The 72,089-nt window shown below is 48.7% G+C and overlaps 1 protein-coding gene across 3 annotated transcripts; it reads left to right on the plus strand.

Annotated features, from left to right (window-relative positions):
• The first annotated feature begins 13,609 nt into the window (after positions 1–13,609).
• lrrc8c (leucine rich repeat containing 8 VRAC subunit C) lies at positions 13,610–58,661 on the plus strand. 3 transcript variants are annotated; one of them, XM_072510459.1, is made up of 4 exons: positions 13,610–14,064; positions 25,942–26,053; positions 31,885–32,027; positions 47,947–58,661. In XM_072510459.1, exons 3-4 carry the CDS (start codon positions 31,890–31,892, stop codon positions 50,236–50,238), a joined length of 2,430 nt encoding a protein of 809 aa, XP_072366560.1. In that variant the 5' UTR covers positions 13,610–14,064; positions 25,942–26,053; positions 31,885–31,889; the 3' UTR covers positions 50,239–58,661. The 3 variants fall into 3 exon arrangements, with proteins under 3 accessions (XP_072366560.1, XP_072366561.1, XP_072366559.1); XM_072510460.1 differs by lacking the exon at positions 25,942–26,053; XM_072510458.1 differs by lacking the exons at positions 13,610–14,064; positions 25,942–26,053 and adding an exon at positions 26,519–26,560.
• The last annotated feature ends 13,428 nt before the right edge of the window (positions 58,662–72,089 follow it).

Raw genomic sequence — 72,089 nt, forward strand, 5'->3', positions numbered from 1 at the left:
GTGGTAATCACCGGTTTGTCCCGGGGAGGATGGATGGGGGGTTTCGGAAGTGGCAGAGAGCAGGGATTGAGAGGCTGTGGAATCTATTTATTGATGGGAGCATTCCCTGTTGGATGATTTGGAGGAGAAGTTTGAATTGCCGGGACGGAATGGGTTTCGATATCTGCAGATAATGGATTTTGCGCGAAGACAGGTTTAGACCTTTCCGCTCCTACCGCTGCAGGGGATCGTTTCTAGAACTGGGATGGGGGAGGGAAAGGTATCGGAAATCTATAAAGAACTTATGGAGTGGGAGGAAACCCAGGTAGGCAATATAAAACATAAATGGGAAGATGAGTTGGGAAAGGAGTTAGAGGCGGGCTTGTGGGAGGATGCTCTGAGCAGAGTCAACACATCCTCATCATGCGCCAGGCTCAGCCTGATACAGTTCAAGGTGGTCAACCGGGCACACATGACGGTGGTCCAGATGAGCAGGTTTTTTGGGGTGGAGGACAGGTGTGTGAGATGTACAGGGGGGCCCGCAAACCATGTCCACATATTTTGGGCATGCCCAAAGCTCAGGGGATTCTGGCAGGGATTTGCAGATGCCATGTCCATGGTGCTAAAAGCACGGGTGGCGCCAAGTCCAGAGGTGGCAATTTTTGGAGTGTCGGAAGACCCGGGAGTCCAGGGGGCGAGAGGGGCTGACGTCTTGGCCTTTGCCACCTTGGTAGCCCGGAGACGGATATTACTAGTCGAAGCCCCCAAATTCAGGGGTATGGGTTAGCGATATGGCCGGGTTTCTCAGACTTGAGAAAATTAAGTTCACCCGAAGAGGATCGACGTTAGTGTTCACCCGGAGGTGGACGCCGTTTATCGACTTCTTCGGAGAAAACTAAACTGTCAGCTGATTCAATAAGGGGAGGAGGTTAAGAGGTAAGGGGGGAGTTAGGGGGGAATTAGGCTATTTTTTGTCTAGATTAGGCAGGAACAGTGGGAGATGGAGGGATGTATTACGCATGTTTACATTTGTATTTGTATCTTTTATTGTTATAAAACCATAAATGCCTAAATAAAATGTTGGAAAAAAAAGATTTGAGGAGTTACTGAGACAACGTGGAGAAGGTATTAATTCCCCAATCATTAAGCAATTGCACCTATATATATATATTTTTTTTTAAATAAATTTAGAGTACCCAATTCATTTTTTTTTCCACTTAAGGGGCAATTTAGCATGTTCAATCCACCTAGTCTGCACATCTTTGGGTTGTGGGGGCGAAACCCACGCAAGCACGGGGAGAATGTGCAAACTCCACACAGGCAGTGACCCAGAGCTGGGATCGAACCCGGGTCCTCGGTGGCGTGAGGCAGCAGGGCTAACCCACTGCGCCACTGTGCTGCCCTCATATTTTAAAAAATTTATTTGTACATGGGACGTGGCCATCACTAGCTGTGCCAGCATTTATTGGCCATCCCTAATTGGCCTTGAGGGACATCGTCCCGATGTTTGAACGGACATCGCGCGACAATCATCAGGCAGGAATGGTCCCTTCCAGTCGGGGAACACTTTAGCAGTCAAGGGCATTCAGCCTCTGATCTCCGGGTAAGCGCTCTCCAAGGCGGCCTTCAGGACGCGCGACAATGCAGAATCGCCGAGCAGAAACTTATAGCCAAGTTCCGCACACATGAGTGCGGCCTCAACTGGGACCTGGGATTCATGTTGCATTACATTCATCCCCCACCATCTGGCCTGCGAAATCCTACCAACTGTCCTGGCTTGACACAATTCACACCTCTTTAACCTGGGGTTACCCATATCACTGGATCTGTAAAGATTTAATTACCTGCAAATGCTCACCTTCTAAGCATTGTTTTGCATCTTTGAATTTATCTATATATATATTTCTGGAACATACCTCTTCATTCACCTGAGGAAGGAGCAGCGCTCCGAAAGCTAGTGACATCGAAACAAACCTGTTGGACTTTAACCTGGTGTTGTAAGACTTCGTACTGTGCTCACCCCAGTCCAACGCCGGCATCTCCACATCATGTCCTTGAGGGGGCAGTTAAGAGTCAACCATATTGCTGTGGGTCTGGAGTCACATGTGGACCAGAGCAGGTAAGGATGGCAGATTTCCGGGGGCAGCACGGTTGCGCAGTGGTTAGCACTGCTGCCTCCCGGCGTCGAGGACTCGGGTTCGATCCCAGCCCCGGGTCATGTCCATGTGGAGTTTGCACATTCTCCCCCTGTCTGGCTGGGTCTCACCCCCACAACCCAAAAAGATGTGCACGGTAGGTGGATTGGCCACGCTAAATTGGAAAAAAAAAAATTGGCTCCTCTAAATCTATGAAAGTAATGGTGGTAGGTTCCCTTCCCTAAAAGGAATTATTGAACCAGGTGGGTTTCTACCACAATCAACAATGGTTTCATGGTCATCCTTAAATTTTTAATTCCAGATTTTTATTGCATTCAAATTTCACCATCTGCAAGGGCAGGATTTGAACCTGGGCCCCCAGAGCAGTACTCTGGGTCTCTGGTTTACTAGTCCAATTGCAAAAATGACAGGGTCAATGAGAGATGGCATCCAATGCCAAAAATGTGATGTATTGTGCATCACCAACAAAAAGGATCCACCAACAAATCACTTCAAGTTCTCCAATCAAATTTTCCAACATGTTGATACATAACCGTAGCTGGGGGTTCATCTGAGAAGCAAGCTTCATTGGGGATTCCATTCAGCAAATAACATTCAAAGCAAACAAGGTTCTTAGATTTCTGAGCTTCGGTATTGCACCTAAAATATCAGTTAGAGCTTGTCGAACATTTGTTGTCAAACCCCTGGAGTATCCAAGTTTTTAAAAAATATTTTATTCTCCATATTTTCATCATTTTCGCCATACAAAGAGAGAAAACACAAACAGAACAACCCCAACAATATAAAACCGAAAACATAGACTCAAGAGCAAAAACAAACCACACCTCCCATTAACATTCAACAGCAACCGACTCCCGAAAGTGCAGGATAAACAAACCCCAACAATTGTAGAATCCCTCCTTTGCCTCCCCGCAACTCAAATTTCACCCTCTCCAGGGTCAAAAACCCCAGCACACCGCCCCCCCCCCCCCACCCCCACACACCCCCACCCCTTGAGGGGAGGTATAAAGAGCAGCTGCCCTGTAGGCGGCTCTCATTGCAGAGCAGCCGCAGGCAGGCACAGTTCTAGTTGATAAAACCACTGTTCACTTCAACTCTCTGTCTCGTGTGAATTGATGGTCGCAACACCGCCTTCGAGCGATCAGCGAGGCGAAGGCTAACGCGTCTGCTCCCGCACCCGCCTGCAACTCGGGCCGGTCCCACACCCCGAATATGGCTTCCAGGGGACCCGGCTCCACGTCCGTATGCAACACCCCCGAGGTAGTGCTAAATACCTCCCGGTAATACCTTTCCAACTTCGGAAAGGACCAAAACATATGTACATGGTTTGAAGGGCCCCTCCCACATCGCTCACCGACATCCTCCACCCCCTCAAACAGCCGGCTCATCTTTGCTTTCGTTAGGTGCACTCTATACACAACCTCCAATTGTATCAGCCCCAACCTTGTGCATGAGGTTGAGGCGTTCACCCTCTGCTGCACTTCACACCACAGTCCCTCTTCCATCACCCAGGGGCTGGTTTAACACAGTGGGCTAAACAGCTGGCTTGTAATGCAGAAATTTGCAAGCAGCGTGGGTTAAATTCCCGTACCAGCCTCCCCTAATGGGGCAACTAGGGGCTTTTCGCAGTAACTTCATTGAAGCCTACTTGTGATTATTATTATTATTCCCCCCCCCCCCCCCCCCGTCCCCAGCTCTTCCTCACACTTCACCCTAACCGTCTTCATGGACATCCTGGGCGGGATTCTCCCGCAACTGGCCGGATGGCAAGATGCCGGCGCCAAGAGTGGCGCGAACCACTCCGATGTCGGGACGACCCGAAGGTGCGGAATCCTCTGCACTTCTGGGGGCTAGGCCGGCACCGGAGGGGTTGGCGCCACGCCAACCGAGCCAAAGGGTCGGTGCGAGTTGCCGCATGCGCAGAACTGCCGGCGTGGGGGGTTTGTTGCTCTTTATATGATGTTATGTCCCAACGGCGTTGCCAATACTATGGGTATTCCTATTTATCTTAGTGAACCACAAGCCTTCCCTTATATCAGTCGAATGACCACACAACCAGTTAGTTAGTTCAAAAGATGGTTTATTTACATACACAATGGTTACTTTGACATGCAAACACAATATCTACTATGAGTTAAACTACTCCTATCAGCTACAATAACCTATACTTAACATCAGGGCGACCGGCACTGTGCAAATGGATAAGGCCATTATCTTGATTTCACATGGCTGGTTTGAAGAAGTGGCTCTGTCTCTGCTGGGCTCATCCGTCAGGTAGCGATCGTTGGTCTTGAACTTGGCTGGCTGGTCGTTAAGCTGTGATTGGTGTGGGCACAGGCCGATCCCAAAAGAGGCTGGCACAGGCCGGGTCCAAAAGGGGCAGAACACATGGCTGTGTCCCCTTTTATCTCTCTGGGATTTTGCGCTCTTTGGGGCAGTCCTTGATCTTGGACCCAAGAGTTCGACAGGGCTCTGATCACTGCCTTCGATTTCGGCCAATAAAGGGGCGGGTGCCTTGGTAGCTGGGCAGGTCCTTAGCGGTCATTGACCTTGGCGGTTTGGCTCTCTGAGTAAAGGGAGTCGCGCCGATCAGTCTGTGGCTGTACTGGTTTCTTGATTGGAGTTCTATTGTTCTGGGGAACGGGCCATTAAAATGCAAACGAGCGGGGGTTTTGATCAGGTCTAGCTACCTGTGTTTCAAATACACACAAGCTCTGTATCCGTCCAGGATTGGCCATAATTCCCATGGTCCTTTGCAGGTGGCCAACTAAGATGGCTACAGGTTCTTCTCCGCGCCAGCCATGGCAGAGCCCTACAGACGCCGGCGTGGAGAGTAAGAGTGCCCCCATGTCACAGGCCCGCCCGCAGATTGGTGGGCCTCGATCGCGGGGCAGGCCACCGGGCCGGATCCCCCCATGCCCCCCGAGAACCCCGCTAGATGGCCAACAAGCCAGGTCCCGCCGTGATGGACCATGTCCATTTCACGCCGGCGGGACTGGCCAGGAAACGATGGCCGCTCGGCCCATCGGGGCCCAGAGAACTGCCGGGGGGGGGGGGGGGCGCTGCCAACGGCCCCCGACTGGCGCGGCGTAAACTTCGCCCCCGCCCGCAAACCGGCGACGGAGAATACGGCCGGCGTCGGAGCGGCGGGACGGGATTCAGGCCGCTCCCCAGTGGATTCTCCGACCCATCGGGGGGTTGGAGACTCCCGCCCCCTACCCTCCTCTGGGATCCTTCCATAAATCACCGATCCAACCCCCTTCTCCAACCTTTCCACTGACAGTACTGCCTCCAACAGCGAAGCGGCCGGGCCCTATCGGGAAAGTCGGGGAAACCTTCCTTGTAAAATCTCGAACCTGCAGGTATCTAAACCTTTCTCCCTGTGCCAACCTGTACTTCTCTTCCAACTCCTCCAAGTTCGCAAATCGTCCCCCAACAAACAGATCCTTCAATTCCTTAATCTCTCTCTCGTCCCATCTGTGAAACCTCGCATCCTTCCTCCCCGGCTCAAACCCACGATCTCCCCCTAATTGGCATCCCCCTGACACAAGCCGCCAACTTAAAATGTTGCCTAAATTGCCTCCAGATCTTCAAAGTGGTCACCTACACCGAACTCATCGAGTACTTATCCAGTGCTGATCGAACGCCTTCTCCGCGTCCAGTGCCACCCCCATCTCCGTCTCTTTTCCCTCCGCCGGAGACATGATCACATTTAGCAGCCTCCTCACATTCAAAACCAGCTGCCTTCCCTTCACGAACCCCGTCTGATCCTCTCCTATCGCCTTCGGGAGACACCCATCCAACGTTACTGCCAGAACTTTGCCAATATCTTGGCATCTACTTTTAATAGGGATTTGGGCCTATATGACGCACACTCCACCTGGTCCTTATCCTTCTTTAACAGCAGGGAGATCGAAGCCTACCCCCAACGTCTGTGGCAAGACCACACCTACCTACAGCATCCTCGAACATTCCCACCATCAGCGGTGCCAACTTATTCTTAAATTTCTTATAATATTCCACTGGGAACCCATCCAGCCCTGCCACCTTCCCTGACTGCATCCTCCCAATTGGCTCCTTCACCTCCTGCTCCCCCACCGGCCCCTCCAACCCTGCCCTGTCCTCTTCCCCCAACCTCGGATACTCCAACCCGCCCAGGAACTCGCTCATCTCTCGTTCCTCCCCCGTTGGCTCCGACCTATACAACTTTTTGTAAAACTCTTCAAAGACTTTATTGATCTGCTCCGGGACCACCACCAGCTTCCCCTTCTTCTCCCGCACCCGAACTGTCTCCCTTGCTGCTTCCCTCTGGAGCTGGCCGACCAAAGTTCGCCCTGCCTTCTCCTCATGTTCGTAGACTGCCCTCCTCGCCATTCTCGGCTGGCGCACCGCTTTCCCTACGGACAGCTGGTCGAACCAGCTTTCCCTGTGGGCGGCAGATGGCATCGAGCATCCTCTTCACAAGCCCTTCATAAGCCCCAGTTGGGGTCATATACGCTCGCCAGAGCCACCCACCTCCCCTCTAACGCCCCTGTCACAATCACGCACCTAACCCCCTGGTTCCTTCCTTCTGGCCAAAATGGCAGGGCCCAGGTCCCCCGCATACCTCACATCCACCTTCATCATCTTCTCTATCAAATTTTAGTGCTCCTCTCTCTCCTCCTTGTCCACCTCAGCCTTAAACGAGATCACCTCACCCTTCACTGCTGCCTCCCAAACCACTGATTGCCAAACTTCCCCAGTGCAATTAAACCCCACATATTCCTCGGTCACCTTCGCAATCTTATCGCAAAAGCTCCGGTCCCCTATGTAGGAGGGATTTCAAGGCCTGTGTATTGAGTCGGCTTCCACGTGGGCTTTTCTCCTGTGGCTCAACTTAGTACAAAGAGCAGCAGACACATCAACAATCTGAAGACAGATTTATTTTCTACAAGCTTGCATTCATGTACGTGAGAGATAAGACCTGGATAGCTGCCAAGATCCTTCTACAGAACAAAGACACAAACTCAGCATACATACACCTTTCAAAAATCAATAGCGATCCAATCCCTGAAGCTGCTATGTTTAAACTTCACCCAACAGAATTGCAAGCAATGTTTAAACTTCACCCAATAGAATCGCAAGCAGCCCATGATTGATCCTCATCCTGACAGCTGCTCACAATCCCAGCAGCATGCTGACTGTTTGTGAGAAACAGAACAACAGAACCAGCACCCTGAATTGTTTCACAAAGACAAGAGGTCAGAAGTAATGTCCTTTTGGTCAAGTTAGCTGTCCTAAATCCAATTTGATTTCTTATTACTGCTATGTCCTAAAAATACATGTTTAATGGTTAATAATGATTACTCAGTACTCTTCCTATAATTCATCTCAATCCTTAATAAAGTAACTTATGTAAAACTACTCTCGTAGCATGCTAACTATTCAGTTTTAAGAGGTATCATCGCTGAACCCCCCCCCCCCCCCCTTCACCCTAACAGCCCCAAGTCCATTCTAACCCCAGCCTCTGAGCCACCCACTTCTCCAAAACCACATCCACCCAATGCGGAGCATGGTCCGAAATCAATATCACTGAATACTCTGGCCCTTTGACCACGGTCAATATCACCTTGGCCACCATAAAAAAGTCTATCCTCGAGTACACTTTGTGCACTGGGGAGAAAAACGAATAGCCCCGCTCCCTCGTGTGCAGGAACCTCCAAGGGTCCACCCCTCCCATCTCACTCGTGAGCCCAGCCAGCACCTTCGCCCCCCCCCCCCCCCTCGACTGCGCCAGCGAGCGCGGCTGAGATCTGTCCACTTGTGGCTCTTGCACCATATTCCAATCTCCCCCCTCCCCACTGTTAACTCATGGGTGTCCAAATTCGGGGTGGCCCCAGCGCCCTCTTCACAATCCCTGCATCATCTCAGTTTGGGCCATATACACTCACCAGTGCCACCCATCTTCCCTCTAATGCCCCCGTCACAATCATGTACCTACCCCCCTGATCCGCCACCACCTTTTCCATCAGAAACCTCACCCTCTTGCCCACCAATACCGCTTCCCCCAGGGCCCTGCTATCGAACCCAGAATGGAAAACCTGTCTCAGCCAGCCCTTCCTGAGCCTCACCTGATCCTTCCCCCTCAGTAGGGTCTCCTGCAGCATCACCACATTGCCTTTAGACTCTTTAAATGAGCAAACACCCTCAACCTCTTCACCGGTCCCCCTAACCCCCTCACGTTCCACGTTACTATCCTGACCAGGGGGGTCTCTCACCCCACCCACCCTCCTATCCGCCATCATCATCACTCCGAGTCCTTACCACTGGGCCTGATCCGCCCGTTCTTTTGTTGCCGTCGAAACCGCCCCTCCCAGAATCCTCCCAACCACTTGCTCTTGAAAACCCCTCTCCCGGTATCAATCCCACCCTCCCCCCACCTTTCACACCTCCCAGGCCCATCAAAACCTGTTCGACCAAGTTCCAATGACCATGGCCCCTTCCCCCACCACATTCCCGCCGTTTACTAGCCAGCCTTCGCTTGCTAGAGTGCAGGCCCCTTCCAGGCCCTCCTCCTCCCAGTCCCCTCCCCCATGACCCAATCCCTGGAAAACAAAGACACTCAAACATAGCCAGTGCACGTAGACCACACCCCAGAAAACCCACCATTACCCTGAAGCCCAGTATTCACATGCCCACTGTAACCCATAGCAGAGGGTACACTACCCTTCCGCATCAACCAACCCAAAAAAAACCAAACCCCCAACTGTTCCCCCCACATATACAAAACAAATAAACATCCTGAAACAAGAAACAAGAGAAAAGGTTGTACACAGCATTTCACCCCCTTTCCCTTCAGTCTGGAATCAAACCCTGGTCCTTCAGCCTCCACGAACGCCTCCGCCACCTCCACCGTCTCAAAGTAGATGTCAGCTTGAATTATAGGTCACCCTCAGCTTCGCCGGGTAGACCATGCCGAACCTCACACCATTGCTGTAGAGTGCCGCCTGCACCCGATCCAAGACCATCCGCATTCTCGGCAGCTCCAGTTACGTCCTGGTGTATACGAGTACCAGCTCCTTCCCACTTCACCTCACGCCTTTGCTTCGCCCAACTCAGGACCTTCTCGTTGACGTGGAATTCGTGGAAACAAATTGTGAGCGCCCTTGGCGGCTCGTTTGTCTTCAGCTTGTGCCTGAGTGACCGATGAGCCCAGTCCACTCCATACCGGGAGAGTTCTCCCTCCTCCCCCAGCAACTCCCCCAACATCTTCGCAAAGTACTCAGTCAACCTCGGGCCCTCCACCCCCTCGGGCAAGCCAACAATTCTTAAGTTCTGTCGCCGTGACCTATTCCCCAGGTTCTCTACCTTGGCGCTGAGTCCTTTGTTGGCCTCCACCACCCTACGCAGCTCCTCACCCATCGAGGGGAACTGGTCACTGCGCTGCAACAGAGCTTCCTCCATCCCCCTCAACTTCTCCCCTTGCTCCCGTACCTCAGCCGATGTCTTTAGCACCGCCACCTTCACCGGGGCCATCGCCTATTCCACCAACCCCTTCATCACAGCCATCATCTCCTTATGCATCTTCACCATGTGTTTGGTGAACTGCCTCTCAAACTCTCCAGCCATCACCTCGGTCAGAGTCTCCACTGTGAAGGGCGTGGTCCCACCCAGCGACCCAGCCGCCGCCATATTTCCTCCTGCCGGGCTGACATCCACTAGAGGGCGAACTTTCGCTCGCCCCCCCCCCTTCTTCCCAGCATTTTTTTCTGGGTCTTTGACATTCGGGGGCTGGTTTAGCTCAGTGGGCTAGACAGCTGGTTTGTAATGCAGAACAAGGCCAGCAGCGCGGGTTCAATTCCCGTACCAGCTGAGAATTCTGAATTCTTCCTCTGTGTACCCGAACAGGCGCCGGAATGTGGCGACTAGGGGCTTTTCACAGTCACGTCACTGTAGTGTTAATGTCAGCCTACTTGTGACAATGAAGATTTTTTTTTTTTCCCCCCCTTCCTTATGTCTTCCTGCACCAGCTTATCCAAAAACTGCCCCTGGAACCGGGCATTAAACTCCAAAAACCAGAGCCTTGGGCAGGAGCCACCCAACGCATGACTACATGCTGCCACCGGAAGTCCCCTGGAGTATTCACGTTGCGTGTGGGATCTTTATTTGGCGGGAGATATAAATAAGATTGAAGTGATCCAAAGATGCACTGTACAATTCTGTACCAATCAGGATGGGGAATACCAGTGTCACATCATGAGAATCACTCCAGTTAAGGAGGGAGTAAAAGAGACTGACCGTGTGCTAGAAAAGGTGGAATAGACTGCTGGGAATAGGCAGAAACAAGTTCCTGGTTCCCCTGGAAATACACGTGGTCAGCATCCACACAAACTACAAAGAGCATTTTTTCCAAGTCAGTGTATCAATAATATTCATTCCAAGGACAATCCCTGAGAGGGACAAGTTGTCAGGCAATAACAACAATAATCTTTATTGTCACAAGTAGGCTTACATTTAACACTGCAATGACGTTACTGTGAAAATCCCATAGTTGCCACACTCCGCCCGCCTGTTTGGGTAGACTGAGGGAGAACTCAGAATGTCCAATTCACCTAACAAGCACGTCTTTCGGGACTTGTGGGAGGAAACCAGAGTGCCCGGAGGAAACCCACGCAGACACGGGGAGAACCTACGGACTCCGCACAGACAGTGATCCAAGCCGGGAATCGAACCTGGGACCCTGGCGCTGTGAAGCAACAGTGCTAACCACTGCTACCAGGCCGCTCATAGTCACAGTCCTATCACTAGAAATCTTGAAGACCCATCTTTAGACTAATTCCATTCAAAAGTTTCCATGATCAGGACGGCCTTCTCAGAGGGTCATTTCTGGTTTAACTAGCACTACCCATATAGATGTGGGTGGAATACAGCTGTTGGTCTGTGATGCTGACACAACTGAGCTGAAGCAGCAGCTACATTGCAAAACATAGACAGGACTGATGAATCATAACCACATTATTTCAGTTCCCATGTAAAACCTGATTCATAACTCCTCCAAAGTCTCCCTCATACACATCTGGGATTGTCTTCAACGTTTTAAACACAAGACATGCAGAAACAGATAAGAAAGGGGGAAAGAAGGTTTTACAAGAAGGCACCATGGCTACTGAGAATGGGTAGATTTTGAAAAGAATCACTGATGGGATAATGATTCAATGCCATGTGACCATGCAATTGAACCAACACAGACTTGATGGACCGAATGGTCTGTTTCTGTGTTCGAACATTTCCCAAGTCTGTAATAATCACAGACCCGTTGAATGTTATGGCACAGATGGAGGCCATTCAACGACTCACATCTGTTCCTGCTCCCAGAAGGAGCCAGTCGCTCTGTCCCATTCTAAGTAATAAACTGACCCAGTTTGAAAGTACAGGAATAAAAAGAAGGATGATGCTGAATTTTGCCATAAATTGGACAAGAAATTAAATATATTGCATTTTTTAATAGTGTCTTACAATTTGAGACGCACTGTCTGAAATGGAGGTGGGCACAGATTCAACAGCAATGGAGGTATCTTTGAAAAGGAACCATTTGCAGAGCAATGGGGGAAGAGCAGAGGGCATTGGGACAAACTGGATACGTCTGGCAAAGAGCTGGCACAGGCGCAGTGGGAGGAATGGTCTCCTGCTATCCTGTACCACCCTGGTTAGGGAGACAAGAACAGAAAAACCAGGCTGAGATTTTGCTCGACTGAGATGGATTACAGCACTGTCTCCAACATCTGACTGGACTGTGGCCCAAAGCAGAAAAATGACTCCTGTATGGGGTGGGGGGGGTAAAAAGAGCATCATATTAACTTAATCAACTAGAAATAACAACAGTGTGGCTGCTAAATCTAAAGCTTTTCAGGATGGATTAAACTCCTAAAGCAGAAAGGGATATTATTAAAAATGAACTACAAATGAGCTTGGTGCTGGTCCCACTGGAAGTGGCAGGAGAGAAAATCTACTTAACTGATGGCCTGACCCAGATAGTGGTAGTGTGCAGTGCTTAAATGGGTCATCAGGGCACAAACGAAATAGATTCTTCTCGAGCTAGTCCCTGTCTGCTGTATCATTCCAATTCCAGAGCACAGTGAAATCTGAGAACATCCCCTGCTATCGATCAGGTCGATAGTCACTGTGGCTGTAAGGTTCTTATTTATATATGCCTAGCCGCTGCTGCCTTAGTCTAAGGGGGGGGGAGGGGAGGCATTCCCTCCCTCCACCACCGACACACTGTGTGTACCATCTACAAGGTGCACTGCGGCAACTCACCAATGCTCCTTAAGCAGCACCTTCCAAACAACAACCACAGCCATCGAGAAGGACAAGGGCGGCAGATACATGGGAAGCCCACCATCTCGAAGTCACTTGCCACCCTGACTTGGAATTGTATCGCTGTTCCTTCACTGTCACTGGGTCAAAATTCTGGAACTCCCTCGCTAACAGCACTGTGGGTGTACTTACACCACCTGGACTGCAGCGGTTCAAGAAGGAAGCTCACCACCACCTCCACAAGGACAATTAGGGATGGGCAACAAATTCTGGCTCAGCCAGCAAAGCCCACATCCTGTAAAACAAAAAATATGTTTATGCACCATCTCTCTCTGCTCCGTCGAGTAAAGCCCTTTAGTCTTCCCAAGTCTTGCTGGTCTCCAGCGCAAACAGTTGTTCTCACAGAAGCATAGAAACCCTACAGTGCAGAAAGTGGGCATTCGACCCATGGGATCTTCACCAACCCTCTGAAAGAACACCCAATCTAATCCTACTTCCCCGCCCTATCCTTGTAACTTGCACATCTTTGGACACGAAGGGGCAATTTATCATGGCCAATCCACCTAACCTACACATCTTTGGATTGTGGGAGGAAACCGGAGCACCCGGAGGAAACAAACGCAGACACTGGGAGAACGTGCAAACTCCACACCGTCACCCCAGGCCAGAATCGACCCCAGGCCAGAATCGAACCCAGGCCCCTGACGCGACAAGGCAGCGGTGCTAAACACTCGTCCAAGAGTGTCGCAGGCATTCCAAGGTCCAGGACTAGGCGCTGAGCGATGCACTACAGTTCAAGGCTGCTGTGAGGTGGGGGGGGGGGGGGGGGGGGGCAAGAAAGGGTACGCAACATCCCCCATCCCCCAGCTGCATGCCAACAAGGGATTGCAAATAACAGGGGGTATTGAAATCGGATTGAGGCACCTCAGAGTGGAACGTGCTACATGGAGACTGGGTGAATGCGATTGCACCGGCTGTCATTTGCAAGTTTTGGAATGCACTTTTAAATATTGAATGAAAAAAGTGCATTTTTAGGAAAAGCTCCCAATTTTGCAGAGCGGAGCCACGCCCCCTCCTGCCCCCCCCCCCCCGCCCGCCCCCAGGTTCGTATTATTGAGAGGTTTGATGATGCAGACTCTGGATGAACCCTCCACAGTACATCAGCACAGTAGACACACACACACACAGTGAAGGCAGAGAGAGAGAGAGAGGACGGGTTGTGCAATCTCCCCCACCCCCTCCTCCCTCTCTCATTCCCACTCCCAAGGACAGGAGGCAGCGGATCCGGCAACTCAGGGAAAGGGGGGGGGGGTGCAAAGACCGGGCTGAATTCTCCTGGCGGCCAATCTCGAAGTGACCCGATTCCAGGCGCAGGTCGGGGGCAAAGGCAGAATCTTCCTCAGAAAGGAAACATGCGACCTGATTCCTACGGATATTCCCACCACTGCAGAATTCTCACCAGGGAAACTCTGGATTCCCCGCTGTGGCTGGCGATGAACGACCGCCTCCTCGTTTTGCAACCCGTTCCGAATGCTTGAAGCAGATTCCTGGCTCCACACAAACCCTACCCCTCTCCCACAGGCTGCGGATGTCCCCAGGTGCCTGTGTCATGTTGGAGGATATATCTGTCCATGTAAGTACTCTTCCCTCCACACACCTTTTCTTAGACCCCCCCCCCCCCCCCCCCCCCTTGCCGGGACCGGGAGAAGCGGCAAAGGCAGAAATCTCCTTCCCAATGTATCAGACTTCGGTCTGGAAAATCACAATGTTGGATTTTTAAAATAATCTCCCGTTCCCCGCATTCTGCTGGGTTGGTAACACCCCGAGCAATGTTTTTGTTGTTGTTGAGGGTGGTGCGGAACGCCTGGGGATATTGATGGGAAATTGACACAGAAATTGCACTGTCCACTGTCGCTGCGTTTATTCCAGTTCCCAATCTCGAAGCCTGTCGCCTGGGGCTTTTTTTTTTTAGCTGTCACGCTGTCTGCTGCAGGCAACCCGATAGGGTGGGGTTATCGAGTGTGTACAGAGCTAACGCTCCTCTCTTTGTGTGTGCACGGATGTACATGTGTGTCTCCTGTTCGTATATGGACCAATGTCACATATCGTCACAGCGCCCAGTAGCTGCGAGAATCGCAGCGGGTAAAACCCCGACCCAAGCACATCAGATTGTCTAAATGGGAAGAGCAGGGGAGTTTAGGATTGGGGGAATGAGGCATGGCCCACGCCTGATGTCCCCCATCCCCTGCGCTTGGTGGATGATGTCTTTTGCAAACGAGGTTAAAGGTGCAGCGTTTTGCTCTTGCAGTTGAGCTGGGTAGAAAAGCCTGTCACATGGGCACCCTGGCGGGAGCCTCCAGGGTGAAATGAAATGAAATGAAAATCGCGCGTATTGTCACAAGTAGGCTTCAAATGAAGTTACTGTGAAAAGCCCCTAGTCACCACATTCCGGCACCTGTTTGAAGAGGCTGGTACGGGAATTGAACCCGCGCTACTGGCCGGGGGGGGGGGGGGGCAGGAGGGGGCGTGGCTCCGCTCTGTAAAATTGGGAGCTTTTCCTAAAAATGCACTTTTTTCATTCTGCTTTACAAGCCAGCGGTTTGGCCCACTGTGCTAAACCAGCCCCTATGCCCTGTTCCGAGGGAACTCCTGCTGTGTTTCAAAACTAACCACTCGTGTTTGCCCGCCAGAGAATAATGAATGACTTGCATTTATCGAGCGACTTTCCCAGCACATGACCGCCACATGGCGGGCGGCACAGTGGCTAGCACTGCTGCCTCGCTGCGCCAGGGACCCGGGGTCGATTCCGACCTTGGGTGACGGCGTGGAGTTTGCACCTTCTCCCCATATCTGTGTGGGATTCCTCCGGGTGCTCCGGTTTCCAAAGATGTGCAGGTTGAGCAGATTGGCCATGATAAATTGTCCCTTAGTGTCCAAGATGTGCAGGTTACAGGGATAGGCCTAGATAGGGCGCTCTTACGGAGGGTTGAATGGTCTCCTTCTGCACTTTAGGGATTCTATAGACTGTGGGCATCTCTGGCTGTGCTAGGATTTATTGCCCATCCCTGGCAGGATTCGAACCCGGGTCCCCAGAGCATTACCTCGGGTTTCTGGTTTGCGAGTCCAGTGACAATACCAATGAGCCACCGTCACCCCCACTGTTACAATGTAGAAAACACACATCCAAGCAAACCCCCTGAAGGCCAATGTGACAATGGTCAGGAAATCTGTTTGTTTGGCATGTTGATTGAGGGATAAGTACTGTGGAGAGCCCCCCTGCTCTTCTTGCAAACAGTGTCAGGGGATCTTTTTCCTGCACCTGAGGAGGCAGACCGTTTAATGTCACATCCAAAAGTTGCTACCTTAGCCACTGCAACACTCCAATTGAGTGTCATCAGCCTCAATGTGTACTTAATCTTCTGATTCTGGTATGTGCATGACTAACTGATACACGGCTGACCCCTCAGGTGGCTGGGTACTGAGTGCAGAGGAGGCAGGAAGGGTTTTTAACTTCAGTGCAATAGGCATATTGAACAGTAAATCACCAATGCAACGCTGCCTCAGATTAACCGAAAACTTGTTCATACAGGCAGGATACCAGTCTGGATGCACGGGCACAGGAAACACCTGTCCAGGATGTAGAAAATAATTGTCATCGCTTCCTACTAGTAAAATGTATTGCGTTTGGTATCAGTATATTATTAGAATGTTGTAAGATTGACTTTTATTTGAATTTCCAAATTGATCCTGTCGCCCTTGCTCTGTTGAAGACATTGTATTACAAGGATGGGGGGGAGGGGTGGGGGGGAACTATGGCCCACTATTTAAGAATAAGGCGTTGTCCATTTAACAGAGGTGAGGAGAATGTTTTTTTCACTCATAGAGCTGCGTGCCTTTGGAACTCTCTTCCTCAAGAGGCAGTGGAAGCAGAGTCTTTGGGTGGATTTTCCATTCATTCCCTGCCGGCGTGATCATCCGGTCCCGCCGATGGATTCCCTGTTGAGAGCGGTGGGAGTGGAAGATACCACCTCCAGGCAATGGGCGACCACCTCCCATGCCCTGCAGATGGATTCTTGAGTAACAAGGGGTCAGAAAGTTATCAGGGGTAGGTGGGAATGTGGGGTTGCGGTTACAATCAGATCAGCCGCGATTTTATTGAATGGCGGAACCGGCTAGAGGGGCCGAGTGGCCTACTCCTGCTATTTATTCGTATGTTCATATGTAACTGGTCAATATTATGCACTGCTTGTATCAGTTCTTCCAAAAAAAACATTACTGGGAATTTATACTTAATCCCTGGATTTCCTTCGTACTTGTGCCCAGGGAAAAAAAGAAACTGGGACACAAAACAAAATGTGCAGTCTAAGAGGATCCCTGATTTCGGGACACAAGCGAGTAACTCACATAATGGCAATAGGCCCAAATCTTCTTCATCTTTCACAACCTATTGATCCCTCCAGTCATACTAGCAGCCCCACCCCCAATGTCACACAGCCATGTACGCATTTCCCACAATTGTGTTTCCTCAGAGTTTCTGTTCAAATTAGGACCAGATTGTCTGATTCACCAGTGAACAATGTAGTCCTGCAGGTGTTTTACTATTCCCAATCTAACAGCGGGCACATCCGTGCCAATGGCGATCCACCCGCTGTGCCCGGTAATGCAGATGAGGCCGGCACTCTTTCACCAAAGTCAAAAAGTGAATTGACCAGCTGCCCTCCTCGGTGCACAAAATCAGCAGACGCCGACATTATCAAACCATGCTCCTCCCTCATTTTTCAGGCACTTCCTCAGTATTTATTATCTCACTTTAAAAATGGACCTGGAAGCTGTTGAGCTCAGCAAGCTGGACAGAATGGCTCACAGCAGTCCTGCAGTTCTGCAGGCTTTTTATAGCCATTTCCTCGCGTTACCCTTCAAGGAAAGATTTTCAGTTCTGCGAGGGAAAATTAATTGCGGAATGCTCAAGCGGAACTTGCGGTTAATAAATGAATGGCGGGTAATAGTGAGACACTGCGGGAATAAACTTTGAGGTAGCGGGTGTGTGATAGGTACCGACGGAAATTGCTAACAGTCACTTATCTCTTTCTTTCAACTTTCTTATGGGGTGTGGGCATCGCTGGCTGGACGGGCATTTATTTGCCCTTGAACTGAGTGACTTGCTCAGCAGTTTCAGAGGGCAGTTAAGAGTCAACCACTTCACTGTGGATCCAGAGGTACATGTAGGCCAGACCATGTAAAGACAGCAGATTTCCTTCCGTAAAGGGCAATAGTGAACCAGATGGGCTTATACAATAATCAACACTAGTTTCATGGTCACCATTACTGACAGTAGCTTTCAATTCCAGATTTATTTATTTGAATTTACATTCCACCAGGGTGGGATTTGAACCCATGACCCCAGGGGATTAGTCTCGACACCTGGATTGCTGGTCTAGTGACATTGCCACTACTCCACCATCTCTCCTTTATCTACGTCGGCATTTATAGGTCTGATATAGGTGGTTGTCCAGGATAAGTACAAACAGTCATTAGTGGCGCAAACTATATCACTGTTAATTAAGCGGTCAAAGAGAAATATTTCCACCGACACCACGTGCATGTGTTCTTTGGAGCAAATGAACAGAAATTGGTGAATTGGCTCCTCAAGCCTTTGTTACACCATCCAATGAGATTTTTGCTGATTTGCGATCGAACTTTATATACCTGCCTTTGCTCCTTATTCCTTTGGATAACAAAAATCTACCAATCTCAGATCTACAATTGATCTATTATCGATTGCTGTTAGCAGAAGATAGTTCCAAACTGGTAGTGTTTATAGTTTCACTCCTCAGGTGTTGGCTCAAATTCTTTAGACCATTACCCTGGTCCCAGAGTGGCAAATAGTCTCTCTGTACTTACCTGTTTCCCTTACCCTTCTAAATTCCAGGGAATACAACCCTAGTTTGTCTAATCTCTCTTCGTAATGTAGCCCTCGGAGTGCAGGCATCATTCTGGTAAGCGTACGCTGTCTCCCCTCCAAGGGAATTTAACCTTACTGATGCCCATTCTCGTTTGTAGGGGTTTTTATGGCACTGGTAGAAGTCACATAGAAAATGAAAAGACTCCCCAGAGGGTCTGCCTGTCCCCCCCCCCCTCCCCAGCCCAGGTTGGCACAGGCTGGCACAGCCAACTTACCAGTGTCACCCTGGCAGTGCCAACCAGTGCCAGGGGGCGGTGCCAGGGCACTGCTCGGACATGTCCCTCGCCCCCGGGGGCTATACTTACCTTTGTGCTCCTGGGGGTGGGGGGAATCCCCTCGACCGAATCTCGCTTTTCAAAACCTGTTGTTAAGCTTGCTAACGCAACGTCACGTCGGCGAGATTTGATTATTCAGTGAGGGGGTATCATATGGCGGGGGGGGGGGGGGGAAGTTTTGCTAATTGTATGTAAATGCATTGAGCGTATCAAAATGAGATTCTTGCCCTCTGTGGGCGTGAGCCTTGTTACGCCGTCGGCGAGCGGTGTGTAAAATCGGGAACAGAGATCTCGCCGGCGAGAGTCGCGTTTCCCGGTTCTCCTGGGATTTTGCTCCCACATTGCCGTTCACGCTGCGGGCGAAGCGGACAGAAGATTGCCCCCATGGCGTCCGTTTGTCATCGTCTTTTCCTTTGGTTATTTACAGATATTTAGGCACAGTTTTGTCTTTGGGCACAGGACTGGCAGGAATTTTGAACGTATCTTGACTTCGGTCGACTGGATACGAATTTTCAGATCCAACCTGGGTATGAACATTGGAATAAACAGCAGGAATAAGGCCATTTGGCCCCTTCAGTCTGCTGCACCATTCAATAAGGTCATGGCTGATCTGATTGTAAGGTTCAACTCCACATTCCCGTCTACACCCAACAATCTTTCTTTCCTCTCCTTGCTTATCAAGAATCTATCTGGCTCTGCCTTAAAAATATTCAAAGATTCTTTTGAGGAACAGAGTTTCCACCTGCATGCACTGAGGAATTCCCACAGCATGGTGATGTTTCGTTAAAGCCAGGGATCCCTAACATTTTAAGGGGTGGTGAATTAGTGAGAAAAAAAATACTTGGGTGGGATTCTCCGACCCTCTGCGCCGGAATCGCGCCTGGCGTGGGGAGGGAGAATAGCCGTTCCCGCCGGAAATCCGGCGCGATGGTGCTTCCGCGGATCCGCCAGTCCCGCACGCCGCGGTCGACGCACTGTCGGTCGGGGGTCGTTGGAACAGGCCCCCGCGGCGAATCTCCGCTGTCGACCGGCCGAACTCCCGCCGGCGCGGTTTACATGTGGTACCACCCGGTGGGAGCTTGGATCCGTGGCCGCGGTGGGGGGTATCTGACTCCGGGGGGAGGCCTCAGCGGTGGCATTGCCCGCGATGGGGGCCACCGATCGGCGGGCCATCGCGATCTGGGATGGACCTTCCTTCCTCTGCGCAGGCCCGCTGTGTGGCTCCGCCGGCGCCCGCGCCAAGGTGGGCCGCCGTGCGCATGCACAGACCCGCTTGCGGCCGCCGTGCGCATGCGCGGCCACAGTCTGGCTAGCAGGGCCCAGCCGGCAGCCAGAACTGCGGGACACACGCCGGGGCTCTGCTAGCTCCCTGGAAAACGGAGAATCACCCCGGACCTTTGAGGAAAAAGTCCGGAGCGATTCTCTCCCGTTTCCCGGCGGACGTGTGGACTTCGTCCCCAGAAGGAAGAATCCCGCCCAATCAAAACTGAGGGAAAAATGAAATTTCTCGGAATTTCCTTCCAAAATTTCAGTAATGCAGAAGCAGGCGGATTAGATCTCTGACATCAGCACAAAATATATGCTAACTGCAGGTTCAATTAATGCATATCTCTGGGATAGTGCAACCTCACTGAAAAATAAATGAATTCTTACTAAAGCAATATTTGAACAGTTCTCAAGTATCACACTTTGAAGTAAGAAAGATGCAACATCGTAAATCTGTTTCCTGCTGCCTTTTAAGACCTCAAACCAAGGCCATCTTGGTATCTTCGACCAGTGGCAAGATCGAACAGTGGCAGCATGGATTTACGAAAGGGAAATCAAGCTTGACAAATCTACTGGAATTTTCCGACGATGTAACTAGTGTAGTTGACGAGAGGGGGGCCAGTGGATGTGGTACATTTGGACTTTCAGAAGGCTTTCGGCAAAGTCCAACATAAGAGATTAGCATGTAAAATTAAAGTGCATGGGATTGGTGGCAGTGTAGTGACATGGATAAAAAAAACGGTTGACAGACGGGAAACAGAGAGTAGGGATAAATGGGTCTTTTTCCGAATGGCAGGCAGTGACTAGTGGGCTACCACAGGTATCAGTGTTCGGACACCAGCTATTCACAATATATATATTAATGATTTAGATGAGGGATCCAAATGTAATATATCCAAATTTGCAGATGAGACTAAGCTGGGTGGGAGGGTGAACTGTGAGGAAAATGCAAAGATGATTCACTGTGATTTGGACAAGTTGACTGAATGAGGAAATGTATGTCGATGCAGTTATAATGTGGATAAATGTGTGGTTATCCACTTTGGTAGCAAGAACAGGAAGGTAAATTAGTATATGAATGGATACAAATTGGGCGAGGGGAATGTGCAACGAGACTTGGGTGTCCTTGTACACCAGTTGCTGAAAGTAAGGACGCAGGTGCAGCAGGCGGTAAAGAAGGCAAATTGTATGCTGGGCTTCATAACGAGTGGATTTGAATACAGGGCTTATAGAAAGAGTGCAGAGAATTTACCAGACTAATTCCTAGGATGGCGGGACTGAGATATGAGGAGGGATTGAATCGGTTAGGAGTACATTCACTGGAGTTCAGAAGAATGAGGGGGGAACTGATAGAAATCTGTAAAGTTCTCACAGGACTAGACAGAGTAGATGCAGGAAGGTGCTCCCAATGGCGGGCAAGTCCAGAACCAGTGTGAGGAATGTAGGACTTTCAGGTATATTGCACTATAGGCATTTGCTGCAGTAAGGGTAAAGAGCCTTAGTGTGTGGGATCATGGGTGCAAACTTTTTGTCCTAACTCTAAACTTGGCAGTATTGTATCTCCATTTTTATCATCTTCTCTTGCAGTTTTAAAAGTTGCATTCTATTTTCTGGGAAAGTCGAGTGGGCCAGAGTAGGTAGATTGGTGCAAACTGGCCTGCTTATCTTAGGGGGAGGCGGCGGAATAGTGGTATTGTCACTGCGCTAGTCATCCAGAGATCAGAGTACTGCTCTGGGGTCCCAGGTTTAAATCCTCTCAATACAGATGATGACATTTGATTTGAATAAAAACCTGGAATTAAAAGTCCAGTGCTGGCCATGAAACCATTGTCGATTGTCGTAAAAACCCATCTGGAAATCTGCCGCCCTTACCTGGTCTGGCCTATATGTCACTCCAGACCAACATGAATATGGTTGACTCTTAACTGCCCCTCAAGGGCAATTAGTGATGGGCAATAATTGCTGGCACAGCCTGCGACCACCACAGCCCATGAATGAATTTTAAAAAAACATGACCTCTGTCAGTGAAGGAATAGTTACACTTGATGTACTATAGGCATTTGCTGCAGTAAGGGTAAAGAGCCTTAGTTAGTGTGTGGGATCATTTGCTGCAGTAAGGGTAAAGGAATGATGGTGGAGAAACAGAATTATGTATGGAAATATTGGACTTTAAATAAGGCCTGTGAGTTTTTCAAAATGGATGTACAAGCCAAAGAAGGCACAGATTGTAAGATCAGCCACTGGTTGAATTGGTGGTGGGGGGGGGGGGAGGTGAAACACTGAGAGAACATGGAACCCCGTTTCCAGACAAGGTACTTTTAAAGCATCCAGAAACTAATTGCTATCTCTGGCAGAGACAAAGGGACGTAAGAAGTACAGGAAGTTTTGACACAGAACACAAAATAGCAAGCACACAAAACAGCAAGCGCACACACAATGCCCCTGAAAATAGCCAATTTTAATGGTGTAACTTGAATCTCTCTCTCTCTCTGACTATGGAAGCCAGCTGACTCTGCAAAAGACCACAGCATAGAGAACCAAACTATCGAACACTGGAGTCACAAAACCGACTATTCGCCTTCTGAAGTCAACTCTACTAAAAATCTCGAAACTGACTATTCGCCTACTGGTCAACTTCACTGGAATCTCGAATTGCAATGGCCGCAATGCTCAATCGTCAACTCCTCACAAATCACGGACTGTTCCGTGTACTTTTAAAAATATCTTTACTTACTTTGAACTCAATTTGCCCCTCTAAGGTGCATGAATGTATATGCGTGCGTTCTACCATTTTGTTGCATTTAGCAATTAACAACTCACTTTACCTCAAGGAAGCCTGGTTAAATTTGCTTCTTTTAAAACATAACTATTTGGTCTGGGAAAATTATCCGTGAAAAAGGATTCATTTTAGATTAAATCGTGTTACTACCAACAGATGGGTTTGGATTAAGACAGGGAGCGAGTTCATTCCTCCTCACTTAGGTTTGTAACAATTTGAGGGTACCCCAGCTGGACGGTGACAAATTAAGGGATACCATCCTGATCAACAACTTTGGTGCACCTCATCTGAGGGCTGGTCATAACACTCTTAAAGGTGTCGCTCTCATATGTAACATTGTAATGTGTAGATCTTGTTTAGTCGAGAATTCGGGATTTCACTGTGTGAATGATTCGTTAAGCTAGGCCTTTAGATCTAGGGTAATGAGGAGAAGAAGTAGTGTGATTTATATTCCACTTCTCAAACATATTCCGAATTTGCTCACCAATAATTTGGTTATGATCTCTCTAGACACACATAAACTCAAAATAGCACTTGGATTGCGGGCAACTTTTGTGCTTGACGTATTGTCGAATAATCGGGTAATTGGTAACATAATCAACAATGGTGATGAAGTTAGTTCCATGGGCATGAAAGACATCAGATGCGATTTTTGACCAAGGATGGGGAGGAACTTCATGTGGAAACTGCAGTTCTTTGTGTTAACTTGGCGAGTGCTCTTCTTCATGCTGACTTCAATGTCAGTATTCGTAACCAGCCAATAGACTTTTCTCCTGCAAGTCTTCTTGTCTAATCTATGCCCATGTGTGTGATTAAGCTGTTGAAGAATAACAGGTCACAAGGTCGGCACAGTGGTTAGCATTGCTGCCTCACAGACCAGGGATACACGTTCAATTCTGGCCTTGGGAGACTGTCTGTGTCGATTTCGCACTTTCTCACCGTGTCTGCGTGGGTTTCCTCATGGTGCTCCGGTTCCCTTCCACAAGTCCAAAGATGTGCAGGTTAGGTTGACTGGTCATGCTAAATTTCCCCTTAGGGTGAGGTTACAAGGCTGGGGATTGGGCCCAGGTAGGGTGGTCTTTGCAGATTCGATGGGTCGAAATGGCCTCTTTCTACACTGTAGGTATTCTATGATTCTATGATCCTGATATGTTGCTTGACCATCTCCAGGAGATGACTAGCTCATCCTGGTAAAGCCAAAATGGTTTCATTTGTTCTGAATTGAATCACAGCATCATTCAGTTATGGTTTTCCTCAGTTTCTGTAGAGTATAGTAGTTCACCATTTATTGTAGCTGCTGGCATTTGCATTGCGCAAAATATGCCAGATCAGTTGACGGGCTTGCATTCTCCTACAAGTGTGACATTGCAGCACCCTTGAAACTACCAATTCTGTCAAAACATTCTAGATATTTTGATGTTAGGTCATGAACTAAGGCACATGCTTTACAGTGTTGATGGAAATCTGGTAATTTATTGGTGCATGCAGAAGGCCACATCTTCCGCCTGGCTTGCTTAGTACCTGAAAGCTTTGTTGACTCGCGATGATTGCTTCCGTCCTTGAGTATTTTTTGATGCTATACATTTTGGGCTAGCTCTGTGTTTGAAAAATCACAGTGCCTACCCTTACCTCTGCACCCGCTGATGAAATGCTTCATGGATTCTGCAACAGTTGACGAAATGACATGAACTCTAGTCGATGAATACAGAGGTTCAACCTGACTCTGAACCAGTCTTCCAATGTAGTCCATATCCTTTGGGGATCCTTTAGCTCTTTGTCTGTTATTCCTGATGTGGTCAGCCCACGTAGACCTTATTCCCAATTGGTAGGTGAATTTTAATGGCTTGCTTGTCTAATTCAGACACACTTGAATCCAGAGCCTATAGCTTTTCATAATGTTTATAAATTGAGTTTAATTAATAATCTTTGTTGTCACAAGTAGGCTTGCATTAACAATGCAATGAAGTTACTGTGAAAAGCCCCTAGTCGCCACTTTCCGGCACCTGTTCGGGTACACTGAGGGAGAATTCAGAATGTCCAAATTACCTGACAGCGCTCTTTCGGGACTTGTGAGTGGAAACCGGAGCACCCAGAGGAAACCCACACCGACACGGGGAGAACATGCAGACTCTGCACAGACAGTGACCCAAGCCGGGAATCGAACCTGTGTCCCTGGCTCTGTGAGGCAACAGTGTTAACAACTGTGCTACCGTGCCGCCCATTGCTTAGATAGGTCAGCTGCATCCCAATTCAAACTGGGAACTTCGTGCACATTCTCACAACATCCCTTTGACTTTCCTCCTTGTTATATTTAACGTTAAAAATTTTTTTCATCCCATCTTTAAAGTTACAAAACCAATGCACAGCATGGACAGGGCAAAACCTTAATCCATGACATTGCTCCAAAAACCAATTCAATTCAAATTGACGCCAATGCATGGTCTCCACAAGAAGACATATAAGGTCCAAGCTGACAAGAAAGGGCATTCCAAAACAGGATGGTGAGTCTTGGCGGGGAACCTTCAGGTGGTGGCAATCCTAGATGCCTAGGCCCACTTCCCCACCCTATCCCCATAACCCCACCTAACCTGCACATCTTTGGACACTCAGGGGCAATTTAGCGTGGCCAATCCATCTAATCTCAGCAAACCGGAGCTCCTGGAGGAAACCCACGCAGACACGGGGAGAACGGAATCGAACCCGGGTCCTGGTGCTAACCATTGTGCCACTGTGCCGCCCCTTGACAAATGTATTCAAAATCACAAACATCTGGCAAAAGATTCAGAGACAGCATGAGGACAAAGAAACATTTGCATAGCAAGTTGCTGTGATCTGGAATGTGCTGCCTAAAAGGCAGGCAGACGTAAATTCAATAATAGCTTTCAAAAGGGAATTGGATTAAAACTTGACAGAGAGAAAGAAACAGCAGGGTTAAGGGGAAAGAGCAGGGAGGTGGGACAAACTGGGTAGCCCTTCCAAAGATCTGGTACAGTTACATTGGGTCAAATAGTCTCCTTTCGTGCTGTATCATCCTCTAACGATGTGCGACTTCGCAAATATTAGGTCGGATCTTGGCTATTCTAAGCATTGGCTGCATCTATGAATGCTTTTCCGTCTGAATTGTGCTGGAGCCAAGAAGAGGTCAGCTGTTTTTTTTTGTTATTGCACTGTTTATTTTTCCAGCACTCCAGCAGCTTTACGAGACATTTGCCCTTTTGTGTTTTGCAGGTTTTGATAGGTCTTCATGCTGGAGACTTGGAAAAAGAAAATTCATAGAATTAAACACCACCTCTTTTTTTTGCTGGTGCTGCTGCTGCAAGAAGCAATCCTTCCCCCGTAGGCAAGTGTGAACGATGACTTAAATTGCGAACAAACTGGGGTTACTAACACTGGAGTCTGGAGTGGGCCTTGTTGGCGCTGGCGGTTAGAAACTGGTCTTTCTCTGCAGGGGTTAGTGTTCAACTGCAGACCATGCCAATTGGATGAAATTCAGCCTTTAGTAGTGCTTACATGAAATAAGTCCCAACCATCTCAAACCAGAGTCGAACGAGCTTTATTCTGCATCTAACCATCTTGTATTTGATTTGGGGAATGTTTTACAATGACACTCGGGTGCCTGAATTGTAAAGTAGCTTCCTCCAGTTGATTTAGTGTTGGAAGAAAAGATGCTGTATCGGAGAGATGCTTTGTGCCTAAACGTATGAGTTTCCAATTCAGACAATTTACTGTGGATGCATTTTCTGAATCCAAATTACCGAATAGTTCAAGCATTTATTCATTTATTTATTTATTTTCTTTTTGGCAGATTGGAAACCATTTGCTCCTAATCGCTAGATGTCGGTCCCACGTGCGTACCTGTGACTGTTTTCGTTGTGCATGCTACAATATCCATGACCCTTTAGAAGGGAGGAACAGCACTCTTAATAGATGTCTGCGAAACACACATACCAAAATTTCCCCGGCCCTTAACCAAGAATGCTTATGAATGACAGTGGGTGGGAATGAAGACCACTGCAGAGGCGGCTGTTGCTTTGTTACTGCAGGGGGTAAATGTGGGGTGTACGGTACTGAACATCCCAGACTGGCCTGCATTGAGTTCGCGTAATTCAACCTAACTGTGAATTGGTGATTAGAGTAAGAGGCTCTATATTTAAGCTCCGTGCTCTTAAGATGTAGGAAGGTAGTAATCTTTCTGGATCTCTGTTTCTCTGGGATGTGTACATTTACATATGAGTGGGGATGTTGGGCGAGCACAGGGTCAGCTTCAGCTGTGATGCTCTCCAGAGTCGAATATGCTTCCTGCACAAAAGGACGTTGGCTCTCAAGGGTTTATCAACACCCTTGCCCCGGCATGGAATTTTAAAAACCGGGGCGGTGGATTTAATGCACCACGCCATAGAGCCGCAAGACATGGACTGGTGCTCACGGACAACTTTGCCTTTCTCCTGCAACACTAATTGTGATGATATGAACTTCCTTCCATCGCTCCTTTCTCTGCCACTATGACTAACCTAAAGATGTAACCCTGCAAGCTCCCCCAGGTTATCTTCTCTCTGGCTTCCAATAAGACATGTGATCCTGAATTGAATGTTCCCAATATACCCAAGTAATGTGTTCCTGAACATGCAACTGTCATTAACCTGCCATCTTCAATCAGCCTTGGAATTCCTCCTTGGAATTTTACTCATGTCTGGGCAACAGTTGTCCTTCTTAACTTATTAATTGTTACATTCTAACCCTTACACTGGTACTTCCGACGGTACCTCCTGCTAACTCTTCAATAATTAATCACCTTGAATGTTCTGGTCTCTTTCCACATCATCGGTATGAGTTTCATTCTCGGCATCCTGCTCATGCTCTTATTACCAATGCTATACATCTGTGGAATCTTGCTATTGGTTATGTCTGCAAATCATTCGTTCATCTGTGACGTATGTGACAAAATCTGGCATTCTGCTTGGACGAACAAATTATCATTGAATAGTCTCTCACCAATGTTCATAATTATTTTGTTTCCTTTGAAAGTGCCCTTGCTATGTTGTATTTGATGGAATCTTCATTCAAGGGTTTCCAAGGACTTTACCACTCTGCTCCTTCTTCATATCGACGGCCTCCGCTGATCAACATCCGACTCGGTCCATTCTTCAATTCTACAGTTCAGCAGCTCCCTTCAGATGTCAGGCTGTCAAGTGCTTAGGAATTCTTCCTCCCAATGCATTAGCTGAATCACTATATCAGCTGCTCCATGACCCACGGTGGAACAATTAGAATCTTCTCTCTTCTAATCCTAAGGCCCAGTTTCGCTCAGATTCTCAAGGCCAACCTGCAATTATTAGCTCTGATTCCGATGGCTCCATCCATTGGTATACAAATCGTCGTTTGGTGACACCGAACTTGAGTATTTCTGAAAAAATACATTTTGTCATTGTTTTTTGTCTTGCACTCACCAGGTCAATCACATCAATGTCATGGGAAAGAATAACTTTATACACAATTTGAAGAGACCAACCAACCAACACTGTCTTCTCATTCAGTATAAAGTTGTTCTTTCCCCTGACATGGATATTCTTGTAATTGACCTGATGAGTACAGGACAAGAAGCTTTGACAAAACGTTTTTTTTAAGCAATACAGTTGGATAGTCTTGGCTGTACTACCTCCTCGGACCACAATTGGAAATTTTAGATTTCTTCCTTTATTGTTCCAAGATTATGCTTTACTCTTCTTGTCGAATGAATGCATCTTCACTCATTCTTGTGTGGCCTTTGAGTCCACCAGCTGAGAGATAGCTGCGACTCTTGTATCAGAAGAGACCCTCCAAATATCTTTCTCATAAACCTGGACAGGATGCAAGAAAAGGCTTATCATAATCTTTCTTCTCTCTCCTTTCTATCATCCAGGGTAAGTGCTTGATGGGGAAACAACCTTCATCTTGCTTATCTTAAGCAACACATGTATCATTCCAAATGCATCCAACAGCCCCCTTGCTGCCCGCCATTTTTACTTCCCCTTACGTCCTACAGGCTTTCAAAATCCACACTTAACGCCAGCTAATCTCATCCTCTAATTTGTCTCATCTGTTTCACTCTTTTGCTCTTCACCATGGCTGATCAGTTTGAAGTACGTTGTTCCGTCGAGTAGATGTACAGAATGGGAGGCAACTGTGGCAATCGACAGAGGGAGAGAGAGACGGGAAAACCTGAAATCCAAAAGGCAACAAGAGCAAACCCCTACATGAAATAAGATGCTGCTCTCTGTCAGAAAAATGATGCACTCAATTCCAGAATGTAGAGTAACAGAGGAATTGGTGTTGTTAAAAAACATAAGAGAAGATCTTGTGGCGCAGTGGGTAGTATCCCTGGATGGCTACGGCAAGTTGCTAGGGAGCAGCTGCTCCCCTGAGTTGAAGGGTCAGTCTCGAGAGGGCACAGGTTCAAGGTGAGGGGCAGGAGGTTTAGGGAGATGTGAGGGGAAACCTTTTTACCCAAAGGGTGGTGACCGTCTGGAATGCACTGCTTGAGAGGGTGTTAGAGGTGGGACGCCTCACATCCTTTAAAAAGTACCCAGATGAGCACTTGGCACGCCATAACATTCAAGGCTATGGGCAAAGTGCTGGTAAATGGGATTAGGTAGGCAGGCCAGGTGCAGACCCGATGGGCCGAAGGGTCTCTTTTGCACTGTGTGATTAACCTGCAAACACACACCAATGGCAGGTGGTTAATGCGTGAGAGATTCCTGGCCAGTCATGTGACTGCAATGAAAGTTGGAATCTCTACCACCACTTTTACTATCATGTCCACATTTACAATATGTGTGTAAAAAGTGCCATTTTCCACAGCAACGCAGACTCCGTGAGCAAACTGGAACACGCCACCAAACCAATGGGTTCAACAGAGGTCTTTAAACTGGGACCTGGTTTACATACAAACTAATGAGTTCCGCAGAAGAGTCATATTGCACTGAGAATATTAACTCTGTTTCTCTCTCCTCAGACGCTGCCGGACCAGCTGAGTTTTTCCAGCATTTTCTGTTTTTATTACTAACGATTAACAGTCTGCTGGCTGTAAGGATGCTGCAGGAAATTAGTCTGGACCGTCCCAATCCACTTCCTAATAGATAGAGGCACACAGCACTAAAGAATGTGGAACAAATTGCACCACGTTGGCCAGCATGTTCAGAAAGACCTAGGATGACTGTTGTGGCAAACGGAGAAATAGCAATGTGTAGCAAACTTAATTACCCACATTCCTCAGCTCCATTAAACCTCAACAAGGTTGGTGCGGCCAAATTAAAATTGAAGACCTTTTAACTATTTGTTAACCGTGCAGCAAAAGGAGCATAAATTAAAAGCACCATAATAATAATCTTTATTAGTGTCACAAGTAGGCTTACATTAACACTGCAGTGAAGTTACTGTGAAAATCCCCTAGTCGCCACACTCCGGCGCCTGTTCGGGTACACTGAGGGAGAATTCAGAATATCCAATTTCCCTAACAAGCAAATCTTTCGGGACTTGTGAGAGGAAACCGGAGCACCCGGAGGAAACCCACGCAGACACGGGGAGAACGTGCAGACTCCGCACAGACAGTGACCCAAGCCAGGAATCGAACCTGCGACCCTTGCGCTGTGAGGCAACAGTGCTACCCACTGTGCTACCCTGCCGCCCATACCCACGTAAAAGCTAAATTAGGAATTTATTTTAATATCGTGCGTAGAAAAAGTAAAGTTGGGTTATTTTGGTGAACCAACGCGGGTAAACTTTGAAATTCTCACATTGCAACTTGCCAAGACGAAAGAAAGAACTTGTGCCCACGTCCTCAGCACATTGGGAATCACTTCACAATCAATGAACTACCTTTGAAGTGTGAAGTATTAACTTGACCCTGTCTGTACCCAGGTTAAAAACTTCTGAAAGCATGAAATTATTTTAGCAGCTGGTCATAGCGAAGGTTCACCAGACTGATCCCTGGGACGGCAGGTTTGTTGTCTGAGGAGAGATTGGGTCGACTGGGCCTGTATTCACTGGACTCTAGAAGAATGAGAGGCGATCTCATTGAAACATATCGGGCGGAATCCTCCCCCCCCCATGCCGGGTGGGAGAATCGCCGGGCGAGGGGCGATTCTCCGGCCTGGATGGGCCGAGCGGCCTGCCCAACACGACAGGTTCCCACTGGCGCCGTCCACACCTGGTTCGCTGCCGGCGGGAACAGCGCAGAACGCTGCGGGGGGCGACCTGTGGGCGGGGGGGTTGGGGGGGGGTGTCCTGCACCGGGGGGGGGGGACTCAAAAGGGGTCTGGCCCGCGATCGGTGCCCACGTAAATGACGCGGCGCCGCTCCTAACTTCCCGGGGGCGGGAGAATAGGGGACTGGGAGCGGCCTCCGATGGGAGAATTGCGCCCATAAACTTCTGACAGGGTTGGACAGACTTGATGCAGGGATGTTGTTTTCTTCTGGCTGGGGGGGAGGGGGTCCTAGATCAAGGGGCCACATCTCAGGGTACAGGGTAGACCATTTAGGACTGAGATAAGGAGAAATCTCTTCACCCAGAGAGTGGCCAAGTCACTGAATACATTTAAGAAGGAAATAGGTAGATTGCCAGACTCAGGGGAGAGTGGGGGATTATGTCATTGAGATAGAGGATCAGTCATGATAATTTTGAATGGCGGAGCAGACTCGAATGGGCGAGTGACCTAATAACACCCCTATTTTCCAAGTTTCTGTGTTTCTAAGACCTCACCTGATGGGGTTTAGAATAGGTTCATTCATCACCGTAATACATTTTACATGGACGAAAGTACATGTGGGTGATACAGCCATATGTGTACAAAGAACAATACAGCATAGGAACAGGTCCTTCGGCCCTCCAAGCCTGCGCCGACCATGCTACGTGCCTAAAATAAAACCATATGCACTTACGGAGCCCGTGTACACAGCACTATAGGTAGAATCCCTGGATTAAACGGTAGACACCAGAATGTGAATGAGACAGGTATCTCCCAATCATTAGAGGTCTTAGAACTGAACACAACCAACTTACGGCTCAGAGGTTTGGTGTGCAAGTTCAGCTTTGATAAAGTTTACAAGAATTTCACTTAACAACTAACAAATATGGGTTTGCTCTTGATTCTCCTGATTTTCAATTATTTACTTAAATTCATCTTATTTTGACAGGAACTATGATTCCAGTCACGGAGTTTAAGCAGTTTACTGACCATCAACCTGCATTCAGAGTGTTGAAACCATGGTGGGACGTTTTTACCGATTACCTAGCCATCGCCATGTTGATGATTGGAGTGTTTGGATGCACGTTACAGGTATGTCTCCTTAGGCTTCACAGCTGGTCAACTGTTTGTTCGCTCCCACACCTTGGGGCGATTTTCACGCTGCCACGTCATTGCTTGCTTTTTTAAAATTGGCGGGTGGGGGGGGGGACAGGACCAAAATAATGCAAGGGGTTGGTGTGGGTTTCCTTCAGATGCTCAGGTTTCCTCCCACAGTCCAAATAAGTGCAGGACTGGTACATGTTGAGTTTCCCCTTAGTATTCAAAGATGTGTAGGTCAGGTGGGGTTACGGGGATAGGGTGGGGAAGTGGGCCTCGATGGGGTGATCTTTCAGAGGGTCGGTGCAGGCTCGATGGGCTGAATGGTCTCCTTCTGCATTGTAGGAACCCTGTGGTAATATAGATAATTGACAAAACCAATTTAAAAAAAAAAAAAATTTTAAGAGTACCCAATTAATTTTTTCCAATTAAGGGGCAATTTAGCGTGTCCAATCCACCTACCCTGCACATCTTTGGGTTGTGGGGGCGGAACCCACGCAGACACGGGGAGAATGTGTAAACTCCACACGGACAGTGACCCAGAGCCGGGATCGAACCTGGGACCTCGGCGCCGTGAGGCAGCAGGGCTAACCCACTGCGCCATCGTGCTGCCCTTGACGAAACCAAATTGCTGGATTCGCTAAATTGCCAGGCAAATCAGAAGGCAGCCATTTCCAGCGAAAATTAAAGGGGTCCTCCCCTGTAATGAGAACTGGATGGAGATGTAATTAACTGTTTTTCCTTTACATTTGTTTCTGGGGCAGCACGGTGGCGCAGTGGGTTAGCACTACTGCCTCAAGGCGCCGAGATCTCAGGTTCGATCCCTGCTCTGGGTCACTGTCTGTGTGGAGCTTGCACATTCTCCCTGTGTTTGCGTGGGTTTCGCCCCCACAACCCAAAAAGATGTGCAGGGTAGGTGGATTGGCCACGCTAACTTGCCCCTTAATTGGAAAAAAATGAATTGGGTACTCTAAATTTATGATTATTTTTTTTTTAAATTTGTGCGTATTGAACCATAAAGGCTTCTAAATTGAATATATTTGCTACAATATGTTCTTCACACTGTCTGCTGGTTTAATGTGTTTCCAACAATTGAAGGTCTCCCTTTAAGGTGCTACTGTGGACCCAGCACATTCGGCCGCACTATCCATTTTTCAGCCTCTTCACACCGGCAAGTCGCCTTTTGGGGCAACGCGCTTCCTGCTGGCAACCCACCAACCACCTTGAATGGATCGCGTCCCATACTGACTCCTCCAACCAACTTCTGACCACTCAAAATAGCCCAAAGCAAAAATCAACCCATGCCAGCTCACTGAGATAGTAGCACAGGTACCAGAAATACTGGCGAAGATGGGCAAAGTTGTAGCTTGACAATGGCAGCATGGCAGAGAGGATAATAGGGACCAGAAGGATCTATCTCTTAAGGGTAGAAAATCGCCCAGCCGTTAAGAAACGGCCTCATCCTCCAACTCACCTCCTCAACGAAGGAAAAATAAACCCTGCGTTGGAGCCTTTACAGCACAGAAAGAGACCATTCAACCTATTGAGTCAGCTCTCTGGAGAGCAATCCAATCCTATTTCCCCGCTCTATTCCCGTAACCCGGTAGGTTTATATCCCTCAAGGGCCCATTCAATTTATTTTTGAAATCATTCATCGTCTCTGCTTCTGTAACTCTTACAACCACCGGTTTCCTGGTGATTGCCACTCACCCAGTAGCGACATTTTTCCTCTTCCTCTATCTCTTTCCCAAACTTTAAATCAGTGTCCCCTTGTCCGGAAGAGTTTTTCCATGCCTACCTTATCCAAACCTACCATTAGCTTGCACACGCTATTGAAGCTCCCTTCAATCTCCTTTGCTCCAAGGGGAACACAGTTTCTCCAACCTAACCCTGTAGCTAAAATCCCTCGTCCCTGGAAACATTCTGGTAAATCCCCTCTGCACCCCCTCGAGGACCGTTGCATCCTCACACAGGGCAGCACGGTAGCACAAGTGGATAGCACAGTTGCTTCACAGCTCCAGGGTCTCAGGTTCGATTCCCGACTGGGCCACTGTGCGGAGGAGTCTGCACGTTCTCCTGGTGTCTGTGTGGGTTTCCTCCGGGAGCTCCGGTTTCCTCCCACAGTACAAAGATGTGCGGGTTAGGTGGATTGGGCATGCTAAAGTGTCCAAAAGATGTTAAGTGGGGGTTACTGGGTTATGGGGATAGGGTAGATACGTAGACTTCAGTAGGGTGCTCTTTGTAAGGGCCAGTGGAGACTCGATGGGCCGAATGGCCTCCTTCTGCATTGTAAATTCTATGATTCTATGATCCTTCCTAAAGTGTGGTGACCAGAACTGGACACAATACTTTCATGGTGGCCAAACCATAGCTTTAAAAAGGTTTGGCATAACTTCCCTGCTTTTGTACTCAATACCTCTATTTATGAAGCCATGAATCCCATATAATTTGCTGCGTTAGTCGTGTTCTCACCTTTGAATCGCAATGTTCCGGGTTCAAGTCCCAATCCAGAGCTTGTGCACAAATATCAAGGCTGAAATTCCAGTGCATTACTGAAGGAGTATTGCATCGCTGGGGGTGTCGTTTTCCTGAGTTAAACTGAGGCCCATCTGCCTGTTGAATCCACGGCACCGTTTCAAAGAGGAGCGAGTTATCCCTGGTGCCGTGGCAACATTTATCCCTCAATCAACATTGCAAAAACAGGTCAGCTGTTCATAGAACATACAGTGCAGAAGGAGGCCGTTCGGCCCATCGAGTCTACACCGACCCACTTAAGCCCTCACTTCAACCCTATTCCCTTAACCCAATAGCCCCATCTAACCCTTTTGGACACTCAGGGCAATTTAGCATGGCCAATCCACCTAACTTGCACGTCTTTGGACTGTGGGAGGAAACCGGAGCACCCGGAGGAAACCCACGCAGACACGGGGAGAACGTGCAGACTCCGCACAGACGTTCATTGTCATATTGTTGTTTGTGACAGTTTCTCTGTCTGCAAACTGGCTGCCACAATTGCTACATTACATCAGTGACCATTGTGCAAAAGTACTGCGAAGGCTGCAAAGCACTGTGAGACATACAGGGGTCATGAAAGGCGCGATATAAATGCACATCTTTCTTTTTTCTCTCTTTAACCACCCTCTCAATCTGTCCTGCCATCTTCAAAGATCCATGCACATGAACCTCAGGTATTCCTCCTGCACACTCTTTAGGACTGTGCCATTAAGTCTATATTGACTTTCCCTAGTTCGTCTTCAAAACTTGCATCATCTCACATTTCTCTATTAAATTTCAGCTGCCACTTGTCCTCCATTCTGCTCATGTCCTGTTGATTGGCATCATCCTCACTTTCTGTCATGCCTTAAAATGGGAACCAAGCACCATAGCCTGCAATCGTTCAAAATTAGTAGAGTGGATGGCCAGGAGTGTTACGTGTAAAGGCCTGTCAGCAATGAGATCCCAGATGGTGCATAAAATCAAATTACTGCAGATGATGGAATTTGAAACCAAAAGAAAATATGCTGAAAAATCTCAGCAGGTCTGGCAGCACCTGTAGTGAGCTTTGACTAAGGGTCATCCGGACTCGAAACGTTAGCTCTTTTCTCTCCCCACAGATGCTGCCAGACCTGCTGAGATTTACCAGCATTCCCAGAGTATACAGCCTGAATATGAAGTGTGCCGATTATCTATTGTGCTATGTGTTGTGCCCTCTAGGGTGGTACGGTAGCACAGTGGTTAGCACTGTTGCTTGACAGCTCCAGGGTCCCAGGTTCGATTCCCTGCTGGGTCACTGTCTGTGTGGAGTCTGCACGTTCTCCCCGTGCGTGCGTGGGTTTCCTCCGGGTGCTCCGGTTTCCGCCCACAGTCCAAAGATGTGCAGGCTAGGTGGATTGGCCAGACGAAATTGCTCCTGAGTGTCCAAAAAAGGTTAGGTGGAGTTGCTGGGTTACGGGGATGGGGTGGAGACGTGGGCTTGAATGGCCTCTTTCTGCACTGTAAATTCTAACATTCCTGAGACTCATGTTTGTCACATTAATTGGCCATCTTGAGTTAACCCTGAACAATGTCAGCTGCCCACGTACTCAAAGTCAAGGAGAGGGGTGAAAACTCAGGGTTCAGGGATAAATGCTTAGATGCACAGGATCAAGAGGACCTGTGTCCGCATAAGTGCCAGATCCCAGCGCCTGCCATTGAGGATCCATTAACCTTCAATGTGGACAGAACGATCCAGTTGGCCCTGCCCCTGAGAAATGCCCATGAGGAATGGGTGTCCATTGAAACCTCCTGTCAGGACCCCCAGTGATGCAGGGATTAAGGGAGGGAACAACCAGGCGGGCATTGACCCGGGCTGGTCAGGCAATTGGAGGTGGAAGGGCACCTGAGATGTGAATGAGGGTTAAGGTGTCGGACTGGCTGCTTCCCGGACCGGGAGGACAATGGGTAAGGGAGGTGCTGATGTTAAGCGGCTATGCCACCAAGCTGATTCTCTCTCTCTTTATCTTTCTTTTCTCTCTCTCTCTCTCTCGCTCTCTCTTTCTCTCTCTCGCTCTCCCTTTCTCTCGCTCTCTCTCAGCTTACCAAACGAGGTCAGTACGGAGTCAATAGAGCTGACAATTCCACTTATTGCAGCTCCAGAGAGGCACAGACTCCAGCAGCAACAATAATAATAACCTTCTATTGTCACAAGTATGAAGTTACTGTGAAAGGCCCCTAGTCGCCACATTCCGGCGCCTGTTCGGGTAAGCTGGTACGGGAATTGAACCCGCTGGCCTTGTTCTGCATCACAAACCAGCTGTCTAGCCCACTGAGCTAAACGAGCTCTAGTTCAACAAGTGGCGATACCCAGGGAACACCTTGCGCCAGGAGACCAGGGGGGGCCACAGGGCAGGTTCAAGGGTTGGAGGCAACAGCAACCGAGCAGGAGGCTGAAGGGTGAAGAAGGGGACCGAGGATATACAGGGCGATGCATCCTTCACGGAGCTGTCTGACAATGTGCGCCTCTGCCACGGGCTGCCCAACTTGGCGTCATATGGAGACGGAGGGCACCCCCTCCCTGTGGCCATGAAGGTGACGGCAGCCCCCAACCTCTGCACAATGGGTTTGTTCCAGGGCTCCACAGATGACCTGTGTGGCGTTCGCAGTCTTCCATCCATAAATGCATCCGTGAGGTCACGGATGAACTCTGCCCGGGGATTTTGGACTTCATACATTTCAACCAGGGCCAGGCCCAGCAGGACGAGAGGGCTGCGGGATTCGCCACCACAGCTGGTCTGGCACAGGGGCAGGGAGAGATTGACTGCACTCACGTCGCTCTACATGCCCTGTGGCATCAGGGAGTCCCATTCATCAACAGGTAGGGGTTCCACTGCCTTAATATCCAGCTGGTGAGTGACCACTAGATGAGATTCATGCACATGTGTGCACGTTTTCCAGGGAGCATGCATGATAGCTACATCCTTGGACAATCTCAAATCCTTGGAATATTTGAGGGTCAACCAAGGCGACAGGGATGGCTGGTTTAGGAATAAGGATACCCCCTGAGGTCTTGGCTGATGACGTCAGTGCAGAAACCTGAAACCGAAGCAGAGGCCCGCTACAACGAGTCTCACAGGCCTGTGAGTAAGTGGTGCATCGGACACCTTAAGATCCACTCCCTCTGCCTCGACAGGTCCTGTGGGGTTCTACAGCACAGTCTCACCTTACTGATGAAGACCTGGAGGAACGGAACCTCTCCATCGGATGAGGAGGAAGACCTGGAGGGGATGGAAGAAGAGGATGCAGAGGAGCTTCAGGATGGAGACGGAATGGAGTGATGGTTCGCTTGGGCAGAAGGACCAGGGCTGCCCTTATCGCCTCCCGCTTCACACTATAGGAATACCGGGCCGGATTCTCTGCAAACCGGCGGGGCGGGCCACTCCCCCGTCAGGCTGTCCCTCCGCACCTTCAGGGGCTAGGCCGGCGGGGTTGGCGCCGCGCCAGCCGGCGCGGAAGTGCTTGGCGCCACGCCAACCAGCGCCGAAGGGCCTCTGCCAGCCGGCACCAGAGAACTCGGCAGCCGGCGGGGGCGGGATTCACTCCGCTCCCCGCCGATTCTCCGACCCATCGGAGGGGGGTCGGAGAATCACGCCCACCATGTTGTCCAACAGCTCTAGAAGCATCCTCCCTGTCCCAAAGAGAGTGCTAACCCCTCTGTGACATGGTAAAGAGTCGCAGTAAACCTTAGTCATCAGGTGCTGGGTTTGGCGAGTCCTTGAGCCTGCTGAACAGAAAATGCAGGAGGGTGATGCCGACTCCCAGTGAGGAAATGATAATCTTTATTATTGCCACAAGTAGGCTTACACTAACACAGCAATGAAGCTACTGTGAAAAGCCCCTAGTCGCCACATTCCGGCGCCTGTTCGGGTACACAGAGGGAGAATTCAGAATGTCCAATTCATCTAACAGCCCGTCTTTCAGGACTTGTGGGGGGGAAACCGGAGCACCCGGAGGAAACCCACGCAGACAACGTGCAGACTCCGCACAGACAGTGACCCAAGTCGGGAATCGAACCTGGGACACTGGTGCTGTGAAGCAACCGTGCTAACCACTGTGCTACCGTGCTCTGTGACGCAGCTCAGTTACTGCCTACATCTGACTCATGTCCGTCTGTTGCGAGGATGTCAGGCTCAGAGATCAATGCCCAAATCCTTTCAGGAATTAGGTTATTTTCACTTTGAGTGGGCCTAACTGTTTGCCTGATTTTGGGGGACTGTGAGAAGAGTTGTGTCCAGATCGGGTGAAGTGCGATCCTTCTGGGAGGAGGGTTACTGACAGTGAGACCATAAGGTTGTGAATAAGAAGAGTTTTTAATGTGGTAACATGTTCATTTGTGACATTTGATAAAGATCCCCAGACATCTGTGCCTAACTTCACCAGTACCCCAGTCTGTGCCCCCAAAACTCCTTAGCCTTGCGAACCCTCCCACTATGTTTAGGTGTATTCCCAGGATGTACATCAGACGTGGAGGCGGCCTGCTGCCTTCCACACCCTGTTGCCTGAGATGCCCTGAGCAGGCATCCTCTGGAGGGCCAAGACCTGGAGGGATTTCCTATTACTGCATCACTCCGTTCAGCCCACTGCCCCTGAGGTGAGCTGGCATCAGGAAGGGGAGATTCAGAAAGGGTGCTCAGTCCCAGCACCTCCTGGGAGGAAATCCCTGGGAGGTGCTCCAGAAGATCCTCCTCCCTCCGCGTGCTCGTGGGCCCCCTGGGTTACTCCATGGCATGGAGGGGCAACTGGAGTGAACTCTTGACCCCACTCATTCCCTGGCACAGATCCAGCAATGCCTGCTTCCTATTGGACCAGGAATATACTGGTTAAGGAAGTTCTTCCGAACACATCTCAGAATTTCTTCCCCTCCATACCCCAACTAACATTATTCTAATCCACATTTGGGTTAATGAGGTCCCCCAATATCACCACTCTGTAGTTCTGGAAGTTTGCTCTACTCTCTCTCTCTCTCTCTCTCTCCCCCCCCCCCCCCCCTCTCTCTCTCCCCCCCCCCCCCCCCCCCCTTCCCTCTCTCTCTCTCTCTCTCTCTCACTCTCTCTCTGTCCTTGGAGGCTTATACAATACCCCATTCTGGTGATATACCTTTTTCCTTCTCAACATTAACCAGATGAATTCTTTCCTTGCCCTCTCAAGGACATCCTGTCTTCCCAGCACTGCAATGCTTTCCCTAGTCGGTACTGGCATTCCGCCTCCCTGTTATCCATCCCTATCTTTTCAGAAAATTTTGCACCATGACTGTTAAATTCCCAGTGCTCCGCATTGTAAACCACATTCCTGTTATTGCCAACACGTCATATTCCCACACGGCTACTTGATCTTGTAGATCACTGGAATACTTCCTGTTCACCAGTTAGGAGCAACTCCCTTCCTGGTACAGGGACAACTAATCTGCCTCCCCAAAGGATAATTTGGATAAATTTGGATAATTGTGAGGTAATGCATTTTGATAGATCAAATCAGGGCAGGACCTATTCAGTTAATGGTAGGGAGTTGGGAGAGCTACAGAACAAAGAGATCTAGGGTTACAGGTTCATAGCTCCTTGAAGGTGGAGTCGTTAGTGGACAGGTTGGTGAAGAAGGCATTCTGCATGCTAGGTTTTATTGGTCAGAATATTGAATACAGGAGTTGGTACATCTTGTTGAAGTTGTACAAGACATTGGTAAGACCACACATGGAATACTGTATTCAGTTCTGGGCACCCTATTATAGGGAGGCTATTGTTAAACTAGAAAGAGTGCAGAAGAGATTTACGAGGATGCTACCAGGACTTGATGGTCTGAGTTATAAGGAGAGGCTGGATAGGCTGGGACTTTTTTCCCAGGAGCGTAGGAGGCTTAAGGGTGATCTTATAGAGATCTATAAAATAATGAGGGGCATCGATAAGGTAGATAGTCAACATCTTTTCCCAAAGGTAGAGGAGACTAGAACTAGAGGGCACAGGTTTAAGGTGAGAGGGGAAAGATACAAAAGAGACCAGAGGGGAAATTTCTTCACACAGAGGGTGGTGAGCACCTGGAATGGGCTGCCAGAGACAGTGGTAGAGGCGGGTACAATTTTTTTCCTTTAAGAAACAGACAGTTACATGGGCAGGGTGGGTATAGAGGGATATGGGTCAAATGCGGGCAAGTGGGACTAGCTTAGTGAGAGAAACTGGGCAGCATGGACAAGCTGGGCCGAAGGGCCTGTTTCCGTGCTGTAAACATCTGTGACTCTATGATGCCATGTTCACAACTTAATTCATCCTTTCATATAAAGTATGATTTAGTCTCTTCAGAAACTGTCTCACTGGCCCAACCTCACAGTATCCTGCGCCCCGCTTTGGACAACAGCGGACCCCTGCTGGTCCGATACTTTGCTACACCGAAGCTGGCAATGTGTGCAGGAAATACAACACCATAACAATTCCCTACGGTACTGGGGGAGGTGCTACGCACTATATAAAGGTTGGCGACTAAGTACATCCACATCTGCGATATAGGCGTTCCAGGGTGGTGCTTGAATTTACATTTGTAGACGGACACGCTTAACGCCCAACGCTGAATTTTTACCAAAGCGACTGGCGGAATAAACTTGTCCTCTTTAAAAAGACCCAAGAGTGGTTTGTGGTGTGTAACAATGGTAAAGTGCCTCCCCTGTACAGAGCGGTGGAACTTCTTCACCCCATACACTATTGACAAGCCGCCTTTTTCAATCTGAGAGCAGCCTTTTTCGGCCTCTGAGAGGGTTTGCGATACATACCCTCTCGGTCTCCCAGATGTGTCGTCCACCTAATGGGTCAACACTGAAACAACAGAGAAGGGCATCACACGTTAACACCAATTCCTTAGACAGGTCGAAGTGCACCAATAAACTCGATGAATGTTAACAAATGCTTTACTTTGTTAAAAGCTTCTCTCTGGGACATCTTCCAAACCCAATGCTAGTGCTTCTTTGATAGCATATGCAAAGGGCCCAAGAATGTCCCCAAATTTTGGTAGAAAACACCCACCGTAATTCACCAGTCCGAAGAATGACTTGAGGTCAGATATGTGCTCTGGGGGCCGATGCCTCCTTGTCTTCCATGGGGTGTAATAATCCTTGTGTATCTACGCGATACCCAGATCGGTGACCTCAGTGGCTTGAAAAGTACATTTTCCTGCATGATGCATACACAAGCCACGTGAAATTTCTTCAGTGCCTCCTCTAAGTTAGCTCGCTAAACAGCTTCTGACAATCCGGTTATCAAAACATCATATACTACGACTCGTGGCAGACCTTGCAATAGAATTTCCATTGTTCTCTGGAAAATAGCATTTGCTGACAACACATCAAAGGGTAGGCACGTATACTGAAACAGATCTTTGTTTGTGCGTGATTATTGTAACATAATCTGGGAAGTATGGTTGAACACAAGTTACCGATATGTGTACCTCACATCCAGATTTGTATAAGACTGACCTCCAGCCAGCTTTGCAGACAAGTCTTCAATCTTGGGGCTTGGATATTTACCTAACTTGGCCGCCTGATGAACTGCTAATTTGTAGTCTCCACAGATGCAGATGGTCTTGTCAGGTTTTATCACGGGGACTATGGATGCTGCCCACTCCGCAAATTGAACTGGCTGGATAATACCCAGTTCTTCCAATCTCCTCAATTCTGTGCCCTGCCTTTCTCACAAGGTGTATGGTACAGGTCACGCTCTAAAAAAAGACGGGCTGCCCCTGGATCTACATACATCTTCATCTGGAGGCCCTTTATTTTACCCAACTCATTGTGAAAAACATTCTCATACTTCTTCATTAACTCCGGCTGTCCCTCTTCCCATACTTGGGAAGAACTCCATCCAATTTAATTTCATTACCTTGAGCCAATCCCGGCCCCAGAAACTTGGCCCTTGGCCTAACATTATTATTGGGAGCTGAGCGGACTTCTGCTGATGGCTTACAGGTATTGTGTCCTTTACCTTATTAGCTTCTCCTAAGTAAGTTGTTAGTTTTCTTAACCAGGAAGGTTGATGAGGGCATGGCGGTAGATGTAGTGCATAAGGATTTCAGTAAGGCCTTTGATAAAGTTCCAAATGGTAGGCTGCTCTGGAAGGCTAGATCACATGGAATCCAGGGAGAACTGGCAAATTGGATATACAATTGGCTTGGTGGTTGGAAGCAGAGGTAATTGTGGAAGGATGCTTGTCGGACTGGAGGCCTGCGACTAGTGGTGTGCCTCAGGGGTCAGTGCTGGACCCATCGCTGTTTGTTATTTATATCAACAATTTGAATGAGAATGTACAAGGCATGATCCGTAAGCTTGCAGATGACATTAAAATAGGTGGTATTGTGGACAGTGAGGAAGGTTATCAAAAATCGTAGCAGGATCTTGATCAGCTGGGGAAGTGGGCTGAGGAGTGGCAAATGGAGTTCAGTACACATAAGTGTGAGGTGTTGCATTTTGGAAAGTCAAATCAATTTGGACTTTGACGGTGAATGGTAGGACCCTAGGGAATGTCGTGGAACAGAGGGACCTTGGAGTTCCGGTGCACAGTTCTCTAAAGGTGGAGTCACAGGTGGATAGGGCAGTGAAGAAGGATTTTGGCATGCTGGCCTTCATAGTCAGGTCATTGAGTATAGAGGTTGGGAAGTTATGTTGCACAGGACAACTGTACGGGGGCGGGATTCTCTCAGCCCGGGGCCGGGCCGGAGAATCCCCGTGACCAGCGCAAATTGCGCCGCGCTGCCCTGACCCGCAGAGCGGAGAATCGGCGCCACTGGCGCCGGTGTGGTTGGCGTGGCGCCGGTCGGGGGCCGTTCTACGCGGCCGGCCCACCGATTCTCGTCCTGGGATGGGTCGAGCGGCCGTCGTACAAAACGGCGAATCCCACCGGCGCCGTCAACGTCAGCTCTCAGCCGGCGGGAACTCGGAGTGGAAGGGTCGGGGGGCGGCTTGTGGGGGGGGGGGTTCCGACCCCACGGGGGGCCTCCGATGTGGCCTGGCCCGCGATCAGGGCCCATCGGGGGATATGGGGAAGGGGGATATGGGGAAGTGGGATATGGGGGGATCAGGGGGAAGGGGGGATATGGGGGATAAGGGGAAACGGGGGATATGGGGGAAGGCAGATATGGGGGATCTGGGGGAAGAGGGATATGGGGAAGGGGAAATGGGGGGATAGGGGGAGGGGGATATGGGGAAGGGGAATATGGGGGGATAGGGGGAGGGGGATATGGGGAAGGAGGCATTAGGGAAGGGGTATATGGGGAAGGGGAGATGGGGGGATTTGGGGAAGGGATATGGGGGAAGGGGGGATATGGGGAAGGGGGATATGGAGGAATCAGGGGAAGGGGATATGGGGAAGGGGGATATGGGGAAGATGGATAAGGGGAAACGGGGAATATTGGAGAAGGGGGAGATGGGGGAAGGGATATGGAGGATCTGGGGGAAGGGGGATATGGGGGAAGGGGGATATGGGGAAGGGGGATAAGGGAGAATATGGAGGAAGGGGGATATAGGGAAGGGGGCATAAGGGGAAGGGGGTATATGGGGGAAGGGGGATATGGGGTGATTTGGGGAAGGTATATGGGGAAGGGGGGATATTGGGGATAGGGGATATGGGGGAAGGGGGGATATGGGGAAGCGGGGATATGGGGAAGGGATGTGGGGGAAGGGGAGATATGGGGGAAGCGGGGATATGGTGGAATGGGTATATGGGGATCTGGGGGAAGGAGAGATATGGGGGAAGGGGGATATGAGGGAAGGGGATATGGGGGGATTTGGCAGAAGGGATATGGGGAAGTGGGGTAATGGGGAAGGGGGATCTGGGGGAAGGGGGGATATGGGGCAAGGGGGATATGGGGAGATCTGGGGGATGGGGAGATATGGGGGAAGGGGGGATATGGGGAGGGGGATATGGGGGAAGGGAGGACATGGGGAAGGGAGATTTGGGGGAAGGGGGGATATTGGGGAAGCGGGATATGAGGGAAGGGGGATTATGGGTGAAGGGGGATATGGGGAAGGGGATATGGGGATAAGGGGGGATATGGGGGAAGGGGGATATGGGGGATATGGAGGAAGGGGGATATGGGGCAAGGGGGATATGGGGAAGGGGGATATGGGGGAAGGGGGGATATGGGGAAGGGGATATGGGGATCTGGGGGTAGGGGGTATATGGGGGACGGGGATATGGGTGAAGGGGCATATGGGGGAAGGAGGGATATGGGGAAGGGGGATATGGGGAAGGGGGATATGGGGATCTGGGGGTAGGGGGTATATGGGGGACGGGGATATGGGGGAAGGAGGGATATGGGGATATGGGGAAGGGGGATATGGGGAAGGGGGATATGGGGAAGGGGAAAGGGGGGCAGGCAGTGTGTGGCCTCACTTGGCGCTGCGCGGCGGGCGGCCATTTTGCCGGGTCTCCGGGAGGGGGGGGGGCGTCTTTCGCGACCGTGATGGGTGACGCCATCGCGAATTGCGTCACGCCGCTACTAGCCCATTCCCGGCCGGAGAATTCGCAACGTTTGGGGGCGCCCGACGCCGGAGTGATTCGCACCGTTTCTGGCGCTAGGTTCGGGCCATTGTGCCGATTCCTGGGAATCCCGCCCCATATGTGCATCTTCGTTGTGTCTGCACTCCAACTTCATCTTTAAAATATGAGCCATCAAATGCAATAATGTAATATTCTTCAACTGAGGTGAAAAATAGTACGGTGTGGAAAATAGTAAGCATAGTGCTTCCGGATTATTTTATGTTGCAGAAACTATAACAATCCAGTAAATGTATTAGACACAGGTGAACAATGGTGCAAAAATAAGATTATGTTACGTTATTTCAAGAATGTTCCATCGTTGACTAAGGCTTCTCTCATTTCATGTTCACTAGTTGGGTGCTTTGAACTGTTGAACTCTGACCAATGGTGCTTGTTGATTGTGAGGGAATGTGTTGCCATCTTGTGGTCAGTGATGGAATTGTTGAATTCCATGGTTTGCCATGGTGACAGGCAGCCCTGGAAGGTGACCGGTCGAGGGTCGACGCACTCGCACTTGGCCATTCTAATAGAAATGCTGTGCTTAACATTCACAATTGTCCCAAGACGTGAACCTGATTACTCATCAACACACTGCTTGTCTGCAGGTATCAATAAAAACAATGATTCTCAGGTAAACTTTAATTGTTGCCCTGCCCGCTGAACTATTGTGCTGGCGGATGCAAAAGGTGGCTTATACGGGCTCTATGAGCGTCAGTCTGAGCTCAGAGAGTCTTGGCAATGAGTCAGAATATTTTTGGTTCAAATCCCACAGATTTGAGCAGGTAGTCGGGGTTGACACTCCAGGGAGCACTGTGAAAAAATTTAAATCGCTTATTGTCACAAGTAGGCTTCAAATGAAGTTACTGTGAAAAGCCCCTAGTCCCCTCATTCCGGCGCCTGTTCGGGGAGGCTGGTACGGGCTGGCACTGTGCTGTTGGAGGGGCAAGTGGGTGAGACTGAAATGCTCCTAAAAAGAACCATGGTGCTCTTTTAAACATCGCTGAGGAGTTCTCCCAGTAATCAAGTTGCAGAACGGGTATGTAATTGGCAAATGAATTCCAACACACTCAGTGGGAACTACTGCATTTAGATGAACAATAATAAGGATTACTTAGAAAAGAAGAACTGAAGTGTGGTTGAGGACTAAAGGGATCTGGAAGCAGAAATACACAAATCACTCAAGGTAACAACTCAGGTTAACAAGGCAAACCAAGCACCAGGATTGATTTCCAGAGGGATAGAACTGAAAAAATATAAAGTTATGCTCAGATTGCATATAAAACACCTAATTAGTTGACAGCTAGAGTACTGTGAACAAACCTTCACAAACATTCAAACTCTCCCCCACCGACAAATAGTGGCAGCGTGTGCACCATCTACAAGATGCACGGCAGTAACTCACCAAGACTCCTCAGACAGCGCCTTCCAAACCCGTGACCACTACCATCTAGAAGGACAAGGGCAGCAGATACCTGGGAACCCCACCACCTGGAGGTTCCCCTCCTCGTCACTCACCAGCCTGACTTGGAAATACATCGCTGCTCCTTCACTGTCGCTGGGACAACATCCTGGACCACCCTCCCTAACAGCACAGTGGTGCACCTACACCACATGGACTGCAGCGGTTGAAAAACAAAGATCAGTGATGCGACCATCAATTCACATGAGACAGAGAGTTGAAGTGAACAGTGGACTAGAAGAGTGCCTGCCTGCGACTGCTCTGCACTGAGAGCCGCCTACAGGGCAACTGCTCTATATACCTCCTCTCAAGGGGGCGGAGCCCACAAGGGCACCAACATGATACAAGCGGTGTAATACAATACAATGGCCCATAGGTGGAGCCCACAAGGGCAACAACATAGTACAATGCAATGCAGTGGTGAATGGTTGCCATAATACGTTCACCACAATCAACACCACCTTCTGAAGGACAATTATGGTCAGAGGGTCATTCGTCTTTGGAATTCTCTTCCACAGAGAGAGGGTGGAGGCTGGGTCATTAAATGCATTCAAGGCTGAGCTTGACAGATTTCTGATCTACAAGGGAGTCAAGGGGCTGGCAGGAAAGTGGAGTCGAGGCCACAATCAAATCAGCCATGATCGGATTGACTAAATCTCTTTTTTTAAATAAATTTAGAGTAGCCAATTATTTCTTTCCAATTAAGGGGCAATTTAGTGTGGCCAATCCACCTAACCTGCACATCTTAGGGTTGTGGGGGTGAGACCCACGCAGACATGGGAAGAATGTGCAAACTCCACACAGAGAGTGACCCGGGGCCGGGATCGAACCCGGGTCCTCAGCTCCGTAGGCAGCATTGCTAACCACTGTGCCACCGTGCTGCCCTTCAGCAGGCTAAATCAACCAAATGGCCTATGCCTGCTCCCATTTCCTATGGTCTTATTAGGAAAGGAAAAAGTGTTAATCCTCTTTTCTGATCTGGTGGATTGGCCGTGCTAAATTGCCCTTAGTGTCCAAAAGGATAAGTGGGGTTACGGGGATGGAGTAGAGGCGTGTGTTTAAGTAGGGTGCCCTTTCCAAGGGCCGGTGCAGAACCTATGGGCTTCCTTCTGCCCTGTAAATTCTGTAATCTATGAAAAGTATCTATTTGGTTGTCCACCATTTTTTGAGCTGAAATGCGATACATAAATGCAAGTTATATCTTTCTTTACTGCAAGGAAGTCAATTTGAGCACTTCCATATTCTATGGAGTGTATTTATCACTAATTGAAAAGCTGAGATGAGCACAGGCACCTATTTTTATAGTATGATTGCGATGATTATATGATTCATCAATAAATATCTCTGAAGTTGCTCAAAAGTTATGCTTTTTAATGGCTTGTCCTTTCCCCCCATTTCTCTTCCCTAGGTAATGCAGGACAAGATCATTTGTCTTCCTAAACGGAATTCACCCCACAGCCTACGGCCTGTTCAAAATCAAACACGTGTCAACATTTCTTCCAGTCCGTTTGTAACACCTGCAGCATTGCCGTTGCCACGTCCATCCTCTCACCCCTCCGCTGAAATGAAAGGACTGAAAACAAATCTTGACCTTCAGCAGTACAGCTTTATAAACCAAATGTGCTACGAGCGAGCGCTGCACTGGTATGCCAAGTATTTCCCCTATCTCGTCCTGATACACACGCTGGTCTTTATGCTGTGCAGCAACTTTTGGTTCAAATTCCCCGGGTCCAGCTCCAAAATCGAGCACTTCATCTCCATCCTGGGGAAGTGCTTTGACTCGCTGTGGACCACCCGCGCCCTGTCCGAGGTGTCCGGCGAAAACCCCGAGGAAAAGGACAGCAAGAGCAGCCAGAAGAGCCACCAGGTCAAAGTGGCGCTGGGCCTGTCCAACTCGGAGGGCAACCTGGTGAAAACGCAGTCCTTGCGATCCATCCCCGAGAAGGTGGTGGTGGAGAAGCCGCCAGTCAGTGCGCTGGACAAAAAGGAGGGCGAGCAGGCCAAAGCACTGTTTGAGAAAGTCAAAAAGTTCAGACTGCACGTCGAAGAAGGGGATCTTCTATATTCCATGTATGTGCGCCAGACCATCATCAAAGTCATCAAGTTCATTTTCATCATTGCATATAACAGCATCCTAGTCTCGAAGGTCAACTTCACTGTGGATTGTGAGGTCAACATTCAGGAGATGACAGGCTACTGTAAGTTTTCCTGCAATCACACCATGGCGCACCTCTTCTCCAAGCTGTCCATCTGCTACCTGTGTTTTGTCAGTGTCTACGGCCTCACCTGCCTTTACACTCTCTACTGGCTGTTTTACCGCTCCCTTAAAGAATATTCCTTTGAGTATGTCCGGTTGGAGACTGGCATCGATGACATCCCCGACGTCAAAAATGACTTTGCCTTCATGCTGCACCTGATCGACCAGTATGACCCTTTGTACTCCAAGAGGTTCGCAGTGTTTCTGTCGGAGGTCAGCGAGAATAAGCTGAAGCAGTTGAACCTGAACAACGAGTGGACCCCAGACAAGCTGCGGCAGAGGCTGCAGACAAACGGCCAGAACCGGCTGGAGCTGCAGCTTTTCATGCTGTCGGGGCTGCCAGACACCGTGTTTGAGCTTACAGAGCTGCAGTCTCTAAAACTGGAGATCATCAACAATGTCACCATCCCGGCGACCATTGTGCAGCTCGAGGACCTCCAGGAGCTGTCCCTGTACCAGTGCTCGGTCAAGATCCACAGCGCTGCTCTGGCATTCCTGAAGGAAAACCTCAAGGTTTTACGGGTCAAGTTTGATGACATCCGGGAGCTTCCACAGTGGCTGTACGGGCTGAAAAGTTTGGAAGAGTTGCACCTTCAGGGCTCTTTGAGTCCCGACCTCTCCAAGAACATCACACTGGAATCCTTGCGGGAACTCAAAAGCCTCAAGGTCCTTTACATTAAAAGTAACTTGACCAAAATCCCACCGCCAATCGTTGAGACCTCGAGTCACCTTCAGACGCTGTGCGTTCAAAACGACGGCACCAAGTTGGTGATGCTCAATAGCTTGAAGAAAATGATCAATCTCACCGAGCTCGAGCTCATCCACTGCGACCTGGAGCGAATCCCCCACGCCGTCTTCAGCCTGATCAATCTTCAAGAGCTCGACTTGAAGGAAAACAACCTGAAATCTGTTGAGGAGATCATCAGCTTTCAACATTGCCGCAAGCTCACCTGCCTCAAGATGTGGCACAATAGTATAACCTACATCCCGGAGCACATCAAGAAGCTGTCGAGCTTAGAGCGCCTGTACTTTAACCATAACAAGATCGAGGTTCTGCCTTCGCACCTCTTCCTGTGCAACAAGCTGAGGTCCTTGGACCTGGGACACAATGACATCCGGTTCATCCCGCCCGAGATCGGCGTCCTCCAGAGCCTGCAGGACTTCACCATCACCGGCAACAAGGTGGAGAGCTTGCCGGATGAGCTGTATTTCTGTAAGAAGCTGAAGACGCTCAAGATTGGCAAGAACAACCTGTCGGTCCTGTCCCCAAAGATTGGAAATTTGGCGCATCTCACCGTGCTGGAACTGAGGGGGAACCATTTCGACGGGCTGCCGGCAGAGCTGGGGGCTTGCCGAGCCCTGAAGCGAAGTGGCCTCCTTGTGGAGGACGCCTTGTTTGATGTGCTGCCTCCTGGTGTCAGGGAACAAATGAAAATGGAGTAGAGTGTGGTCAAAAGGGGCCAGTCCAAATTTCAGCCATAAACAGAGATGAGGAGGAATTTCTTCAGCCAGAGGGTGGTGAATCTGTGGAACTCTTTGCCGCAGAAGGCTGTGGAGGCCAAATCACTGAGTGTCTTTAAGACAGAGATAGATGGGTTCTTGATTAATAAGGGGATCAGGGGTTATGGGGAGAAGGCAGGAAAATGGGGATGAGAAAAATATCAGCCATGATTGAATGGCGGAGCAGACTCGATGGGCCGAGTGGCCTAATTCTGCTTCTATGTCTTATGGTCTTACGGTCTAATGTCACCACTTTTAAAGTCAAGTGACCCTTGATGGGTGAGTCTGTTGTGAGCTGGCTATGGTTCCTTTTGCTTTTAAATTGTATAACTCAAGAGTTACTGCCAACATTTTTACATTAATCTTGTATTTTATAATCCATCATGTTCGTTTTAGCTGCGCTGTATGAAGTAACTGATTGAATTCATGACGATTGAGTCATTAGAGTCTTGGCTCCAATGCCACCTACAAATTTCAAAGGAGCGAATTTTAGCGCGTTACAAAAATTCTGGATTAGTGTCGGAGAAAACCTATCAGAGCAGACCATTGCCTTCTTGCACTGAAAAAACGTTATCAGTGCACACGCGAGTGACAGAAACCTCTGTGCGTGAAGTTACGACCAGCCTTTTTTAAAAATATCTAATATATATATATATGTATAAAATCAGAACTCTGTCCTCTGTAAACGGGGGCCAGACAAGATGGTGACTTTTCTTTCCCAAAGGTATTTATTTTAAGAAACAAAATGTTTTAAATGTGCCTTTAGTAGGGTGCCACTGCCCAGAACTGCTGCATATACTGGTATGACGTGCCACAGAGCCACACAAAGGATATCACCAACCAATTTAAACACTCATTGCTTATCAGTTATTCAATGCACTGTGCTGGCAGGGAAAATAGGATTTTTTGCACTAAAACTAAAGGGTGGTCAGAGAGTCACCGTGTCACGGGAGAAGGACATTTGGCCCATTGATTGCGTGACCCTTCAGTGCTGGCTGAAGGGACGCTGGAGGGGTGGCGAGGGGTTGGGGTATGCTCCTTATTTAGAGCATACCTACATTCAGAGGCCGCAGTGGAACTAGTGCTGAGCATGTAGCTAGCTGGGAGCCGAGGTATGCTGGTGCAAACCTTCTCAGTTTGAGCTGCATCTGTACAGTGTATAGGCAGTGGAAGGCTGTGACGCCGCGCGCTACAGTGTAGCATTTCAATACAGGGATAATGATGTTGGAGAAGATGGGTGACTGAACTGCTGCTAAAGAGCTGTTGGTAAATAAAAGAATATTCATTGTATTACGAGCAATGTTTTTTTAACAATTGTATATAGGTTGGTAGAAGCAGTGCGATGCAGTCAAAAGGGTAATTGTTAAAAACAGTGACAGGAGATATAGGTTCATGGCCTCAAATGGTCCAAAGAAAGTTATTTCGAAGCAGAATACTAAAATAAATGTATACACCTGTGTGCGTATGTAGTATAGACACAATACAATTACTGATTGGGTGGGATTCAGCGGTCCCCCAGCCGTGTGGTTCTCGGGGGGCAGCGGCGTTCGCTGTCGGCGGGATTCTCTCTTCCCGCTGCTTGTGAATGGGATTTCCCATTGAAGCCACCCCACGCTGCCGGGAAACCCGCGGACGGGAATGCGCTGCCGGCGGTAACAGAGAACCCAGCCGCCAGTGAGCTGCCGGAGAATCCCGCCCATTTTATTTGCGGGAGAGGGTAGCATAGAATGTAAGTTTAAAAATGCAAGCTTGCCATTATATGTCCCGCCTTTCCGAGATTACGCGGTCTGAATCATAATGTGTGTCGGCAAACCAGAGTTACGCTGTAGAACGCACAGCAATCGCTCTTAAAGCGAAGAGGTTACCCTGTGAGTATCTGCTCGCAGAATGCACAGAGTTCCACTCCGCCAGTCTAGATAGACGCATGCACTTTCTCGTGACAAAGCCTTACTTCATGTTGACATTTTCATTAATCGCCTGTCTGTGTCAACATTTCACCGTTATAGATTTGTATTCCCACATTTTAAAGTTGGACGCAAAATCACACGTGAATTTATTTTTAGCATGAAAAAGACTTTTGTTTCTAAGGCTGCCCAATTACAGACATGATGTGGAGATGCCGGCGTTGGACTGGGGTGGGCACAGTAAGCAGTCTTACAACACCAGGTTAAAGTCCAACAGGTGTGTTTCGAATCACTAGCTTTCGGAGCGAAGCTCCTTCCTCAGGTGAGTACAGTCACAGACACTTCTCTTTAGAGCAAAAAGTACCTTTGGACCAGACCTGCAGTAGCAACTGGTTGAACTGCAGAGGGTGCTGATGGTTTCAGTCAGTGTGGGAGAGCCAAATTAGTGCCAAGCTATAATGTTGCATATGCGACGATGTGAAATGGAAATCAGTTAGCAGTAATGTTCACTTGCTTCAGGAAATTAAATGTCGGAAAGATCATGTGGTAGTGGACATTGTCCCTGATTTGTTGGACGGATTGGGTCAAATGACCAGCCGTCCTTTAGCGAAACACCATTCCGTACTTTATATAACAGAGGATTGTACAGTTTATTCCATTTTCATTTCATTTAACACTGAACAGTTTTATTCAAAATTCCTGTATCGTGAACAAAACCATTTTCTTTAATTAAACAAAGATCATGAAGGAGAAATGAACAGCGCCAGAAGCTGCTTACCAATGCAGCTAAAAGTGGAGAGTTTTTCTTTCTCAACTTGCAATCCGTGGAAAGTCCAAAAATACATTCCTTCATCTTTTCTGCCAGATTTGTGCGGATATTTACAGTTAGAAGTAAAAACGAACAACTAGTATTACCTGTGCCAGAATTAGTGTATAACAGGGTACACCCAATAGGAGAGAATGATCCCAGGGTCAAATCTTTATTCCCAACAATGCCAAGAATCTATCGAACCAATATTGTACAGCCTTAATTGTCAAATGCCCTGTCCTTCAATTTTAGACTCCTCACCCCGCCCCCACCACCACCACCATACACCATTCATTGAGCAAGAAGCAAACAGTCTGTGACCGATCTTCATCACCAGCTACTTGGAAATGTATAAGAACAATTTGATGTTACATTTCCCCCGCACTGTCCGCCCCCTTCTGCATCCATGCATGGGAAACTTCTTCTGTTTGACATCTCTACCCTTTGAGAACTTAGTTGAGAAAGAAAGTCTTGCATTTGTGGTCATCCAAAACTCTCCAACCTGTGCACTTACCCCCTATCAAGTCATTTAAATCTTTTTTAAAAAATCTTTATTATTGTCACAAGTAGGCTTACATTAACACTGCAATGAAGTTACTGTGAAAATCCCCTAGTCGCCACATTCCGACGCCTGTTCGGGTACACGGAGGGAGAATTCACAATGTCTAATTCACCTAACAAGCACGTCTTTCGGGACTTGTGGGAGGAAACCGGAGCACCCGGAGGAAACCCACATAGACACGGGGAGAACGTGCAGACTCTGCACAGACTGTGACCCAAGCGGGAGTCGAACCTGGGACCCTGGCGCTGTGAAGCAACAGTGCTAACCACTGTGTTACCGTGCTGCCCCACCTGCTCACCTGTCCCCTGCACACGCCTGTGTTATACTGGCTCCCAGTTGAGCGCTCCTTGTTTTCAGGCCCCTCTCCATGGCCACACTCTTCCCTAACTCGGTATCTCCTCCAGCCCTTCGACCCTCTGAACATGTGCACTCGTGTACTTCTAAGCCTCTTGGGAATTCCTGACTTTAATCTTTTCACCATCGGTGGCTGTGCCTTTAGCTGCCTCAGCCTTGAAAGCTGGATTATTTTTAAATCTCTCCGTCTCCCCGCCTCCCTTTTCTCCTTTAAAATGCTCCTTAAGTCCACCTATTTGACCGAAATTTGGGTCATCTGCCTTTATGTGGCTCAGTCTTACAGTTTACTTTATAGCATTCCTCCTGTCCATTAATTTAATAATCTTTAATAATCTTTATTGTCACAAGTAGGCTTACATTAACACTGAAGTGAAAAGCCCCTAGTCGCCACACTCTGGCGCCTGTTCGGGTACACAGAGGGAGATTTCAGAATGTCCAAATTACCTAACAGCATGTCTTTCGGGACTTGTGGGAGGAAACCGGAACACCCGGAGGAAACCCACGCAGACACGGGGAGAACGTGCAGACTCCACACAGACAGTGACCCAAGCCGGAATCGAACCTGGGATTGTGAAGCAACAGTGCTAACCACTGTGCTACCGTGCCACCCACCATTATCTCCCTGTCCTGCGGGTATTGTAGCTGTGACGGGGGAAGCGTCCTTGGAAACATTCCTTGGAATGTTTTATTATGTTAAAGGTGCTATACGAATACAAATAGTTGTTGTTGTATTTATATAACATCTTTCATGATTATCATAGAATTTTTCATAGAATTTGCAGTGAAGAAGGAGGCCATTCGGCCCATCGAGTTTGCACCGGCTCTTGGAAAGCGCAATCCACCCAAGATCAACACCTCCACCCTATCCCCACAACCCAGTAACCCCACCCAACACTAAGGGCAATGTTGGACACTAAGGGCAATTTATCATGGCCAATCCACCTAACCTGCACACCTTTGGACTGTGGGAGGAAACCGGAGCACCCGGAGGAAACCCATGCACACACGGGGAGGATGTGCAGACTCCGCACAGACAGTCACCCAAGCCGAATCAAACCTGGGACCCTGGAGCTGTGAGGCAATTGTGCTATCCACAATGCTACCGTGCTGCCCCAAACCTTAGAACATTCCAAAGCACCTGGAGGATGTGCAGACTCCGCACAGACAGTCACCCAAGCCGGAATCAAACCTGGGACCCTGGAGCTGTGAGGCAATTGTGCTATCCACAATGCTGCCGTGCTGCCCCAAACCTTAGAACATTCCAAAGCACCTTGCAATCAATTAAAGATTGCACAAATAGCAAAGTGATCATGACTAGATGATCAGAAACCCGCTGACGAGAGAATTACAGATGTGGCCATTTCCACGTGTGCTGTTGAAGCATGGGCACAGCACCATGCCATCGTGGCAAACCTCCCCTATGGTATTTAGGAACATCATTCTGCAGATACTTCATCATACCTTTCCCAAAGCCCAATCTTTAAGCTTCTTTTCCCACCCTAGCGAGAGAGATTTTCCTTCCAAAGAGCTGTGGCAGCCGACATGGCAGATATTGCCGATCTCTGTCTTTGGCTTTTGTACCAGAAGCGAGAGTCAGGAGCCACAATAGAATCAAAGCAGCAGTAAATCCGAAACTTTCTGACCACACTGGTTAGTTGGGAGATTAAAGCCTATGAAGCTACCCTTCTGTGTTATGGGCATAGAAGCTATTAGTATTAACATTTCTTTCTGAATGTTGCTGAAAAGAGTGACATGTTACTCAAACTTTTCGTTTTGGACTCACCAGGATGGGAGAGAAAGGCGGGAGAAGGGAGGGGAAAAGGAGCAAAGGGGATCCAGTATAAACCATTGCCGAGGGTAGGTAAGAGTCAACCGCATCGCTGTGGACCTGGAGTCACATGTAGGCCAGACCGGGTAAGGACAGCAGATTCCCTTCCCTGGACGACATTAGTGAACCAGGTGGGGGGGAGGGGGGGTTATGACAATTGATGATAGTTTCATGGCCACCATGATTGAGATTGGCTTTCAGTTCAAGATTTTATTAATTGAATTCAAACTCCACCAGCTGCCATGGTGGGATTCGAACCCCTCTCCCCAGAGCATTAGCCTGGGCCTCTGGATCACTAGTAACAACGACATTACCACCACCTGACCATCTCCTCCATTCCTGAGGCAGGAATCAGAGAACCATACAGCGAGGAAGGGACTATTTGACCCATAATGCTATGCCGACTCATTGAAAGGCCCGCTCAATTTGTCCCACTCCGTTAATCTTCCCCACAGTCCTGAAGTGTTATTCCTTCTTCTCGTTTCCAATTCCCTTTGGAAAGCTCCAATTCAAGCAACATCCATCACTCCTTCTGGGGGGTGGGAGGGGGGCACAGCTCGCCCCATAAGAAAAAACATTCTCCTTACCGCCCTCATCAGCTCTTTTGCCTTTTTGAAATAGACAGAGATAAGCTAATTATGACCTTGCTTTTTAGTGAAACATACTAGTCTTAATTAGGCCCAGAAATATGGGGCAGGATTCTCCGTCCCGCCAGCCGGCCAATGGGGTTTCCCCTTGTGGGCAGCCCCACGCCTTCGGGAAATCCCCGGGCGTGGGCCCAACGGAGAAACCAGCCCATGATTTTGGGATTGCCACATTCCATCGCTTTACCCCCTCTGGAGAATCTTAGAATGGGGGCAGTTATTATTCCAGTTCTGTGGAAAGCTATTAAAATGATGGCTGTTATTTAAAAAAATGTTTGTGATTGGTCAGCAACAGCCTGAATAAAGAAAGCATCTCAAATCACGTCACAGTGAGTTAGCTTGAACCAGACAAATTAGTGTCTCTTGTCCTTCCAGGTGCTAGAGGCTGCGGATTTGGCAGGTTCTGTCGCCAACATCTTGGATGAGTTAGTACAGTGCGTCCTGTGGATATTACACACTGATGTACCACTCTAACCAATGCATCTAGAACAAGCAGACCAGATCGGAATGAGGATCTATTGGTGTCAGATTCACTTTTATTTAATTTTACCCAAACATTCCCTGTCGAGCTCTTGGCCAGTTCTGTCCAAAGGGGTTTTTGGCTGCCTTCTGCACTTTATCACTGATACTGCCTATTCCTTCAGTTCTGAAAGAAACGCACATCATCTTTTGTAATCAGATTCTTTTTTTAAAACTTTGATAAGCTGGACAGGTTAAGATATCAAACCTGTGACGTACTCTGTTTGAAATCTTCCTGAAAACAAATAATATATTTTGAATACTTCAACCAAAGAGCATTCGGGCTGACTGTCAGAACAGTCACATGTCGTTCAATGAGATATTTGAAGAGAATCATTCTGTGATGGGCTACTGTCTTTGTAAGATGTGTGACATACGTGGGCCAGTTGAGATTTCTTTCCTCCTGAAAAAAGTTGCCATTTGATAACTGCAACAAAATCGCTACTTTAGTGGCTGAGGGAAAATTCATCCCTTAACTATGTCTCACAATAAATTGGGAATATCACGCTTAAAAGCTGGAATTATTTTAAAAGGGCTTATCAATGATTGGAGTGAAGCAGAATGAGACTGCATAGACTAGAGGACAGATTGTCACTCAGAAAAGCTTCCTAGTTAGCTGGGGACCTCCCACCCCATTTCCACCAAGTTTAATCATTTACAAAGCCAGGCGGCTTTGCACCAATGCTATACCTGTCCTGTAAACGCACCCAAAGAAGCGTGCTTCCCTACCACAGAGAGCAGGTTCAGCATTTCTGGTGGAAATGTTGACACGAGATCAACGCATGCTCTCTGAGTCACTCCTGCAATGCGAATTGGATTTAATACTAATTCAAACTGCAGGAGGGGACTCCTTGTGTTCAAAATATTATCACTCACTTATGCACCTACTCATTACAGCAAAAAAAAACAGTAATTACTTGTGGTTTCTTGGATCGTTAATAAAAGGCTTGGAGGGTTTGTGTACTTTTTTCTGTCTGTAAACCCAAATTATCCTCAACTAAGGAATTATTGCAATCCAAAGTCATTATTTCCTTCATTTGACATCTGTTTGTGTGCTATCTGAATGTCCACTACTGATTTTACAAGAAGGTTACCTTTTTAGTTTTTTAGTGTCGATTTTTATCACACTGTACCTATTAATATATTGTATTTTATTGACACAACAGTATGGCAAGGCTGAATGTGTCAACTGTGAAAGTTTGTACTCATAAATTATATTTCAAATAGAAGTATCATTCATGATTCTGTTTCCGCACAACACTATAACAGCTGTTCGAATGGACTCCTGCTGTATCTACCCATGTATCCAAAACAGTATTAGGATAAATGCCGCATAATAGCCCATGTGTATGAAGGATGTGTTTGCTTATTTAGTGTAGTTTTTAATTACCCTTTCGGACAGCCGTTTCTCCGTTTGAAAAATTCTGTGAAGTGTTTAGCTATCATGATGTTTTAAATTGAACCTTGTACAAGAATCTGCCAAAACAATGAGTGCTTATTCCGTAAGGAAATTCCACGCCACGTATCTCCTTGCGTTTTGAGAAACGGTCGGTCAAATTACTGCAGGTTTGGAGACCCAGAAAAGTAGCTACTGAAAGAAGCACAATAATGTTCTGCGAATTGCAATGGATTGGACGTAACTTGCTCATGACACTAGTGACTGTTTAAAAACATATTGCAGGTGATTTGTCCAGTACAGCTAATTGTACAGAGTTTGCTCAATTATAAACTGTGCACACAAATCTTTCATTTGCATTGGTGTTTGTTTTTTTAAAAGGAAAATGTGATGTCCATGCACAAGGTGTTGTGAATCTATCCTTATGTAATGCTGCAAAGAGTGTTTATCAGACAAATCAAGTCAACCTGTCCCTTCTGGCAGTTACTTCAATGAGAGCCGTAAACTGTTCTAATTTGTCAACCAAAAAAAAAAATCACACATGTTAAAAGAAAATAAATCCAATAGCGAAAAGACTACAATTTGTTGAAAGATTGCTGCCTGCTTCTTTATGGCTTTATCAGTCAAGCCTGTAGTGTTCAGCCCGATACAAAATGAAGAACAGGTCACAGAGTGTTGAAACACTGCTACATACTCACACCCAATTTCCTTCAACATTAATCAATGAGGAAAATATACAAAAGCGTTTATTAACAGAATCACACATTGCAGAAAGTTCTTTCCGCCCACCGAGTCTGCACAGACACGTGAAAAACACCTGGCCTACCTACCTAATCCCATTGCCCAGCATTTGGCCCATAGCCTTGAATGTTATGACGTGTCAAGTATTCATCCAGGTACTTTTTAAGGGATGTGAGGCATCCCTCCTCTACCACCCTCCCAAGCAGTGCATTCCAGACCGTCATCATCCTCTGGCCGAAAACGTTTTCTTCGCATCCCCCCTAAACCTCCTGCCCCTCAACTTAAACTTGTGTCCCCTTGTGAGTGACCCTTCAACTAAGGGGAACAGCTGCTCGCTATCCACCCTGCCCATGCCCCTCATAATCATGCACACCTCGATCAGGTCGCCCCTCAATCTTCTCTGCTCCAACAAAAACAGCCCAAGCCTATCCAACCTCTCTTCATAAACTTAAACGTTCTATCCCAGGCAGCATCCTGGTGAATCGCCTCTGCACCCCCTCCAGTGCAATCACATCCTTTCTATCGCGGCGACCAGAAATGCACACAGTACTCCAGCTGTGGCCTCACCAAACTTCTATACAAGTCCAACATGACCTCCCTACTTTTGTAATCTATGCCTCGATTGATAACGGCAAATGTCCCAAATGCCTTTTTCACCACCCTATTAACCTGCCCTTCTGCCTTCGGAGATCTATAGACAAACACGCCACAATCTCATTGTTCCTCAGAACTTCCTAGTGCTATGCTGTTAATTGAATACTTCCTTGTCAGATGACTCTTTCCAAAGTGTATCACCTCACACTTTTCTGGGTTTAATTCCATCTGCCCATTTGACCATCCCGTCTATATCTTCCTGTAACCCAAGACACTCAGATATTTATTCAGGTCACTGCTGTCCAACGGCTTAATAAGGACACTGTGAAGTTATTTTTACACAAACCTTTGCATTAAACTTGCTTGCAAATCATACCTGCATCTCTACTGCCTCCCAAAAACACATAAGGCCAACACACCAGGCCGCCCTATCGTTTCAGGCAATGGGACCCTGTGTGAGAACCTCTCTGGCTACATCGAGGGCATCTTGAAACCCATCGTACAAGGTACACCCAGCTTCTGTCGCGACATGACGGACTTCCTACAGAAACTCAGCACCCATGGACCAGTTGAACCAGGAACATTCCTCGTCACAATGGACGTCTCGGCACTCTACACCAGCATCCCCCATGACGGTGGCATTGCTGCAACAGCCTCAGTACTCAACACCGACAACTGCCAATCTCCAGACGCAATTCTGCAACTCATCCGCTTCATTCTGGATCACAACGTCTTCACCTTTGACAACAAGTTCTTCATCCAGACGCACGGAACAGCCATGGGGACCAAATTCGCACCCCAATACGCCAACATCTTCATGCACAAGTTTGAACAGGACCTACTCACCGCACAGGACCTTCAACCGATGTTATACACCAGATACATCAATGACATTTTTTTCCTTTGGACCCACGGCGAAGAATCACTGAAACGACTACACGATGACATTAATAAGTTCCATCCAACCATCAGACTCACCATGGACTACTCTCCAAAATCAGTTGCATTCTTGGACACACTCGTCTCCATCAAGGACGGTCACCTCAGCACTTCGCTTTACCGCAAACCCACGGATAACCTCATGATGCTCCACTTCTCCAGCTTCCACCCTAAACACATTAAAGAAGCCATCCCCTATGGACAAGCGCTCCGTATACACAGGATCTGCTCAGACGAGGAGGAGCGTAACAGACATCTACAGACGTTGAAAGATGCCCTCGTACGAACGGGATATGGCACTCGACTCATCGATCGACAGTTCCAACGCGCCACAGCGAAAAACCGAACCGACCTCCTCAGAAGACAAACATGGGACACAACCGACAGAATACCCTTCGTCGTCCAGTACTTCCCCGGAGCGGAGAAACTACGTCATCTTCTTCACAGCCTTCAACACGTCATTGATGACGATGAACATCTTGCCAAGGTCATCCCCACACCCCCACTACTTGCCTTCAAACAACCGCACAACCTCAAATGAACCATTGTTTGCAGCAAACTACCCAGTCTTCAGAACAGTGACCACGACACCACACAACCCTGTCATGGCAATCTCTGCAAGACGTGCCAGATCATCGACATGGATACCACTATTACACGTGAGAACACCACCCACCAGTTACGCGGTACATACTCGTGCGACTCGGCCAACGTTGTCTACCTCATACGCTGCAGGAAAGGATGTCCCGAAGCGTGGTACATTGGCGAGACCATGCAGACGCTGCGACAACGAATGAACGGACTTCGCACAACAATCACCAGGCAGGAATGTTCCCTTCCAGTCGGGGAACACTTCAGCAGTCAAGGGCATTCAGCCTCTGATCTCCGGGTAAGCGTTCTCCAAGGCGGCCTTCAGGACCCGCGACAACGCAGAATCGCCGAGCAGAAACTTATAGCCAAGTTCCGCACACATGAGTGCGGCCTCAACCGGGACCTGGGATTCATGTCGCATTACATTCATCCCCCACCATCTGGCCTGCGAAATCCTACCAACTGTCCTGGCTTGGTACAATTCACACCTCTTTAACCTGGGGTTACCCCATCTCTGGATCTGTAAAGATTTAATCACCTGCTAATGCTCGCATTCCAAGCATTGTTTGGCATCTTTGAATTTGTCTATATATGTGTTTCTGGAACAGACCTCTTCATTCACCTGAGGAAGGAGCAGCGCTCCGAAAGCTAGTGACATCGAAACAAACCTGTTGGACTTTAACCTGGTGTTGTAAGACTTCGTACTGTGCTCACCCCAATCCAACGCCGGCATCTCCACATCCTGGATAGATGAGTTTGGGATGAAATGTCCATAGCATCTGAGTCATATGTCATATGGTTCCTGTGACAGTTCTTCAAAAGTATCATCTACTTAGTTCCATTCCTCCTTTTCCTATAACAGTGCAATCATAACTTTCCAGATATTTTTTCCAAGTCCCTGCTAAAGACTGTTTTGAGTCTGCTTCGAGTCTAGCATTCCGTGCCCTGGTGCCCTTTGAGTACATTTGATACAGGCTATTGATTTTTAATTCACTTTGTTCTTGCCCGTCCTCTTTAACTTGCAAATAGGGAGGAACAGTGGTTATTGCATATACTCCATGAATGGTTGTGAGAAAGCTGGTGATGAAACTTAAAGATAATCGTGAATCTTAAGACTCTCAGAGCCTTTGCAAGCTTTAGTAATACTAATCATAACTGCCAGAAACAAACCTGTCGTACTGGGTGTCAGGGGGAGTTTCGTGTAAAGGTGACATTATTGGGTAAAAGTTAACTGAGCTATTTTAACTGCAAGCTAGGTGCTGCCTCGCACCGAGACATAAAACTCCCTGCATTCCGTAAGCCAAATAAAGGGGCTGGTTTATGCTTGCGTGAAGTTCATTGTCACGGCCTATGATAGTCTCCGTTCATAGTTAAAGTAACTAAACCACAGTGCCTTAGTAACAATGTCCTCTGTCCAACCATCTTCAGCTCTTTCATCAGTGACCTTTCCACCATCATAAGGTCAGAAGTGGGGATGTTCACTGATGACTGCACAGTGCTCGTTCAGTTGAGCTCGCAGCTCCTCAGATAACGTCCTTCTCCACATTCAGCAAGAATGGATCACATTCAGACTTGGGTTGTTAAGAGGCGAGTAACGTTTTGCGCCAAACTGGTGCCAGACAATGACAGTCTCCAGCAAAAGAAAACCTGACCATCTCTCCTTGACATTTAACTGCATTGCTATCACCAAATTCCCCACCATCAACATCCTGGCGGGTAACCATTGACCAGAAACTGAACTGGACCAACCATATAAATACTGTGGCTGAGAATTTTGTACCGAGTAACTCACTTCCTGACTCCCCAAAACCCTGCCCACTAACCGTAAGGTATTAATCGGGAGTGTGATGGAATAATCTCCACTTGCCTGATGAGCACAGCTCCAACAACACTCAAGCTCAACACCATCCAGGAAAGAGAAGCTCCCTTGAGTAGCATCCCTTCCCCATGAGTCACTTTCTCCATGACTAATGCACAGTGGCAGCAGTGTGTACCATCTACAAGTTGCATTGCAGCAACTCACCAAGGTTCCTGTCATCTAGAAGGTCAAGGGCAGCAGATGCATGGGAACAAAACTTTCCCTCCAACTACATCCTGTCTTGGAACTGTATCGCCGCCGTTCCTTCACTGTAACTGGGTGAAAATCTCGTACTCCCTTCCTGACAGCACATTGGGTGTACCTACACCACATGCCCTGCAGCGGTTCAAGAAGGCAGCTCCCCACCACCTTCCCAGGGGAGCACCAGTTACAGAGTAAATTCACTCAGGGGTCTCCTGCATTACCTGAGTGGCAGTCATCCATTCCCTCTTTGCCAGAATACCCTTAAATTGCAGAGTGACCACCTCGAGAAACATGCTGTCCAGGTTTACCTCGAGATGGTGAAGGAGGAGGTTGCAACATGAGTAGGACTGTTGCTTGACTAGTCTATGGGACTAATTTTGGCACAAATCCCCAGATGTTAGCAAGGAAGACTTTGAAGGGCTCATTAAGCTGGGTGTGTCTTTCTCAAATCCAATGCCCTAGAAGGATGTTGGCAGCTCTGCCCAGTTTTATTTTTATTCTAAAATGTTCAAGTCTTTCTCGGCCATTTCAGAGGGCAGTTAAGAGTCAGCCTTTCTGTGGGTCTGGAGTCATGTACATTCTGGACTGGGTGGGGAATTTCCTTCTTTAAAGGCCATTAGTAAACCAGATGGGTTACAGAAATACGGTAGTTTCATCGGCCCATACTTTCCAGTCCAACGCGGGGGATGTGGCCAGCTAGCCAAGGTCCACTGACTTACGGTGGGACTGGGTAATCCCACCAGCAGGTGGCCCCTGAAAATCTCCCAATCATCACAATTACTGATACTGAGTGTCAATTCCAAATGTAATTAATTCTTCAAATTTAAATTCCCTAGGTGCCATGGTGGGATTTGATCTCTTGTCTCCAGAGATTTAGTCAGATCTCACTGGTCCAGTAACATAAGCAGCATGCTACCCTTCTCACATTCAGCCACAACTATTTGGGCTAGCTAAGACACAGCCAGCCGAGAGATTCCATTTCCGCCCCCCCTCCCATATTCAGACTCCTTGGATGGAATACTTTTAGGCGGCAGTGGCCCATCACCTGGCTGGCAAGGTGCGCATGGGGCCGTGGTGGGAGACCATCTCAGCAGGAGTAGGAAGCCTGGCCCTGAATTAACATCACGCTGGCTGTCAGTTAGATCGTGACTTCTGGCCACATCTTGGAGGAAGTCCCCCTTCCAAGGGTCACCAGCCAGTGAGATGGTTGGCAGCTCTCCAGTCCCAGGAGCACCACAGGGGGTGGAGGCCTCTGCTGGGGCTGCTTCGAGTTCCTATCAATGAGTGTTGCTGGAGGCCGAGGCGTAAGCAGGGCAGTCTCACCAGGCAAGCTCCAGCAAGGGTGCAGGATGGGGGGGGGGGGGGGGGGGGGGGGATGTCCACGAAAGGATAGTTGGCTGCGTGGGAAGCAAGTGGGAGCTGCTGTCAACATTATGCGGACAGGAGAAGAACACCCTCCTGCCAACCGGCCCCAAGCCAGGCTGCCAGCACTCCCCCTCTGCCGCTGGTAAAATACTGTTTGAGATGGGCACTGTGTCACCCACCATGCCACCCAAATCTACGCATGCCCCACCTGCTTCCCCACTCCTGGCGGTGGAGGGGGCACAAATTCTGGCCCTTGATGCTACACTATCAAATGCCATCTCACTCTCATCTCAAATTCCCTCAATATAATTCACCCCAATGTTTTTAACATCAGGAGTCGGCCATTTGGGTCGTTGAGCCTGCTCCACCATTCAAACAGATTGTGGTTGATCATCCACTTCTGCGCCATTCCCCTTGATACCATTAGTCTCCAGAAATCTATCGATTTCTGTCTTGAACATGCTCAGTGACTGAGCTTCCACAGCCCTCTGGCGAATTCCAAAGATTCACACCTTCTGGGTGAAGAAATTCCTCCTCATCTCAATCTCAAATGGCCTGCCCCATATTCTGACATTATGCCCCCTGGTTCTGGACTCACCAGCCAGGGGAACTACCCTATCCACATCCACCCTATCACACCCTGTAAGAATTTGGTAAGATTCAATGAGATCACCGCACATTCTTTGAAATTCTAGAGAATTTGAGTCCAGTCTACTCAATCTCTTCTCATAAAACAGTCCTGCCATCCCAGCGGTTAGACTGACGAATCTTCACTCCTTTCTATGACAAGTATATCCTTCCTTAGATAAGGAGACCAAAACTGTGCACAATACTCCAGATGGGGTCTCACCAAGGCTCTATGGAATTGTGGCAAGACATATTCACTCCTGGACTCAGATCCTCATGCCAATGTACCACAGGAAAGGATGTCCCGAAGCGTGGTACGTTGGCGAGACCATGCAGACGCTGCGACAACGAATGAACGGACATTGTGTGACAATCACCAGGCAGGAATGTTCCCTTCCAGTCGGGGAACACTTCAGCAGTCAAGGGCATTCAGCCTCTGATCTCCGGGTAAGCGTTCTCCAAGGCGGCCTTCAGGACGCGCGACAACGCAGAATCGGCGAGCAGAAGCTTATAGCCAAGTTCCGCACACAAGTGCAGCCTCAACCGGGACCTAGGATTCATGTCGCATTACATTCATCCCCCACCATCTGCCCTGCAAAATCCTACCATCTGTCCTGGCTTGACACAATTCACACCTCTTTAACCTGGGGTTACCCCATCTCTAGATCTGTCAAGATTTAATCACCTGCTAATGCTCGCATTCCAAGCATTGTCTGGCATCTTTGAATCTGTCTATATATATGTTTCTGGAACATACCTCTTCATTCACCTGAGGAAGGAGCAGCGCTCCGAAAGCTAGTGACATCGAAACAAACCTGTTGGACTTTAGCCTGGTGTTGTAAGACTTCTTATTGAATAAGGATAGTCACTGATAAGAAAGTTTGTGGTGTTGTTGGAACTCCTTGGCCTGTTCCAACATCTGTTCCATCTTGCAGAGGCTGCAATGTATATTCAAGTCAGCAGGTAGAGAAGCCCAACAAGAATCGTCCAAGAAGCTTCACTCCGTGCATCAAACCCATAAAGAGAAGAAACCAGATTCTCCGATTGAGGCTAAGTGCGGAGGATCCGTGGTGTTTTACGTGGAAAGAATCGCCGGCGGCCCCTCGCCGATCCTGCGACCGGTGAGAGGCTAGCAGCCGTGCCACGTAAAACTCCCGGCCTCCACGAAATAAGCGGCTGGAGAATTGCCGGGTCCGTGGCCGCACATGCGCACCACGACGACCTGCAGCGGTCGTGCCGTACAGCACGGCGCCGGCCCCGACCTGCCAAATCGGCGTCGGGAAACGGAGAATATCACCCCATGGCTTTGATTCTCCGTTCCTTCACGCCGGTGGAATCCGTCGTTCCTTCATGCCGACGGGATTTTCCGTTGCCGCTGCAGTGAATGGCGATTTGCCTGAGCACCAAATTCTCCGCCCTCGCTGGCAGCGTTAGCGAGGTGGACTCGCAATGGCGAATCCTGCTCCATCTCACAGTAAAGCAGGAATTTAGAGCACACGGACAAATCTACATTGGGGAAACAGGCTGCAGCCTATTTATACACAGGCGGAACATCAAACCCCTGGCATACGGTACACCTCTTTATCTTGATTTTGTAACGTTCAACTGACTGGAAACTTTACAATTTGAATTGAGACAGAACACAGCACAGAAACAGGCCATTCTGCCCAACTGGTCTATGTTGTCTGGAATTTATTCTCCACAGGGGGCTCCTCTCAACATCTAACCACATCAACATATCCTTCTATTCTTTTCTCTCTCGCATGTGTGTTTCTCCACCTTACCTGAAATGCATCTACAGTATTTACCTCAACCAACCCTTTGCGACAGTGCATTTCATATTCTGTCTACTCTTTGGGTAAAGAAGTCACTCCTGAATTCTCTGGATTTTGCCATAATTATGGGCACGATTAAACGGAAAAGAAACAGAGTTCCGTGTCGAGCGTAGTTAACGGGGTGTTTCCCGGCACTTACAGCATCGAGAACGACCCCACTAGTAAACGGGACTCTTGTTTAGCACCTCAGCAAGGAAGGCCCCGCCGAGGCCGCACATGCCTTCATTCCCTGCACCGAGGAGGATCTCTGCCCCTCGATTCAGGAAGAGTTACTCTTTCCAGGCTCAGATCAATGCAACCCCCGGTAGAAGGCCTCGAACGCATCATTAATTTTCTCCAGCGCCATCACAAACTTTCCTCCCCCATCCCTCACCTGCGCAATCCCCCATGTGGCCAACTGTCGCCACAACCGATGGGCTAGCAGTCGACTGGCCTTTTCCCCAAACTCTCAAAACATTGCCCTTGAGTGACGAAGCTAACCCACCGCCTTCCCTGCCGTCATTAGATCAAACTCCCTCTGTACTTTCTTCCATTCTGCTAACAACTCCCTAGTCGGGGCCGTCGGGTACCGTCGGTCCACTTTTACATTGGCATCCACTGTCTCTCCCCACTCTTAACCTTGTCCCTGTGGACCTTGTAGGATATAACCTCCCCTGGACCACCGCCTTCAACACCTCCCAAAACATGGAGGGTGGGACCTCCCCAATTTGATTAAACACCACATTCGAGCAGGAGAAAGAAATCCAAAACTCGGAACCGACGGTACAACCCTCAAAATCTAAATTTGCTCCGAAAGAGCGGCGCCTTTGCCCTGTTAAAACCGCTTGCCGTTTGGCCAGGTCGCCCCAATGTCCTGGTATATCCAGATCCGCTGATCCTCCCAGCTACAGTCTCGCGTCGACCTCGCCCACCTCAGATCCTCTCCTTCTCCTGAAACTTATGCGTCCGGCCGATCCCCGTTCGCGGCAGCTCCCCAGCTCTCAGTCTCTGTCGCAGAAACTGGTGGGCCCAATCCACCTTCGGGCCTTGTCGTAGGTCCTCTCCATGACCAGCTTGGCGAACATCCTCGACATGTAGTCCGTGACACGCGTTCTCTACACCCCCTCCGGCAGTCCTCCGATTCTTAGATTCTGCCGCCTGGACTGATTCTCCTGATTATCCACCTTCACCTTCAACAGCTGGCAGGTCTCTCCCAACATTGCCACCTCAGCCTCCAATGGCACGATCCAGTCACTGTGGTCAGACACCGCCCTTTCCACCTCTCAGATCATCGCACCTTGTGACTCCAAACGCTTCTCCCCCTATTCCAAAGGCTCGCAAAGAGAGGCTACTGCTCCCTCAATCGCCTTGGACAAGTTGTCTTGCATCTCTTGCCGATGATGGCTAAACTCCCCCTTGAAAAATTCCATCAAATGCCTCACAGTCAGTGGGGTAGGCGATGATGATGATGCTCCACAGGCAGTGGGGTAGATGATGATGACATGGTAGCATAGCGATTAATGGTTAGCTTCACAGCTCCAGGGTCCCAGATTTGATTCCCGGCTTGAGTGACTGTGCGGAGTCTGCACATTCTCCCCGTGCGTGGCTGCGTGGATTTCCACTGGGTGCTCCGGTTTCCTCCCACAGTCCAAAGATGTGCAGGTCAGGTGGATTGGCCATGATAAATTGCCCTTAGTGTCCAAAAAGGTTAGGTGGGGTTGCTGGGTTATGGGAATGGGGTAGAAGCGTGGTCTTAAGTAGGGTGCTCTTTACAGGGGCCGGTGCAGACTCAATGGGCTGAATGGCCTCCTCCTACACTGTAAATTCTATGAATCTATGATTTTAACTCCGCTAAGCTTTCAGTTACTGTGCCAAATGGATCCTCCACCTCTTGAGCCAAGGCTTTACTCAACTTCTGCTGGGTGCTGTAATCCGCCAACATTCCACTTTGGAGAAGAAACCAACTCCCTCCACCTTTTGTGCACTTTTTAGCATCAAAGTGCCCATTAACCAGGTAGAAAGGGCCAAAACAAGACCTCCAAGCAGGAGCCACCTTGTGTGCGACCGATTAGCCCTCATGGCCGCCACCAGAAGTCACTGGACTTAGATGAGAGATTCTGCACTGCCCCTTTCTGTGTCAGCTGGAATCGGAATCATTTCTTGGAAAGAAATGGGCAGCAGCATTGAGTTGGTAAAATCTTAGCGGGAAACAGCAAGTTTTGGTTGAGGGCCCACTTGGTGCTGCCGACTGTCTGTATTTTTTTATTGCGGCTTCACAAGGTTGCTACCATCCCAAAAGATATCCCTGTTTCACTGATCTGCATTCTCCACTCAATCAGCTTTGGTCTCTCACCTGATTGTGATAAGGAGTGAAGGATATCGTGCTGGGATTGTGGCTGAGTACAATCCTGCAGCACTCAAACCTGAGCTGCTAGATCTGCCTTTAGTTTGTTCCACTTATCAGGGCAATAATTCCACACTACAAGACGGAGGAAGACTTGTAGGCGATGAATAGTGCCCCCTGCCTCTTAGTCAGATTCGAGGTTTCACGGCCAAGGAAGGTGTGTTCAAAGTGGGGCCAAACAGGTTGAGGAGCAACCTGCAAATCCTACCAGCTCACGCCAATGGCAGGCGGTACGAATGGATGAGATTCCTGGTCAGCCATGTGGATGAAAGAATGTTGGAGCCTCCATCATCACTACCCATAGCTCTGGACTACAACATACATGTATGTAAACGTGCATGTTGCCACAGTATCTCAGACTCCCTGAATGATCTGTAACACCACCACCACCAATACCTAATGGGGAGTGTCCACACTGTGAATAGGGCATCAACAACAGGTAGGTTAATATACCGATAGGTTAATATAACTGAGGAGATGGGTGTTGTTTCATTGTGTTGACTCTGTCACCACTTGGTGAAGGCCCAGTCTGGTTGGTCATTCTACCCAATAAGAAGTATTACAACCAGGTTAAAGTCCAACAGGTTTGTTTCGAATCACTAGCTTTCGGAGCGGAGCTCCTTCCTCAGGTGAATGAAGAAGTGGGTTCCAGAAACACATATATAGACAGATTCAATGATGCAAGACAATACTTTGAATGCGAGTCTTTGCAGGTAATTAAGTCTTTACCGGTCCAGACGGTGCGACTGGAGAGAGGGATAATCCAGGGTTAAAGAGGTGTGAATTGTCTCAAACCAGAACAGTTGGTAGGATTTTGCAAGCCCAGGCCAGATATTGGGGGGGGTGAATGTAATGTGACATGAATCCAAGGTCCCGGTTGAGGCTGTACTCATGTGTTTGGAACTTGGCTATAAGTTTCTGCTCGGCGATTCTGCGTTGTCGCGCGTCCTGAAAGCCGCCTTGGAGAACGCTTACCTGAAGATCAGAGGCTGAATGCCCTCGACTGCTGAAGTGTTCCCCGACTGGACGGGAACATTCCTGCCTGGCGATTGTCGCGCGATGTCTGTTCATCCGTTGTCGCAGCATCTGCATGGTCTCGTTTAGCACAGAGCTAAATCGCTGGCTTTGAAAGCAGACTAAGGCAGGCCAGCAGCACGGTTCAATTCCCGTACCAGCCTCCCGAACAGGCGCTGGAATGTGGCGACTAGGGGCTTTTCACAGTAACTTCATTGAAGCCTACTTGTGACAATAAGCGATTTTCATTTCATTTCATTTCATTCCTACAGAGTATGTCTGAACACATTAAAGAAGCCATCCCCTATGGACAAGCCCTCCATATACACAGGATCTGCCCAGATGAGGAGGAACGTAACAGACATCTACAGGCGCTGAAAGACGCCCTCGTAAGAACGGGATATGACGCTCGACTCTTCGATCGACAGTTCCAACGCGCCACAGCAAAAAAACCTCACTGACCTCCTCAGAAGACAAACCCTTCGTCGTCGAGTACTTCCCCGGAGCGGAGAAACTGCAACATATTCTTCGCAGCCTTCAACATGTCATCGATGAAGACAAACATCTTGCCAAGGCCATACCCACACCCCCACTACTTGCTTTCAAACAATCGCCACAACCTCAAACAAGCCATTGTTTGCAGCAAACTACCCAGCCTTCAGAACAGCGACCGCGACACCACACAACCCTGCCATGGCAATCTCTGCAAGACGTGCCAGATCATCCACATTGGTACCACCAATACATGTGAGAACACCACCCACCAGGTACGGGGTACATACTCTTGCGACTCGGCTCATACGCTGCATGAATCTATCTTTCCAGAGGTTCAGGACATACTATACGCAGTTCCAATAATGGGGGGGTCAAGCATACTGGCTGATAGATATGATTGTGTGAAAATGTCCATATTACATTGATACTGACTAGTATATGGGACTGGATTCTCCGCCCCGCCGCATTTCTGCCCCGACCCGCCGGCGGGATTCACCGTTACGCCGGCGGTCAATGGGGTTTCCCATTGTGGGTTCCCACACCTTCGGGAAACCCCCAATCACCGGCAAAACGGAGAATCACGCCAGCGGAGAATCCCGCCCATGGAATAGGTTGGTCAGTTGGATTGGATTGGATTGGATTTGTTTATTGTCACGTGTACCGAGGTACAGTGAAAAGTATTTTTCTGCGAGCAGCTCAACAGATCATTAAGTACATGAGAAGAAAAGGGAATAAAAGAAAATACATAATAGGGCAACACAACATATACAATGTAACTACATAAGCACTGGCATCGGATGAAGCATACAGGGTGTAGTGTTAATGAAGTCAGTCCAAGGCTTCCGGGTGCGGCGATGACCAGCTAGGTCGCACGTTTCGGCAGCTCCTGGTGGAACGGACGTTTGGGCTCTTGATAGGAGCCCCAACGGCAATTTTAACGGCAAAAAACACTGTGCTGTAATCCAGAAGGGAATCCCCCCTGGACACGGATGGAAAAAAGAGAGGAAGGTGGCCGGATTGCGGTGGATCCTCTAGAGCAGCGGCCAGGAAGGCAGGCACAAAGCACAATGGCGTCGGAAGGAGGCAGTTTAATATGGGGCCCTGACCAACAAGAGTTCCTGCGGCGTTGCGTG

This window comes from Scyliorhinus torazame, chromosome 7 (assembly GCF_047496885.1).
Source record: "Scyliorhinus torazame isolate Kashiwa2021f chromosome 7, sScyTor2.1, whole genome shotgun sequence".
Classification (NCBI taxonomy): Eukaryota; Metazoa; Chordata; class Chondrichthyes; order Carcharhiniformes; family Scyliorhinidae; genus Scyliorhinus; species Scyliorhinus torazame.

Coding starts and splice junctions, on each gene's coding strand:
- lrrc8c (XM_072510458.1), top strand. Junction 32,028..47,946: donor TGTTTGGATGCACGTTACAG/GTATGTCTCCTT, acceptor TCTCTTCCCTAG/GTAATGCAGGACAAGATCAT.